Below are 72,089 nucleotides of genomic sequence, written 5' to 3'. Positions count from 1 at the left end.
AGACACTACATGCGAAAAACTTCACGTTTCGGCGCAATATCACATAATCACGTATTTCGCTGTTTGGACCACTGTGCATTAGGGTGATTCAAAAAAAAGTAGTTTTAAATGCATACCAAAAATAGAACGATTTTACAAAAGTTGTAGAACATTCTAAAATAAGTAATTTTGTCGAATATAGTACCTATCTTTCTCTTATGATTATGATAAAAAGCACTTTATAAAATAACTGTAACATTTGAGGATACAACCAGATACACACAACTGGTACTTGCTTTCACAGGTTTATTGTTGTATTTTTAAACGTGAGTTAGTTGATCTGCCACCAATTACCACTTTGAGAAATATTTGCGCTCAAAGAAGTACTATTTTTCACCGAAAAAACTCAATATCTCGGAAAATTTAGAAAATAACGTATAATGATGTTTCACTAAAACGTAGATTGCAGTAAGCCAAATAACCTTCGAGATCACTATGAACACGTAAAAATTGACCAGAATTTGGTTTAGATATACGGCTTTTGCAGTCTACGAAATGATTTTAATACGATATTTGTTGTATATCCGACGTTTCGGCCGTTGGATTCGGCCTTTTTCAAAGAAAATATATGTATCGTTTTACGTTAAGCGCACTAGCTCTGCGGTCTGTTATTAAGAGATTTACAATAGACCGCAGAGCTAGTGCGCTTAACGTAAAACGATACCTATATTTCCTTTGAAAAAGGCCGAAACCAACGGCCGAAACGTCGGATATACAACAAATATCATTTTAAAATCATTTCGTAGACTGCAAAAGCCGTATATCTAAACCAAATACTATTCACAGTCGAAACCAGTAACATTGACCAGAATAAATTAGGAACAAAAAACTGTTTTTAAGGGTTAGTCCACAAAAAACGCTTTATAACTATTTTCTATGAAGAGCTACAGCAATGATGTCTTTGACAAAGTTGTTTCTATTGACGATTATTATAACTTTGCTGAACACATCAAACATGTAGCTTGAATATATAGAAAATAGATTTCGTATTTCACTTTTAAGGTGATTAATCACAAAGTATTCCTGTCAAATAAAGGGTTTCTTATACCAAGAAATATTGCCAAAAACACCATATGCGGAAAATCTCGCATTTGGATCACTGTGCAGCCTGGTCCATAAAGGGTTAAAACGTCTGAAATATTCATTTGGTTGTTCATACGACCTCAAAGGAATCATAAATAACTTAAAGGGAACAAACAAAAAATTATTTTTGGGGCTGATATAATTGAAACAAAAAGCTGATTTAATCGGAACCATACTGTAATGAATTTTTGCAATTCATCCAATAATTCGTGCACGTATTTTTCGTACCAGACATTTCCTCACTTTCCAAAAAAAGAGTTTTCGTCTTGACCGCGTACAGTCAGATACAAGTAAAAATAGATCCCAAAATAAAATAAATTTATCCAACACATAGTGCAACGGAACCTTAGTACAACTCTCAGCATTTGTGGCTTGAGTGTCATGTTCCTCACACTCATGTGGAAAATTTGGTCCTAACAACTACAAGTAAAAATACAACTAAATGTATAAGAATGTAAATCAAATAAATTTAGCTAAAAATTCAAATACGATCAACTGGCATATGATTAGAGAATTGGCTTGATCAAAATTCCAATATAGTAAAAGAATCGGACGTAATTTTTGTATTTAAATTTACAGTCTATGAACATTATAATACACTAGCTGTGTGCCCGATCTTACTTAGGCCCTTTTGTCTTCTAGATACTTGCATGTCTGTTTTCGTTTAGGAAATACCCGTAATAAAACAAAGCTTTTTCCTCGTACCTTTCCTTCGGGTTAACTCTCAATCCCACGACCAACTCCTCCCTGTTTGTCGCACAGTCATTTATACATCCGTTTTTACTCCAAACTCTTAATAATGAAAGAGAAACAAAGCCTTCTTTCGATATTTTGACATCCCAACATTTTGACATCGTATAAAAACAGAAGGTCAAGTTTCGATAACGGAATGTAGCACCTTGGCTTTGAATTGCTAGGCTTTGCTTTTACCTGAATGGCCTGCTGTTTCCCAACCCCAAGATTTGGGTGGAGCAGAATCTACCGGAGGAATGGATGGAACGAGTGATTTGTTCCATTTACAGAAAGGGTGATGGCTCGATTTGTGCAGCTAGTGCGGCATAACGCCGGTAAACGCCGCCTACAAGATACTCTCCCAAATCCTGTTACGCCGGGTTTTGTAGTCATGTGGTTCGCGTAACTATAGACCAAATTTTTAGCCTCCGATAGACCTTGCAGAAATGTCGAGAATACAACGTGCCCTCGCATCACCTTTTTATTGATTTCAAAGCAGCATACGATACAGTCGATCGAGACCAGCTATGGCATATAATGTACGAACACGGTTTTCCGGATAAACCGAAGCAAATTATCAGAGCTGTATTGGATCGAATAATATATTTCGTGCGCATCTCGGGTCCCTTTAAGAAGCAACGAGGGCCGAGACAAGGTGACGGCTTATCCTGCATGCAGTTCAACATCTTTCTTGAGGCTGGTGAATGACCCTTTGGGTTAAAACCACTCAAAAAAAAAATCTTTCTTGAGGCAGTGATTCGACGAACGGGCATCGAAACGAGAGGCACGATTCTCAACAATGGTCCTAGGCTTTGCAGGTGACTTTGATATCATAGCCGGGGGTCCCTGTAACCGCAAGCAAGGTTACCGAGTCTGCCTTGACAAGCGAGTGGTCGTGGGTTCGAATCTTAGTAGAATCAGGCCATTCGATATTAAGTGACTTTAGCATGGGTTTATTCCCAGGCCCCTCCTCATCCTTCCTTCTGCATTCTGCATTTACTAACAATCAAAGCCTCTTGCCAGGGCAAATTGAAAGAGTGGTACTTGCTTGAGATGCGTATGAAGCCTCTTGTTCAAGGGCAAATTATAGCTTGTTCCGCTTCCTGGTTCTAGGAACGAGATTGGTGATGCATAAGGAACACATACAAACACACACATACACACTCTCACTCTGTGCTGAACTCTGCTTTACCGACCATGAAGCCTTTAGCCCGGGCTGATTATAACAATGATACTTGCTCGAGGTGCGAATGAAGCCTCTTGTCCAAGGACAAATTATAACTAGTCTCCGCACTACCTGGCTCTAGAGCTAGATTGGTTGAAAAGTAGTAAGAAAGCGTATAGGGAAAAAGGGGTGAAAACACACCGACACTTTAAGCGCGGATAATAAGCAGTTGGCTCACTCTATAGCGATACTGCAATAATAACGAAGTGCGGAACAACACCTGAATAAGATCACAATAGATCAAAATGCTGGTCGTAGTGATAATATCCACACACAAAAAAATAGCCAGGAGCTTTTCGACGACAGATGCAATCTACACCAGACTGAAAGCGTAGTCTAGGAGGATTGGACTAAAGCTAAATGCGTCGAAGATCAAATACATGAAAAGAACAGGCTCAAAGGAAACAAACGCGTGCCTCTCACGGACGGCAACCGTTGACGGCGACGAACTAGAAGTGATAGATGAGCTCATATATTTGGGTTCACTGGGAACCGTGGGAAACAACACCAGTAGGGAGATCCGGTGGCGCATTCAGGCGGGAAATTGGGCATACTTTGCCTTTCGCAAAACGCTTCGATCAAGAAGCATACGTCGCCATACGAAGTAGTTCTTCATGGACTCATGGAGTCATGGAGTATATACGCGCCCTTGACGTATTCGAGCGGAAGGAACTGCGGACGATATTTGACGGAGTACAAACTGAAAGCGGTACGCGGCGGAGGTATATGAATCACGGGTTACATGCACTACTTGGAACGATTCCCATCGTATATCTTGCGAAAGTCGATGGGCTACGATCCTACGATGGGCTGGACAGGTGTAAATTTGCCGGACAACAATGCAACGAAAACAATTCTTTTCAACAACACCACCGGCACCAGGAACAAGAGTCTCAACGTGCATCATGCACGACCAGGTTGAAAGTGATTTGCAACTTCTGAGACGACTGGGGAACTGGCGACGAGTGGTCCAAGATCGAGTTTAATGGAGACGAGTTTAATGGAGACGACTGCTTGAAACACTATGGGCTACCTCGGCTCTATGCTGCTGACGACGACGACCTGAATGAAACCCCCCTTTTAGTGTGTGGTAAAAATTAATGAAATTTTGACAGAAACTAGCTAACAGAATAATGTTGACGTTGACAAAGTTTCATGACAATCTGTCATTTTTGAGATGGCAGCTGACCTGGTGTAGCGCGGAAAGATGTTGAGTGTGTTCAGACGTCGGCCGAAACTTTCGATTTGCGGTGCAGCTTCTCCAAGCTCGTAAGAAGGATGCCGTGAACCACCCTATTGAACGCTGCTTTCAGGTCCATGTACACTGCATCTACAATTTGCATCCCTTTATTCATGTTGCACAGGCAGAATGAGACGAAATCCACGAGATTCATGAAGATTGAACGTTTTAGGAAAAAAAAACTGATCTGAGGAAATGACAGCTAGCGAACGAAGTGTTTACGATTGTCTCGAGCACTTAAAAACTGGAGCATTACAATGTAATCCCTCGATAGTTTTGACGGTTGCGCTTATCACCCTTCTTGTGTATAGGGAACAATACTTTCACTGCTGGATTGTATTAAGTAATAGCGAAAGAAGTCCGCACAGTCTGGTAATTGGAGTTCTCCTGCGGGTCAGACACAGAGCTGCAAAACGGGAACTGCGTTGTCGAAGGAATTGTTATAGGAGTTATTGCACTTGCCTCAAATATCGGTAGAGACGCGTTGAACTGCCTAGAGTGGTATGCTACGTCAAGCGGGTCGGAATTGATGGAGAAATCGACGTGTGGATCGACGCTTGAGTCACTGGAAACATAGGGTGTGTCAGCGGTAATGAGGAAATATTCATACTGATACTTGCAAGGGTTTGCGGTTTGCAGGCTTCTTTCCGAGCAACTGCATACAGGGCCGGGACGACAGATGTTCTCTGGCAGGAAAAGCTCGGCTGCGGCAGGGGGGAAAAGAAGTCTCCATGATGCTTGAAACGTTGCATTCCAGTATCCGAATGGCCGACAGTGATGCTTGGAGAGTCAGAAACAATTACATGACCAAAGATCCTGGAGCTTCAACTGGATCCGAAGTCGTCGCAGGAGTTAGGGTGATCCTTGGAGTGATAGACAATGAGAAAGAGTTTGATGGTGCCCAATAGATTTTTGAGATGGCACCTCAAACTCTCTAAAGAGAAGATCTTATGGCCAGGTATTCAGTACAGACTCGTAATGTGCAATCCATCCGCTTTTAAATGAAGTTACTGTTCGTAAAAGACCCCTTCGGGATGATTATTGTTCTGCATAGCGCCAGTTTTGTACATACATATTTGCAAACTATAACGGGACTTCAGATGGCTACGTAATCCGTAGAAAGTCAGATTTGCGGCTTGAATTCGTTGTTTTAACGGGTGGCAACTAAAATTTTGGATTTTTTTCGCGGCCCCTATACTCAACACCAAACCAGCTCAGAGATAAATGAGAGTATGTATGTGTTAGTTTTCTCTCTCCTCTTTTTGTCAATATTTTTGATTTTGTTTATGCTTACCAAGTTTCGCTTAAAATGACGTCGAAACAAGAAGCATCGGGAGCGCGTTGTACACTTCTACGAACTGCCACAGAAATCTCGTCAAAAACGTATACGGTACAACATTTAAAAAGCAAATATGTTGTGGCTTCGACTGTTTACAATATCCTAAATTTCGATTAGTATTGTATTAAATTGTTTATTTTCAGTAACATTAAAAAAAAATTTAAAAAAGCAGAATTTAGCTAATGGAAGCTAAATACTGTTTTAATTTTTTTTTATGGATTTAACTTGGCTACGGTGAATTAATTGAAATAGATACACCCTGAGCAGACAGGATCTCTCTGGATCCCTTTGCAACAGGTATCGAGCATGCGCATCGGTTAGTAACTCACCAATAACCATCAAACGATGCAGAACTGCCTTTGTTACACGCACCTGTTTGACGGTTGACTCCAACCGCCAAATTACCACATCAAAGACTTCCACACTGTCTGCCCCAGAATCGATGCACAGACTCACGTAACGACACATAAACAAACAACTCAATTTTTGTTGACTGGTCAACAAGTCTTACCGCTTGACTGGTTGGTATTAATTGCTTGCCAAAGTCACTCACCCGTAAGAGTTCCGAAAACACTCGTTTCGCAATAATGGTACGGGTTGTTACTCGTCACGATAGCGGCCGCCGCCGCCCGCCGCCGTTCGACGATCCGTACCGGCTCGCGTACAGGACCCCGGTTAAACCGGTTGGTCAGTTGAGTCAGTTCTTCCACCACCGGCACTGGATGGAGACGCGTGGTAGTTAATGACAGTATTTCGTCGCGGTAATGTGTTTTGAGTGTAAACTGATTGCTTGCATCGCGTGCACTGCAGCCAGTCATCTCAAGCGAATTTTAATGATGCGGGAAACATAAACTCTGTGTGTGCCGTACCCGTAAGTACAACGGTCTATTATTTTCGCTGTATTGTATTGTATTGTATGTATGGCAGTTTCGTTCATAAATAAAATCCGTTGTATGAATGTCGTTTCGCAGAATGCCATGGTTAGGTAGAATTTTATGTTTGTGAAAATAAATGTTTTACTGCTGTTCCGAGATACTAACGGTTGCTTGTACAAGCAACCGGACAGCAAATTAGTGACATATTTCGACACACTGCTTTTGACTGCAAGTAAGTTCTACATTAATGTTCACCAAATATTACATCGGAAAAGAAATTACTAACACATGTGGGTTATTGCATACCAACGGAATTTGCAATTATCGAGAAATGCGTGGTTTTTACTGCTTAGAAAATGTCAATACGGTTAGAGGAAGCATGTGACAAAAAAAGAAATTTAAGTCAATTTTTCCCCATGTCAGAGCTCCAAAGAGTTTTAAAGAATCAAAACAAAGATACAGGAAATATAATAAATTCAAAAAATACGCACTACAAATTTTCCATCAATAAAAAACAGTAATGTTCCGATTTTGTCAGCCTCATGTTGAATTTTGGGCTGACAAAATGGTGAAACTGGCAAAATCGAGAAAAAAATTTTTCGAAATTTTTTTCAAAATTCAAGACTTAAAACCTTGCAATATCGAAGACTTTTACTAAAAATTAAATTTTAACCCTCAATTGGTCAACCGAAAGCGCAATGAGCCGGGCACAGCACACTGGTCCAGAACCATTTTGGTGCGCATTACCTTTGAGCGGGAAAACTTGGTTTTAGCTTTATCGAACCTTTGGAAGAGTTTCTTAAAATTAAAAGTTCTATCGTTCAGCGGAATTCAAATTTTAATCCCCCTAAAAGTGCAAATAAAATTTATTTTTCTTCAGTTTCAATCTAACATATTGATGTGTTCTGAAAAGTTTTACAGCATATATTACAAGAAATATTGCTGAAGACAGTAACCTTCTATCTCTTCAGCAAAGATTGAAAAATCCTATTTCTCATAAATGAAAAACCGTTAAAATCAGTTTTTCTATTTTAGCTGTTTTTGTAGTTGTTGTATGTCTTTTTCTTTTTCGACAAAGTTGTACAAATAGTAAAAATGCACAACATTGCTGAATATACTATACCTCTATCTTTGCTTGTCTAGGAACTATAAAGGAGCTATTATTCAAAAACTCTCCCCAGAGATTCAGAATAGTTTCGAGCAGACCGAAAAGTGTTATAAATAATGTTTAAAAGCACAAAAGTTAAACAAAATTTATAGGCCGACAACATCGGGATAAAAAACTAATAAAATCGGGGGTAGACAAAATCGTGAGCTGACAAAATCGGAACATTTAGAAGTGGAGCAAAGTTTGAAATCATTACTGCTCTTATTTTACGACTTCGAATACAGAAAACAGAAGAATCGAAGAACTAAAGAATTAAGAACTGAAAAACTGAAGTACAGAAGAACAGGAGAACAGAAGAGCGGAAGAACAGAAAAAAGGACAGGTGAACAGAAGAGCGGAAGAACAAATAAAAAAGTACTGGTGAACAAAAAAACGGAAGAACAGATAAAAACGAACAGGTGAACAGAAGAACAGATAAAAAAGAACAAGTGACTAGAAGAACAGATAGAACAGAAAGAACAGAAAGAACAGAAAGAACAGAAAGGACAGAAAGACCAGAAAAAACAGAAAGAACAGAAAGAACAAAAAGAACGAAAAGAACAGAAAGAACAGAAAGAACAGAAAGAACGGAAAGAACAGAAAGAACGGAAAGAACAGAACAGTAGAAAATAAAAAACAGAAAATAAAAATAGAAAATAGAAAATAGAAAATAGAAAATAGAAAATAGAAAATAGAAAATAGAAAATAGAAAATAGAAAATAGAAAATAGAAAATAGAAAAAAGAAAACAGAAAATAGAAAATAGAAAATAGAAAATAGAAAATAGAAAATAGAAAATAGAAAATAGAAAATAGAAAATAGAAAATAGAAAATAGAAAATAGAAAATAGAAAATAGAAAATAGAAAATAGAAAATAGAAAATAGAAAATAGAAAATAGAAAATAGAAAATAGAAAATAGAAAATAGAAAATAGAAAATAGAAAATAGAAAATAGAAAATAGAAAATAGAAAATAGAAAATAGAAAATAGAAAATAGAAAATAGAAAATAGAAAATAGAAAATAGAAAATAGAAAATAGAAAATAGAAAATAGAAAATAGAAAATAGAAAATAGAAAATAGAAAATAGAAAATAGAAAATAGAAAATAGAAAATAGAAAATAGAAAATAGAAAATAGAAAATAGAAAATAGAAAATAGAAAATAGAAAATGACAAAAAAGGAAAAGAAAACACACACAAAACAACAGAAAACCCTAAAATATGAGCAAAAGACGCGTAAATTCAGAAATTTCCGTCGAAAAATAAAAAAAATTAAATTCACGTAAATAACAAAATTCACATAAAAATCACGTGAAGTACTAATCTTGCGAAAACTGACTTTATAAATTCCTAAAACTTTATTGAAAAAAAACCACACAAATTTAGAAATTTGCTTAAAAACCACGTAAATTCCGTAGTCCACGGAAAAGATCAAACTGATTTCCTTAATTCAAGTAAAAAAACACATAAATCCAGCAATTCGCAAAAATTTGACGAAAAAGAGCCGCGTAAATTTCGAATTAGCATAAGTCGAACCATTTAAATCCTGAATTATGGGTAAAAATATCTTATGAAAGAGAGTCTGTAACTTTATTGATTAGCAAATCAACCAGATCTTTTTACAGATTTTTAAATATTTAATATTTTGATTCTTATATTTGGTCTTTTGTTCCATCCATAAAAAAGCGCCTATAAAAATGGGAAAGAGGATGTCCCATGGGTACCCCTTTGTTTTGTTTAAAGAATATTGTTCCATTTTAGAATGCATAAGTACACTTCGTGACACAAGCTATTCAGCAGCACACGAGCAATAAGTAAACTTGTTGTAGAGTACGTAGGAAAAAGGAATGTATCGAAATATTTTTTCCTTTGTTATACTATAAAAAAGATTTTTATTACAATTAAGAAGGATGAAACTTTTCCTTCTTTGCGCCATTCTTTATTACTCTGATAGATGCGTATACAACCCGGACTCGATTATCCGGGTGCTCAATTTTATTTTCAGCCCGGATAATCGAATCACCCGGATAATCGAATCATCATTTTTGGTACAAAATTTTTTTGGTATGTCAAGTTTTTTGACTTTTAGGTATCAGAAATGTTTTCTTCTTCTTCTGTTGGGTACTCTCACCACTGCGTCCATTATTTTGAACTATTGTGGTATGCCCCATTGTCTCTTTTGCTGTACGCTTCAGGCTTACCTATCACTTATTGAAGAAGTGGTAGGCTGGAAGCTGGAGCGAGACAGGTCAGAAATGTTTTATTTATTATTGATCTATCTTCCCAAAAGTCAGAAAAATCCTTTCTTACGATTTTTTCCACTGATGATTTTTTTTTTTGGTGCAATATTATTTTTTGTATGTTATGTTTTTCAATATCTAGTATAAATAAAAGTATTATAAATGTTTTTTTATTATTGATCAATCTCCCCTAAAGTCATAAAATTCCTTTTTTGCAATTTTTTTTACTGATGATTACGATGATGATGATGATGATAATGATGATGGTGATGATGATTTTTAAGTAAAAATATTGATTTCATTTATTTATTGGATTTAGTTTTGTTTTTTTCGCCGATAAAAGGGATATGAGAAAGGAATTTTTTGTAGCTTTAGGGAGGGTAATCAATGCTTGTCTAGTTGGAATCATCATGTAGCATGAAAATTATAACATTTGGGTTTAAAATAAATAAGTGAAAAAAAATTTTTTTTTTCACCCGGATAATCGAGTCTAAAAACCTGGATAATCGAATCCCCGGTTAATCGAATCCCCGGATAATCAAGTCCGGCCTGTAACCTTAACCTGCGGCATCAAAAACGTGTTTGCGTCTAAAGTTTGTTTTTGAGCGTTTCAGTGGAATACAAATTATAAAAAATAATGTTAATGTTGGTATAATAGTGGAATTAATTAGTGAAACTTGTTTCGACTATTCTTACATTCAATCGTCAGCGTCGGTTTCGATCTGACTAATAGAGCGTGAACTATATGTTTCTCCATGACAGCCTTTCAACACTATCCATACATCCTTTGCGTATGCTGTACAATAACTTTTTTTCAATTACTGTATGACGTATGATTCAATATGATCAGCATTGTATAATGAGACATCATTTTAAAATCAGCTAAATGTGCATTGACATGTTGATAACCCTTTAAAACAATATCCGTGCGCCAGGCGTATTCTAATTGACACATTGAATAAGCACTCCAGTGTCAATCAGAATCAAGTTTTGTTTTTACTTAAAGCATTTTCTCTATCAGCACAGCACAATCAGTCGAGCAGTGGAAAAGCAAATCATGCTATCGAGCGCCGGCGGTTACTTGGCGGAAGCGATGATTTGCAATAATCCTATCAAGCTGGCTTCCCTTAACTGCAGAGCCAATGTAAAATAATTGCATCCCGGGTATCAATCACAATCTCCCAACAGTCAGTCGGTCCGTCCGTTCGGTCAAACATTGAGTTATCGTCTTTGTCGTTCGTTTTGCGTCTGTTGGATTACCACGAACAGACGGAACAATTTGTACTTATCAGCGGATGGATAGCAAATCAATGATCCTGTGTACACACATTTAACCGAGAGATTGAAATTGAAGGACAGAAAAGCCAGATGACAGAGACATCTCTCTCCCTTCTTTGCCATTCTGGGCGAGCAATGACTATGGACGTTTATATTGGTGCGAATATCTGTCGATGACAATTTCACACTGTTCCACTTTCGATTCAGTTATACATCTGCAAACGACAATTAAAGTACAGAAACTTTTGAGTTAAGATTCTAACAAACTATATGAAAAATCTGATTTGCTAATTGATTTTCACAGAAAAGCTATTTTAATTTTTAAAATCTATTATTAAACATTCAGTGGAAACACTTACTCTTCTCAATTAGTATAGTAAATCGTTCATTAGGTTAAAATATCCCAAATTCACTTAATAATTAAGAGCTTAAATTGGCAAAACATCAATAATTACATTAGCAAATTTATTTCCTTGACCTCGTTTTTCACAGCTTGCATCTGCAACATATTTATCTACTAATACTGATTGCGGAAAGGCTATTGCATAAGCCTCTTTCTATCTTGAAACTACTGAAATAAACCGTACTTTGCAAACGGCTTCGATTGAGGCCAAAGTACCGCCGCGCCGCAGCAACAGTTCAGCCCGACAAAGGAAGTGCATATCTGGCTCGTCTCCCAACTAACGTCCTTCCGGCACAGAAACGACGCAGAGACAAGTAAAGTTTTCCACAAAGGATACATTGTCTAAACTTATGGAACGAAGTATGGAAATGTGCATTGCCGTCATCACCACCGCATTATTCCCGACGCTAATCAAACAAAAGCAGTGTGCGACCACGAGCCGGGGCAGAAACTAACTATCCCGAGATAACTGATCCGTGGAGTCGAAGAGAAAATTTCTCGCTGCATCTCGCTTTGTCGGAACTTTGCGTGGTTGCGCTGCTATATGGCTAGTTATAATCGACACAACTTCCATTAGGATGAAAGCTTCCGTAGCTTCATTGCTTCAATTGATTTAATTGGACATCCGCTGGTGAAATGATATACTTCTACGAAAAGGAAATAATAGATTTCAAATTATCGGGTTTTGTCCGGCAATTATTTATCAAACGAGCTTAGGCATTGGATTACTGCAAATATATTTTATAATATCTATCCAACCGATGCAGTTTCATAATATGTGGCCGTTATGAATTATTGCCATTCGTTATATATAAGGAAGGATGTCGCCAGAACAGCTGGGGATCTTTTATTTCTGGAGCCAATGCCATTTTCACATTCTGTAGTTAAACATTCTCTAGTTGGCCATTGCACACGTCTTCCCGGAAGAAGAAAACGTCAGCAGTTTACGTTATAAACTGTTAGCAGGCGAATTTAATTTATGGAATATAAACAGTCAGCACTGCTGGCTTCGTAGACTTCGTTTGTTCGAGCATGCTCAGGCCCCCGGCGCGGAGCGTTGACAGCCATATGCTGCGAAATTCACGTCACCGTTATTTTCAGTAAATAGTATCGTCACAAATCGCCACCTTCGTAAACTGTTAACCGTTTTCTGCTTGTTTGCTGTGTGTGAATTGAAGCCTCTACTGTGTGTAGGGTAATGTTTACCTTAAACTACCATAAAGTTTCTAATTATTGTTATCAATATGAGCTCAATGAACCAAAATACCTACGTACGTTTATTTATTCCTTCATATTCCTCATCCACAGTTGAATCATTCATCGTCCACAATATGTATGTTTCTACGTTTTAATTAGGACTATAGAATAAATATATGTTCTTTTGCATCTAATATAAAGTCACACTAAATGTAACGTCAGCTGGTATAAGAAACCATCAAAAAGAAATTATTACTCTTAGACCAGTTCTTGCTGCTAGCTGTGTAACTAGGGCTGTCGGTATTGGGTGTTTTGGTGAAAACCGGTATTTCGGTATTGGCGTAGAAAATACCGGTAGTACCGGTATAATACCGGTATTGGTAGATTATTCGGAATTAATAGAAATGTCGATGTTTTTCAGTAAATGTCTCGATTTTCAAACTTTTGTTTCAGTATTATTCCTTAGCAAAGTAGAATTTAGGCAGATATAATACGCTTAGTGATTTTTTTTCCCTTGCTAGATTTTATTGCCAGCGCTTTTAACGATTGAAGAAACTTCTGCTTTCATCGAAGTCTGACAAACGGCTCTTAGCGCATCAGGAATTTTTTTTCATTTCTTCAGATTTACAGTAGGGAAACCAGCTTTTAACTATTTTTAAATGTTCCGGTATTGTAATTTCCAGCATATTAAATGCCCCGGTCTCCTATTGTTTCTTCATGAATTTTCTTGCATCCCCAGAGCAGAACCATTGCATTGCGTCATCCTCTTCATCATCGTTCACAGATATCTTTACTTCTCCATTATCAATTCCACTGTTCGCAGAGCTAGGAAATTTTATCACCTTGTTTGATCAAAGTATCACTCGAAATACTTGAAAAATATTCCAAACTGTTTCCTGGCAGATCCTTTAATGGCAAGAATGCCCAGAAAGCGTATTCTGACTAGGGCTCGGCATCCTCGAAACAAATAAATGAAGCTAACTTTTTCTTACCTTCGCTTTATACATGAAGCGATTTGTTTCATTTGATGAACAGAACGTCAGCTGAAGCTAGTGACTATTTCAAATGACGACGATTGACAGTCAGAAACGATTTGTCGATGTTGAGTAGGTTAATTATAATATACGCTAAATTGTAGGAAATGTCACTTAAATACAATTCAATTGCATTCAAAGTTGCTGGCCTTCTACTGAATATTTGATAGACATTTGATTTGACAAATGAAACTTTAGAATCGGTCGACATGATGAAGTGAAAACCGTTTTATTGAGGCTGATTGAAGCCAGTTTTAAAACGAAGTGGCGTTGCTTCAGTTGAAACTAAAGCTTCATTACTTCATTGTTGAGTAGTGATTTACTTATAAGTAACGTTGCTGGGCCCTGATCTTGTTTCCTAAATTTGTTATGAGAGAACTGCGAATACTTTGGTGGCTTTTAAATATCAAGTTGTTCAAAAATAAATTGAAACGCGACGTCTAGATTTTACAATGAAACTTTTTTACGGCAAAGATGCTCTACTGTGCCTTAAACGGGTTCAAGAGCTATAATTATTTGACCCACAATTCCACCTTCTTCATTATTTTTCTATGAGTTTTATAATCTTCCATTAAACTTAGTTCTTCTTCGAATAAGGAGTTTGCAAAAACTAAGATATTAGAAAATACCGGAAATACCGGTTTTTTTGCTTTGGCAAAACCGGTATTTCGGTATTCAAAAATTGGCCGGTATTACCGGTTTCGGTACTACCGGTACTACCGGTTAGACAGCCCTATGTGTAACAAATCAAAAGTAGGAGAGATGAGAGACTATTAAATAAATAATAAAATTGCCAATCCATCTATGAAGAATGCACTAGTGTAATGACATTTAATCCATTTTCTTATTTTATCATTCGTTGCCGTTATAAATGATTGCACCGTCAAAATCCACATCCAATGTTACTTACAAGTTTTAACGATTCAGTTGTTCGCAGTGGCAAATCGATTGCAATTGGTAAGTCTAAAATAACGTGGCATCGGAAACCCTTAACTGCGATTATCTCAGCAAATCAAATAATCAAACATATAGATGGTCTTCTGACAATATCACTGGCATGTCCTGAGAAAAACAGAAATTTGCCACACACTGAAGAAGGCAGCAAGTCGTGAGCCGTATGAGTTAATTCTTGAAATAAAACTTGAAATAATCTTCTTATCTTATCTCACACTAACGCAACCAATATTTGAAGGCATCCTGGAAAATGACGATTGCTTGAGCCGATCATCTTTCTTGTCAACAGCCAGGTCAACTGCGCAGCATGTACCGCAGAGAGAATTCCAAAGAATCAAGTGGAATTAGAAATGATACTTAATTCCATTCAACTCATTGAAATCAAGGGGAAGGAACAAAGCGTGGACCTCCCGCACCAAATGCTTCCCTTGAAGATATTGATTCATTTACAGGTTACATTATGCAGTATGCAGTCGTTGGGAGTATCTTTGCTAATAAAGGTTAAGCGATACTCCGGACCCTCGAGGATGAACTTATGGTTTTTAGACCAAAAGCCAGACTGCAATAGGCCAAGGTTTTAGCGCCTTATTTCGCTCTCTGAAAAGAGAAAATAAGCTCCCATTCGACCCGTCAACGTCTGCAGAAACATCCAAATGGAAACGTAATTGAATATTACTCTTAAATTTTTTTAATCCTATTGTTTAAGGAGTACATTATAAATACTAAATGAGTTTACTTATCTTGCGTATTCGAAATGCATATAATTATAACCAGAAAGCTGCTTTCCATACAGACAAAGCTTCTAAGCTGGCTTCCAAATGAGTCATTCACATACTTGTTGATGGGAATTCATGTAGAAAAATTATGTCTACAGATAATCAGGTTCATCCCTTGCATCATGAGCTGCAGTATTTCTCCGGAACATGACGATTTCCGCAACATTGCAAACTCGTTAGCAATCCTCCTGCAAACTCCTTCCAGATCCAAACAAGGTTCCGCGTCCGAGCCTTGCGTCCTAAAGGCAAGCCGATCACTAACTCACTCTAAACTTATCCATTTAACTGCGATCTCTTCGGAGTTGAAATTAAACTTGAAAAAAGGCATAAAACTTTGACTTTACAGGGTAGTAATAAGTGTCAGTAAAGTAAATGGTCACAAGAATAAGACGCTTGCATAAATTTTAATTTTGAGTGTATTTCGTGTAAAGTACATCCATAACATTTGTCATCAATTAGTCCAATTCAAATCTTTCTCCCTTTGCTTTAAGTACCAGTCTCAATCGTTGTTGAAAAGCGTTGCAGTTGGCACGCACGATATCCTTCCATTCCATTTCATTCCAAATCTACTTCGAACATTGCTTGAAAGTATCCACACGTAATCCACAGGTCTACCTAGCATGTAACCCCATGCATAGAAATCGAGAGAATTCAAATCAGGTGAAGTGGCCACTCTTTCTAAGAAACAAAAATCTGGAAAATTGTCCTCAAACCACGGCTTTGTAGCTTTCGCCTGGTGAGACGGTGCAGAATCTTGTTAGAAGCAGTATGGTGCATTTTTGTAGTGTTTTTGTACGATAGGAAGCAAAACATTATCACTGTAATACTTCATGTTGATTTTAACACTAAGTTCAATGAACAGCAATGGATCCTTCAAATTTTTGGAAAAACATGCTCATACCATCACCCTGGAAGCATTCTAGAACCATTGAAGAGCCAGTTTGTCCCGAGAAATATTAGAAAGATGTGCTGCGTATATCCGATCATTTTATTGGTTGTGGTGATCCTGTAGCAGGAACATATTTTCGTCCGAAAACAAAATTTCACAATCACCTTGTCGCTTGAGTAGTAAAAGAGGTAAAAGAGGAGTTCTATGATATTCTCGACAGGGCATATGGAGAGTACCCAAAACCATAAAGATAAGCATCTGGGATACAAATGCACAGGTCAAACAGGTGAAGAATTCTTTCGTCCCGCTATTGGTAGAGAAACCTTCCATCCTACCATATATGACAATAGCCTGAGGCTAATCAACTTCGCTGCAACCAGAAGAATGGTTATCTTTAGCCCCATTTTGCTCGATGGACCATTCGGAAGCACACCTGGAGACACCCTAATGGAGAGGTTTGCTCTCAGATCAACCACGTTCTGGTTGATGGTCGGCGCTTTTCTGAAGTCGCAGACGTGCGATCCTTCCGGGAACCAAAGGTCGACTCGGACCACTATCTCGTAGTAAGCAAGATCCGCGCCCGGTTGTCCAACGTATTCAAATCGAAACCAACGAGAAAGATACGACTGAATATTCCGCGGTTATCAGCGGAAAGAGTTGCTGCAGAGTACTCTAGGAAGACTGATGAGCGGAACGGTGAACAACTTGGAGAGAACTTGAATGAACAGTGGAGGTACATCCATAACATGATCAGTACTACAGCGCGAGAAGTGTAAGGTACTACTGCTGCAGCCACTTCCAGTGAGAGAAGAATCGAGCCAGAAGTCACATATTGGCTGCAAAGGTGACACGCTAGAACAGAGAGAGATATCGAGATCCTAGAACTGCCGACCAGAAGAGACCAAATGCTCAACATGCGACAAATTCTCGATGAATTCCAAGAATTCAACTTGCAGACTTGATGTTTATAGACATCAAGGCGGCGTATGATTCACTTGAATGGAATGAGCTGTGGCAGATTATGCTTGAACATGGGTTTCCAACAAAACTGATTAAACTGATACGAGCTACCCTTGATGGTTCAAAATCAAGGGTCAGCCATCTGACGCATTTGTGACGCTAGATGATTTATAGCAAGATGACGGACTATCGAATTTGCGAATTTGCTTCAACATTGCATTGGAAGGTGCTATTCGAAGGGCAGCCGTGATGATGATGAAGCGGTAGCTTCATCACAAAATCTCATATGCTCCTAGGGCTCGCGGACGACATCGATATCATCGGTGTTAACCGTAGAGCTGTGGAAGAAGCGTAGAGCAGAAGGAGGAAGCTGCGAGGATAGGGCTTATTATAAATTCTACCAAAACAAAGTATATGGTTGCTGGTAGAGAGCGTGGTAGCCTTACGGGTGCTGGAACTGCAGTGGTGATAGATGGAGATACTTTTGAAGTGGTCGACGAACTTGTTTACCTTGGTACGTTAGTGATATCGATGTGAGCCGTGAAGTAAAAAGGCGAATAGCGTCTGCCAACAGGGCCTTCAATGGATTACGTAGTTAGCTGAGGTCTCGTAGCCTGCAACTCCGTTCGAAACTTGTGCTCTATAAGACGTTAATTCTTCCAGCGGTACTCTACGGCCACGAAGCGTGGACGTTGAAAGAGAGCGTCCGACGAGCGCTTGGGGTTTTTGAGCGTAAGATCCTTCGATCAATTTATGGCGGCATATTAGATGAAGGAGTGTGGCGTAGACGCATGAATCATGAAATATACCACGTGTACAGAGATGCGGATATGATGAAGGGTCTAAAACACGGCAGGCTACAATGGACTTTCCATGTAAGTAAGGATGCCGGATGAGAGACTAGAGGAAACAATATTTAGCAGAGAACCCATCAAAGACCGACGACTTCGAGGCAGACTTCGTACCTCGTCGTGGAGACGACTTGTGAATTCGGCATGGATTCGTTAAGTGGATTGTTGCCGAAAAAGTAAAGTAAAGTATGAAGCAAAGCAAAGAACATGAAATTGAACTTGAAATTGGATAGATAGATGAATAGATAGATAAAAATCGTTCACCTTTAGCTCTATTATGGTATCAACACCATTTGGACTCCCACATCCCCTGCCAGTAACCATGTTGGGGAATTGTGTATAACGTGCCCCCCCTGGCCAATGTGCCCTCCCTTCGTTTTTCCCTGAACAAGCGAAATTAAAATGCCAAACCACCCAGAAACCACAGTATTTGATGGAACTAGCCTACTATGCAATCTACTATGGTAAACAGATCTAAGTTGAAGTCAATTGCCATTATTCAATTCATTTAGTATTGTAGAGTAACCGTGGTGGGAATAATTTATTACCAACGTCCAAATTCCAGGTAATTCAACTACCCGGTGCAAAATGCCACAGCTGCAGTATAATGTGCCCCACGCAGAAAAGAAAAAGTGCACCAGAGGGCCGAAACTAGGTTTATTTTAAAAAAATACGATATTTTGCAAAACAAAGGAAATAGTTTTACTTTCTACAAAATAGAGTTGGTCTGTCACTGGTAGAAATACTCAAATTACCGTATTGGGCATATTATACCGCAGGTGGGGCATTTTACCCCGCGCAGATGAGAAACACAACATTGAGGTGCTTTTATTAAATAATCCCTAGCATGTTTATTCCACAATACTAAATGAAATAACCAATTGCAATTGGTTGTCACCTTAAATACCAACATATACTCGTAGTTGTCACGTTAATTCGGGGAAGCATAACAGAGATATATCCATTTATTCTTAGGGGGGCACATTATACACAATTCCCCTACTTCGTTTTGGCGGCATTGACGGTAAGTCCCAATCTCGCTGCTTCTAATTTGAAAGGCCTCTTCTATTGCTTCGCGGTTGATTTCGATAATATTGATGTCATCCGCAAAACCAAGAAGCATGTGTGATCTAGTGAGGATAATCACGTTGCATTTCTTTTCACACTTGCTCTTAATATAGAACTTTAATCTTGAACAGCACACTGGTGAGTGCATTTCCTTGCATTAGTCCGTCCAAGGTGAGGATAGCGACTGACGTGTCACTCACTATTCCAGTGACGTACGAATCAAACTGACTAGTTTTGCTGGAAAACCATGTTCTAATATTACCTGACACAGCTCATTTCTTTTAACTGAATCGTACGCCGCCTTAAAGTCAACAAACAGTTAATCAATCTGCAAATTGTCCTCGTGGAACTTATCTAGAATCTGTACTGCTCGTTTGTAAGAAACATTGTTGTATATGCTGTAAAAATATGGGCATCTAAATGACAAAATACTTCGCTCCCGCCATCACTTGTTAATCATAACTGTTAGACATAGAACAGTGTTTGATCAAAACCATACGTTGAAAAAATTTTTGATTTTCATGTTAGTAGACAAAGCTTCAAGGGTAGCATAAGGCAACTAACGCAGATACATTTCAGTCTGTTCGGTATCGACTGAAGACACAGTGCGTGCAATGACACATAGACAAGCCTTAGGCTTAAACGTCTTTAAGAACTAACTCTGTTTTATTCGCAGACTTCGCAGCCGGCTGTTAGATTAAAGAAGTATTATCCTTCTGACTCTAGTAGCACCACTCAACCGAAATTCGAACATACGACGACTGGCTTATTAGACCTGGAAGTTAACTGGATGGCCCACAGTGACACATATACAAATATTTAAATTTATACTCTACTTTTGAAGAAGATGACTTTTTTTTTCTTTCTTTATTTTCCGTCGGCGTCTCTCCGTCCCAGTAATCGACGCCTGTGGTTACTAAAGAAGACATATGAAATTATTATGCAGGTGAAAACCGTGCAATAAGTTATAGTAGGTATTATTGTTATTAATTCATTCTTCAAGCATCATTTGATGATCCGGCAGGGTAACATACAGCTACATAAAAGTTCAGTATACTAATTTCTTTATAATATGATAAAAATTATTCATCTGTGCACTCACCTACTGCAATCTCCAATTCGCCGCAACGAATAGTGACAAATTTCAGCAAACGCCAGGTGTTGTCTCAAATTTAGACATTCGGCAAGGCGTGACATCATTAGTATGACACATTAATTTAATCCCACCGGTCTGCCTCTCCGGTTCAGCCCAAACGATGATCTTCCTCTGGTCATCTGGATTTCAACGCCCGAGAAGATCAACATAATCTGCGACGGCCGACGGGCGATGGTACGGTGGGCGTTTTGCGTTTAATGTTTCCTTTCACTCACTAGTTTGGACTTGGCTTTCCACGCGAGTATACTGTTCAGATTCCGAGAATGAATAATGGAAAGGCGAAGCGAAAGAAACCTTTACACTTTACGGTGAGCGAATGAAGATGTTCGGCTTGACAGATAGGCAATTAGACAGTCTTCGTATTCATCATCGTCAACATTAATGAACGTTTTGCCAGAAATTAAAGCGTACGCCAGTGTGAATGGTTCTCATGATAGGACTACTTAAGTATACCACTACTCGTAAGTACTACTACTTACGAATCCAGGCTGATTAGATATAATATAAACATGATGCACGATGAGTGCCAATAACATAATGACGGCTTTGATGTAATATTAATCATTAATTTATCATATTTGAAAGCTATTGTTTAGCCAAATTTTTTTTCTTGAATAAGTGTTGCCTGCACTTTCATTGCCAACCAAAAAAAAAATCATTATTCAAAAAGTGTGAGATGCTTAATGCTTTCTAGAAGTGGAATTGGATCTGATGCAGATATTCGTGCAGCTGCATGAGGACCTCATCAATCATTTTGTTGACTTGAAATGCTAGGTCGTTTTTTTACGATAAGCATCTCCCAAATTTTTCAACTGCTGCGACGGAAAGTAGTAAAAAAGAAGTCAACGGTTTTTCTAAACAGAAGGTGAGAAAAATCAGCATGATATACAGAACGGATTATTGTCTCAAAACATACAAACTTACTTCGGCTTTGCGCTTTAAGTAGTAAGCTATCATAATGTTTGTTTTACCTGAACATTTTCTCATCAAAAGCAGCATAAACATAATCGTGCGATATGCATTCCTTTGCCTAAAGAAACAAACAGGCGAGCAAAGATAACTGAACGAGCGTGGAAAAAAGCAACTCTTTCACAAATTATGGTTTGTAGTCCTAACTGCCGTATGCAAGCAAAACAACATTTTCGCGATGTAAATACTCAAACACAGCACACCGCTGCACAGTGGAAAATATTGGGACAAAACACCCAAAATGGAGTTAAAGTTTTTCATGAAGTATTATTTTTCTATGAAAGTAGACAGACTAAATAACTTAATTGCAAAATTTCAAAGTGCTGGGAATGATACAGCTTTTTGGAGAAATTTTTGAATCTGAGGTTTGTGTGACAACTTCTCATATTTTTCATTCAACGCAAATTTCGAAAAACGGTTTTTAATCGTATCCTGTTAGGTATTTGCATACAAAAAACGTGATTTGGCATTGAAATGGTTATAGATTAGCACCTTATTTTGCAGATTGACGAAAATCAAGTACACTCTAAAATATATTTGCTTCAAATCTCCAAATAGTAACACACATGTGACTTCGCATTTTCAAAGTTTAGCATCTTTTTTTGGGAACGGAAGGTAACCGTCATTTTTTCATATTCTATGTAGAATTTAGTCTACTTTCCAAAAATCATATCCGCATTTTGCGCAGATTTGCGCAAAGACTAAAAATATTGAATTTTATAGTACCATGTGTTTTTAGGCAATTCCACTTTGTAATTACTTCAAGCAATACTGTTACAGATATTTTTAAAGTAAATCTTTGAGCATTTAGCAGGTACAGGTTAGTACCAGGTCGACAGAGCAGAAGTGACACTTTGATATTCAAATTTTAGTGAATAAACATGGTTATTGGCTGGAGAAAGCGCTATTTTTTAAATTCAAAATTTACTTTTGAATGTGGCGCAACCTTATGATTTGCTGAGTGTTACAAGGTCATTACTACTTCTCCTAATTATCCCAATACAAAAAAACACAAAATAAAAATAATAGTTCAAGTAGTTATGAAACTTTTCTTAGAGAATTATTTTAGAGACACCCTAATTATTGATTTTTTTAATATTTGAAAACTTTAAGTTTTAGTGGTCAATTTGGTTCACAGTTATATACAAAATATGTAAGTTCCATGCTACTTTGCCAATTTTATTAGTTTTGTCTCAGTTTTGTTCTGACTGGCGCCACTGTGCGCTGCCGCCGCCGGGCTTATAAATAGAGATCAAACATGTGGTTTCCACAACACTGCAGCACCACCCACCGACCACCGGCCACAATGCCAGCGAACCGGCTCGAATGAGTGAACGGGGTTTTCCACGCGCATTTTCTCTGTCAAACGTATTTATCAGCAGACGTGGGCGAAATGCTCAGTAAAAGCTACTCCCCTATTTTTTCTCACTCATCCGTCACCGCAGTGACTCTGGATCTGGGTGCGCGGGTGTATCGACTGCACTCTGCGTAAACGGGTTTACTGTGAATTTCGTGCTAGTCTTCTATGTAGTATGTAGAAGTTAATTTGGACCAAATAATTCAGCACCACCGCCAGTCGCTACCAGGAAATCAGCAAATATATCTATCAAATGCGTGTTAAATAAAACAGATTTTTTCGCCGACTCTCGGCATGCGGGCCGGGAAGAAAAAAAAATAGAAAGCAAGACACCAAAAGCTGTCAGCAACTGGTTTATGCTCTCCGGGGGCTTATACGAGGAACTGTACTAAATTACGAGTGAAATTGCATTTCGATTCGGTCACAGTTGCCGCTTTATATTTCATTTTGACGGAACTGAGCTGAAGAGCACAAAAAATAATGAATTGAAAATAACAAAGTTAGGGGAAGGGCGGTAAAGACGGACACTGCGGGAAAGACGGACACTTGTCATATTTCATAAACAATAATTTTTTGAAACAAATCAATAATGGGAAATGTTTCTATAGATTGAATTAACACTTTTGAAATAAACTTCCGATTTTTAGCAGCGTAGCTGACAAATTTATAAGTAAAACAAAGAAAAAATGCGTATATACGCTAACCGATGTAATTTTGTGCGTGAAGAAAATAGCTGGTAAATCGTTAAAAAAACAACATATTCATGCTAAACCGACGACATTGCGTTAGTTTGATCTTTCACTGAATATCCATTGGAAACCTAGTGAATTTTTGAATATTCAGTAAAAAGTTATTGAAGTTTGAAAAAATAGTATCCAAGTCGGGAAAGACGGACACCCAACGGTAGGGAAAGACGGACACACAGATTTTGAACAAAATGGGTTCACAACAATGCCCAACAACGATTTAACATTGCAAATACTTCCATATTATATATGTAAAAGTAGCCAGAAGTCATATAACAGTTGGAATGAGCCAACTTTTAGAAACGATTAATTCGTCACCAGTTAAAATATTGAAGGGAACCATTCTATTTTCTCGCTCAAAGGGGGGATCGGGAAGGGGGTTTCCCAAACCAATTCTTTCCTAAATACATTGTGAAATATGTTAATTTTTCTTAATACTGATAATTCAACGGTGCGTGACACCTTTTTGCGAGTGTCCGTCTTTCCCATATCAAGTGTCCGTCTTTCCCGCCCATGCGCAGAAACTCTGATTTATACATGATGTTTATAATATTAAAAAATGCATAAATTTTGGAAGAAATTTTCCAGCACACGTTGTAACTTTATTAGACAGAGACTTAAAGGTTCAGTTTATACGAAAATTGGGATCAATACAGTTATATTTGAGTAGATATTGAGTCTTTACCTTAAGGTGTCCGTCTTTACCGCCCTTCCCCTACCCCTTTCTTGCACTGCTAAAATATATTACGTGATGAAAGGATAACAAATGTGGAAGGTATTTTTCCGTGATTCTCTTGTGACATTCTCTTGTGTCATTACTTTATTACATCTGTCAGTTCAGTCTTACTTCTTTATTACTTAAATACCAACGAATCTCAAATTAAAAATTAAGTAAAATTAGCAAGAGCACATATCACAAATTATGAAAATTTTTAATTAAAATGTAAAATGTTATAAGTTTTACGGACTATACAAAACAGCACCAGATTTAAATAATGTCATTTTTCAAATTTATCGCATAGGTTTGTGCTGAGTGTTCTTAGAATTTCATGAAATTTCGCACATAAACATAATTTATTAACTTATCAATGAAACTGTAAGGTAAATGTAAGTTAACGATTTCTTCGGGCATCACTTATTCAAAAAAAAATTCATTACTCTTGAATCATGCACCGTAGAACTAACATTTTCACAAAAAGATAAGCAAACCCAAGTAACAATTTGGGTTTCATTGCATTCTTATGATGACATTTAAGACCAAAATTGGTCTTGAAAACAGCAATAAGAGTACAATGAAACTCATATTGAACTTGCAATTCAGAAAATTATATTATATAGAAAAAGTCCTTCATACATTCTGTGACGTAAAATTTCAAATAAAAGTGGTGCAAAGCTTGTTTTCCCTCAAAAAAATTTTATATTTTATTTGTTAGTTAATTTATGGTTTTTCTTCCTACTCAGGCCTTTTGCTTGATATACCGCTAATCTTTATCGACTTCTGGGTACGTTCAAAATTAACCTTGTAGAACGATTATTAGAGTCAGCTGGGTCGCAGCGCTAGTGCTTAAACTGTTACGAGGATACGCCTTATTAAGCATCCGCGTTCACGTTAAGTACCATCAAGTTTAGTTTCATCTTCACCGTGCTGCATGTCAAAGTAGACATCATCAACATCCATAATAAATAGTTAATAGTTTAACATGTTTTGACAACTTAAGGAAGACATTTTACATTATACATCATATAAATTACACCCCATCTCGTCTTTGAAGTAGATGGAACTGAAAGTCAGGCACTAGAAAACGTTAAAAAATTCATTTCATCCAAACACATAACGTCCCAGCGCTTGGAAATCCACGTTAAACCAGACTATACACGGCGTACCTCGAGTCGTTATTTTCGGAAAACTTTTCCAATGAAAATAAAAAACGAAAATGAATTAACTTAACCACCTTTAATTTTTTTTAATTTATATTCTTCTTCTTCTTCTTCTTCTTCTTCAGCAGCAGCAGCATAGAGCCGGGGTGGCTCGTGGTGCTTCAAGCACTCGTCTGCATTCAACTCGGTCTTGGGCCACTCGTCGCCAATTTCCTAGTCGTCTCAGAAGTCTCAGAAGAAGAGGACTATTTTCGTCGCACTGTCGTCCGGCATCCTTACGACCTGTCCGGCCCACCGTAGACTGCTAACTTTCGCTAGATGTATGATGGGAGTCTCTCCAAGCAGTGCCTGCAGCTGGTGATTCATATGCCTTCGCCACTCTCCGCTTTCAGTTTGTACTTCGCCAAATATCGTCCGCAGCACTTTCCACAAGGGCAAGGGCGCGTATGTCCTCCGTGAGCAGCGTCACGGCTTCAAGTCCATAAAGAACTACCGGTCTAATAAGAGTTTTGTACATTGTTAGCTTTGCTTCCCAGTTGGCTTCGAGGTATGACGCGGCCTAATAAGCCAGTCGTCTTATGTTCGAATCTCGGCTGGGAGAGGCTGTTCGAGTCAATAGGATCGTAGCAACTGGTCCTGCAATTGTCCTGTACTCTAACAGCTGGCTGCGAAGTCTGTCGTATAAAAACAGAAGGTCAAGTTTCGATAACGGAATGTAGCACCTAGGCTTTGCTTTGCTTTACATTGTTAGCTTCGTGCGGTGGCGTACGCTTCCTGATCGTAGCGTTTTACGAGGGCAAAGTAGGCCCGATTTCCCGCTTGGATGCGCCCCTGGATCTCCTTACTAGTGTTGTTGTCACGAACACGAACACGATACACGAACTCCTCTACCACTTCTAGTTTGTCGCCGTCAACGGTTACCGTCCGTGGGAGACGCGCGTTTGTTTCCTTTGAGCCTCTTCCTTTCATGTATTTGGTCTTCGACGCATTTATTTTTAACCCAATTCTCCTGGACTCCGCTTTCAGTCAGGTAAATGATGACACGGGCAAGATGGGCAAGGCACAAATCTTCCACATGATTGTGAGGAACGTGCTGCTCGAGCCAAAGATGCTGATACCTGATACCTGATCAGTCTGGCGTAGATTGCCTCCGCCGTCGCAAAGTTCCTGGCTATGATATCGAAGTCATCTACAAAGCCCGAGAAGTTGGCTACCCTTGGTAAAAATCGTGCCTCTCGTTTCGATGCTCGTTCATCTGATCACCCCCTCAAGAGCGATGTTGAACAGCATGCAGGGTAAACCGTTATCTTGTCTCAACCCTCGCCGCGTCTCGAAGGGACTCGAGAGTGTCCCAGAGATGCGTACGAAATACATCACTCGATCCTATGTAGCTCTGATCAGTCGCGTCAGTTTGTCCGGAAAACCGTATTCGTGCATTATCTGCCATAGCTTGTCTCGATCGACTATATCGTATGCTGCTTTGAAATCAATAAAGATGTGATGCGTGGGCACGTTGTACTCCCGACATTTCTGCAAGATCTGTCGGATAGTCAAAATTTGGTCCGTAGTTGCGCAAGCCCCCATGAAACCCGCCTGTCAATTCTCTACGAAACCTTGTGCTATCGGTAACAGCCGGCGTAACAGGATCTGGGAGAGTACCTTGTAGGCGGCGTTTACCAGCGTAATACCACGATAGTTGCAGCAGTCTAGCCGATCACCCTTTTTGTTGATGGGAAAAACCACTCCTTCCATCCATTCCTCCGGCCGCTTTTCCTCCTCCCAAATCCTCGAAATAATCGCGTGTAGAGCCTTTGCTAGCGTTTCTCCGCCATGTTTATAAGGCTCTGCGGTAGGCGGTCCTTCCCAGCGGCTTTATTGGTCTTCAGCAGCCCGATTTCTCGTTTGACTTCTTGGAGATCAGGTGCTAGGACATTACTATCTTCCATGGGCGCTCCTAGGTTAATTTCCGTTCCGCCTCCTTCTGCGATTTCGCCATTGAGGTGTTCATCGAAGAACTGCTTCCACCTGTCGACCACCTCGCGCTCGTTTGTAATTAGATTCCCTCCCTCGTCCCTACACATGTCAGGTTTCGGTGTGTAGCCCTTCTGAGTTTGGTTCACCTTCTCATAAAACTTGCTCGTGTCATTAGCTCGGAATAGTTGCTCTAATTCTTCACGATCTCTGTCCTCCTTTTGACGCTTTTTTCTCCTCAGGATCGTGGTCAACTGGTTCCTAGCTCGTCGGTATTTGTCCAGGTTCTCTCTAGTGGCAATACTTAGATAATTTTTCCAAGCATTTTTTTCTCCTCCACCGCTTGTTGGCATTCCCCATCAAACCAATCATTTTGTGTACTCCGAGGCTCAATACCTAGTGCGGTAGCGGCCTCTCCGATGGTCGAGCGTATTCTACCCCAACCGTCTTCGAGGTTTGAAGCACCTAACTCCTCGGAAGAAGGCAGTGCCTCACTCAGTACTCGCGCGTAGTTCTCGGCAGCTTGTGGGTTATCTAGCTACCTGATGTTCAGCTGAGGAGGGCGGCTTTGACGTGTCCGGTATACGGTAGACAGCTTTGAGCGCACATCTACTGCTACTAGGTAATGGTCAGAATCAATATCCGCACCCCGACGGGAACGTACGTTCGTGATGTTAGAGAAAATCGCCCCTCTATGAGAACGTGGTCAATTTGGTTCATTGTACGTTGGTCAGGTGATCTCCAGGTGGCTTTGTGGATATCCTTGCGCGCGAAAAAACATCTAGTAGGTATTCTGTCATCGTCTTTTTGTCTTTTTTCAGCGATTTTTTGTCATTTTTATTGCTTTTGATGGCGTTTTTGGTTTGATGCCATCGTCATTAGTGATTTTTTCGGCACTGTTTTGCTAACTTTTAATTGTCATCCCAAAACCTTCAGCTAAAGGCTACATCTATTTATAGTCTTTTCGTCGTTTGTATTGCTGTTTTTGGGCATTTTTGTCGGTGTTTTTACCGTTTTTTGGCGTCTTTTAGGCGTATTTTTGCCGTCTTTCGTCTTTTCGCCTACTTGTCTTCACTTATCTTTTCGCTGGTATTTCACTGCCCATTTGTCGCTTATTTGCTGTCGTTTTTTTGTTTTTCATCGTCTTTCCGTCACCTTATCGCTGTCTGTTCGTCATATTACCGTTGCGCTTTCGGAACCGTCTTTTTGTCATCTCTTTGCTGCCTTTTCTACATATTCGTCACCTCATTGTCATTTCTCTGTTGTGTATTTATTGTTTTTTGATGGTCCTTCTGCCATCTTTCCATCGTATTTTTGTTTTTTTCTACATTTTGCTACCTTTTCTTCATTTTTTATTGTCATCTTTTCATCATCTTTCGTCATGTTTGTTGCCAAGACAACAAAAATGTTGTCTTTTCGTTATTCTTTCGTCGTTTTTTCGACAGCGTTTATTCGCCATCTTTTCGTAGTCTTTTTAGAATGATTTATCGCCTGATTGACACTTTTTTAATTTCTCTTTCCCATTCCCGCTTTTCACTGCATGTAGCGCACTCGTGCTTTTTGTCACTAAATGAAACTTTCAATCTTTTCCGTAAAATTTATGAAAATCCGTAGATTTGAGCAGTTGATCCGTAGGTCCGCAGAAAATTCCTAAATCCGTAGAACTACGGATAAATCTGTAGATCTGGCATCACTGACACTACCGAGTCTCGCGATAGGGCTGCCATCTTATAGTGCCGAGACTCACTATACCTCCTTCCCGGTTAGTATACGACCTTAGTTTCCACCGGGGTTGGTTATCCGATCTCTGCTAAGGTTGCTCGTATTCCGGCTGGTACCACGAGGAGATCAGGATCGGAGTTGCTGGATAAGAGGCTAACGACCACTATGGGGTCTATATTCCGCATTATCCAGCCGTTTACCAGCTGTCGCCCATAGTTAACAGATTACTGGAAAGTTATCAGGCCGACTTCATGAAATCCCGTCAACATCGGACCAAATCTTCACCCTGCTGCAGATTCTTCAGAAGTGTCGCGAATGCTGAGTCCCCACACATCACCTGTTTATTGATTTCAAAACCACATACGATAAATTGAACCGGTAAGAGCTGTGGAAAATTCTAGATGAAAACGGCTTTCTGGGTAAGCTTACCAGACTTCTCACGATGGATGGGATCCAGTGCTGTATGAGAATCTCGAGTGGCTTGTCGGATACATTCGAATCTCGCAGGGGACTTCGAACCAAGCTTTCCAGCAAGCAAACAAGTGCAAAATACAACTGCGACTTACATCTAGTTGTAAAAAAATTGATGGTTTCCTGTCTTAAAGCTGTCGAGTCGTGATAGAAACCAATCGACTTTTTTTTTTGATAAAAACATTCAGAGAAACACCGTGCCCATAAATCGTTCGCCAACGTACAACTAGGCGTGACACATGTTCTTAAAACAACACCAAAACATCCACCACCGACTGGATCGACTTACGCGACGCACGGAATTCGGTTAACCAGCAAACGTTTCCGTGTTTGACTTACTAACGAGTGGCCTATGCATGCAGCTCCATAAAAAAGCGACCATCGTGTCATTTTTTATTCGAGCACAAGCGAGTTTATCACTTCATTCTAATATTATTTTAAAACGAATAATGTAGTATACTGTTTTCATCTGTCGTTTTCAACCACCTTTTCATTTGTGTTTTTAGAGCACACCAGTGATGTGCACACGTAGACAGTGTCTTTAACGTTGAACTCAAACTGTTTATGTTTTCGATTTTGTGACAAATGGTTTTTGCTTCAAAACGTAACACAGCGATTATTCAGATAGAATAATGATTGTTGCAATTTAGGTTGCACTGCGACGGTAGAAATATGTTTTAATTTCTGATGTGCAATGTGCTTCCCGCTACAGTATTTCTTCATACACTAATGGGAGGTATGGCATGTTAAATAAACAATGTTAATTAAAATGTAAAAGGACAAAATTACTACCACAAACCGACAAGCTGCGATAATTGATTTATTTTTGTTTATTCAAACAGTTTATTGAAATTGAATAAACAATTGGTATTAATTTATATGTTGTTAGGAGGAAATCTAACAAAAAGTGTTTAGTAATATCGTTAGATTTATAAATAAGTGAGAACATTTATTCTAAATTTCTCAAAAAAAAAGAACAATGTACACGAATTCGATTTGCTTCCTTCCCAACGTTTGGGTGCACGACGACGACGATCGATGTAGTCCCGACGCTGCTGCCTGGCTTGCACCGCGCGCGCGATCATCTCGTTCCGGGGTCTCTCTCTATTTTCAGTCGCAGATCTAGGCCACAAGCGGCGATAGGGAAGACAATCACAAATGGGGTGCGCGAAAAATTTTCTCTGCGCCTCGGACAGATATCTCGGGTGTTGATGTATACGCATACATAGATGTGTAAGTGGGTATATTTTGCTCACCGACAATCGCCGACTTTGTTGGTGTGGTTGCGCGAATTTTCCGATAAGCCGCAGCAGCAGCTTCAGCCGTAGTCTGTCCGCTAGTCGTCAGCAGTCACTTCCTTTTTGTTCCGACCGCGAGCTGATTGAACGGACAGTAAAAAGAAAGAGTGCTAGAAAGAGAGATTTTTTGTGCGTGTGTTCAAGTTCGTCGGGTTTTGTGCCGGTGGTTACAAATCAAGTCAGTGCGTTTCGTGCGTGCGTGCGTGATAGATGGTACGCCGGTCAACGAAGGCAACGTAGCAAAACAATCGAGATAAAACACGGGTGCCTATTTTTAGAAGGTCCGAAAATATTGCTTCCTAATTGGTGCGTAAGCTAAGTCTGGCTGAATCATAAGCCGGTGTTTGTTGATAAGTAGATTCGATTTTCTGAAGCGATTGTGGCGATACAGCAGACAAATTGTATCGAATTGTGAAGAAGGAACCCGTTCGCCTCAAAAACGAAATGAAATGTCACCGATCAGTGCATCATCCTGAAAATTTATTTTTACAACAATACCGAGCTCGCAAACAGGCTCGTAAATAACACTGTTGAATCGCCGTGTAGTCATCGGCGGTTCCTTACGGTTCGAGACGTCGACGGGTGTGCAATTAAAATAAATTCCTATTGTTTAAAATTTTGAACTCCGTGAGGTCAAGCTTGTTTAATCGATGTTGGAAAGAAAAACTGTGGATCTGAGCAGCAAATGAAACTGATCGAAATCCCAAAATCCGCGGGATCAGCTGGTGAATGTGTTGTTTACAGTGCTTTTATTATCTGGCGTAGATCGTTCGGTGCTAAAGAAAAAATGTGAAACAGAGTGAATGAACGTATCTTTGGTTCCAACTCTAGTGCAGTTACGATGGTCCCTAGTTGAAGTGAGCGAGTTTCGATAGTTTTGTGACAATTCTGCCAGAGCTAATTTTTCGTAAATTTATTTGGAAATGCATTTGAAAGTTTATGAAAACATAAACTAAGAAGTCAGTAACAAATTTCGTTTGAAATTTCATATCCGGAGTTCCTTTGAGTGAAATAATATAAATAGCATACAGCAGTCCAGTATACTACTAATATGTGACACATTTAACGGGATTAAATCTATTATTTTATAGTCTTGCAGTGTGGGATTTGACTTTCGGATTCAAAAATGTTTTCTTGTCTGCTAAATAGTCCGCGGATTATACATTTTCGCGAATCTGTGGAAACAATTATTCAAACTAATCTGCATAATAAAAATTAAGAAATAGACATAGCAGCAAGCCTTATATCAGTTCTGATTCTTCTTAACGTTGCACTTGAATGCCCAAAATCAACATCTATATAAGTTTATTTATAATATTTTCAATGAATATAGACAAGAAATTCCGCTGTTAATAATTTTTTTCTTAAAGTTGAGATTCGCACAAAATCTCTGGGATTCCTCAATTGGAATCGCGTGGTGGAATTCTGCATAAGATTCATACAGAATGCCTTGTTTACAGAACCAGGACTATTGTTTGAGAATCCAACAGGTGCATCCCCAGGATTCCTATAAATCAGTAAAGGAATCCCTTCTACTATGAAATAGGAATCCTCGGGATTCTGAAAGCAGGAATCTTATGTGGGAAGACTTCAGCTGTACATGTGTTACAAGTACAAAATAAATAAAATTGCACACAAAAGTAACAAACAATCCAACCAAAGGCTTTTTGTCCCGGCTTGCAATCTCGCAGAGGTCTGGCAAGAAATCAGACTTCTGAAAACTAATACAGCCGTCGGTAAGAACCAACTCCTAGTAGACCAAATCTACAAAGATGGTAAGTAACCACTAGAAACGGCACTTGATTGGACAATTTCCAGGATTTGGAAAGAAAAAACCTATCAGGGTAGTGAATGAAAGGTGTGGTTTATCTTTTCAACAAAGAGGATGGTCGACTGTATTTATCGCGACATAACGCTAATCAACACCGTTTACAAAGTGCTACCCCAAATCTTGTTGCATCGTTTATCCCTAATAGCAAGAGATTTTGTAAGGATCAAATTGTCATATTTTCGTGGATTTCAGGGTAGCTTACGATCCTGTTGAGTGCAGACAGCTATGGTAGATAATACACATGAACGATTTTCCGGACAAATTGACGTGGCTGATCAAAGTTGTCCTGGATCGTGTGATCAGAGCAGTAGCGTGATGTTGTGGCGTCCTCATGGCGAAAACCCGATTTAGCACTCCTTCGTTTCTTAAATCAGTGTAGCTTCCAAGTTTATTATTTTTGATAAGATCTTAAGCCACCAACAAGATTCTGAACCTGCACTAAATTCTGGACATTTTTGATCAATTTCGGGCCAGATTTTGGATCAGATTTTGGCCCAGATATTGAACCATATTCTGGACCAAAAACAGATGTTGGATCTAAACCAAATTCTGGAGCTGGAGTACATTTTGGTCCACATTTTTTATCAAATTTCGAACCAGATTTTAGATCAAATGTGGGACCAGATTCTAGAGCTGGACCAGGTTATACATCATATTTTTGATCAGATCTTTTCGACCAGATTTCTGGAGCCAGATTTTGGGCCACTATTCTTTGATTAGTTTTTAAACCTCCAACCAAATTTTGTATCAGATTTTGAACCAAATTCCGGACCTGGACCGCATACCTCGCGGACTAGACTTTTTATTAACATTTGTTTCACATTTTGGAACAGAATTGAACTAGATTCTGGACCAAATTTTGAACCACATTTTTCATCAGATTTTTGACCAGATTCTGAATCAGATTTTGGCCTTGGCTTTGATTGCGGACCAGATATTTTATCAAATTTTGTTCCAGATATTGTACCAAATTTTGGAACAGATTTGAACTAGATTTTGGACTGAATTTTTGATTAGTTTTGGGTCATATTTTGGACCAGATATATAAACCAAATGTTGAATATCCATCAAATTCTGGACTATATTTTGGACCACATTTAGACCAAATTTAAACCACGTTCTGGATATTTAGAACCACATTTTTTATGAGATTTTGAATCAGATATTGGATCAGATTTTGGACCTAGACCATTCTGAATATTTTTTATTAGATTTTAGACCTGGATCGAGAGTCGTTGGGTGACATTGTGCCGACTGGCGAAGATCCGGTTTGGCGCCTCCTCGTTTCTTAAATCAGAGTTCCTTCGAAGTGATTCGTATAACTCTCTATATACAATACTTCGCTACACATGAGAATGCTTTACTGAGGTTCTAGCACGCACGGTGCTGCACGCTACGACGCTGCACGCTACGGCTGCTACGTGTGATGTGCTATGTGCGTGTTTCAGGAGCACTCTCGAATCCTTTCGAATTGCGCAGAGGGTTGTGGAATGGGGTTAGACTGTTCTGTATATTATCTAACATCGCTATTGAAAGTATGATTATTCCAATATCGAAACGAGAGCAGTGAAGAGTAAAGAGTAAAGAGTAAAGAGTAAAGAGTAAAGAGTAAAGAGTAAAGAGTAAAGAGTAAAGAGTAAAGAGTAAAGAGTAAAGAGTAAATGAATTTAATATTTTTTGTGCAAATCAGTTCATGATTAAACTTAGATAAACCCATTTTTAAAAAAACGCTTTTTCTCGACTTGCGTACTTGATCTTTGCTTCGAATTTCATGTTCGTTTTTTCGCCTATCCTCTTTGATTTTCCGTCGTTTGGCTTTTTCGTCTTTTGTATTTCTTATCTTGTGGGTGCGCTACACTAGGCGTACGGACGATAGGCACACAGATTATATGCATACGGGCGTTAGGTATAATATACGTTAATCTTAATAGACGTTAGATATTATGGTTGATAAGCATGATGGACGATAGGCTTAATGGACGATAGACATAATGGATGATAAGCGTAACAGACGTTAGGCATAATTTATGAAACTTCGTTTTCCTATGAATACACACTTGAACCAATCATCGCTCCGCACTATGGGGCAGAACCCGAAAAAGCTCGGACAAAACCTCAAAATTTTTATTTGAGATATTCTATCAAACCTAATATTCTACGTATAGTAGACAAATAATCTCTAAGAAATATACATAAATTGTTTTAATAAGTAGTTTTTCAATAGGCATTAAAGAAGGTGAAACACAGTGTAAAAAAATTTTGGAAAATGAAAAAATAAATATCATTTAATCTTTTAGTATCTGGCTACCATGCTGCTTAATATTCTATACTTTTAAAGGACAATTCACATTAAAGGGATTATAAACTAATAGTTTAGGTGATATTAAGACAGATTTTTTACTAGTAGGCTTTGTTCTGACGAAGTGTTTTAAAACAAAATATTTGTTATTTTTGTCAATTTTCAATAGTGTGTAGAAAAAGATTTCCACAGATTTCCGCTCTTACACTACCATAAAATCAACATTCAGGGTGTTAACTAGTAATAAGCAAAAAATTAGCTGCTACTAGTTGCGATGTTCGGAGATATTCAAGTTTTCCGAATACATGTTTTCCGGCATTTTAGGCTACAAATTAGTAAATGCGCGCGCCAGTGCGAAGTTCATTCCTGCTGTACGTTAAATAGTCATGCTTGTGTATGTAAGACATAGCATTATTATCGTTATGAGATACATCGGAGTCGATAAGGGGAATTCAGGACATTGTAAAGGCGACCACTTAACAGCTTTTTCCCAATTAGCTCTGTTTCAAGTCAAGTTGGCAGTAGAATATGTTCGGTTGGACTTTCAGCTCGATTCAACTAGCCTCCATTTTGTTTATTTAGAGTCGAACATGTTGATACGTGTTTGCAGGATAAACAGATTGCTATACTCTGTCAGTTACTCGTTATTTTCTGTGCCTTCTGCCAGGATTTGGCTGAGGCTGATGACAGCCTTTCTCGCCACTCATATCCTTTTGCTGCGTATGGCCAAACTAATGAATTAAAAAATTACATGAATGCACTAAAGCAGATAGTAGGGTAAGTTAACCTATATAGTAAACCCTCTAACTGTAATGGACACTCGGATAAAATTTCGGTATTTATTAGCCTATACTTCTTATTTCTGAGGATATATAACATGAAACAGAACGTACTAAACATAAGACACATTTGAGTTGATAAAATTTTAGCTGCATTTCATTATTAATGCTTTAAAATTGACGTTTTCAACAAGTGGGTCTATTATAAACAATGCAAAAAATGTCGCCATTACCGGACTCTCTCCATGCAGGGGTCCATAAAAGGAAAATGGACATTCCAATCTGTTTTAAAAAATCTGTAAAATATAGATTTGCATCAGAAATTGATATATTTGGGCTTATTCGAAAGTTACTAATATTGTAAGTGCCATTGGTTGGGTGTTTAGCGTAACGAGTTCAAAATAATGTATAGAAAGGTCCACAAATGGCTGATTTACCCTATACCAGAATAATAATACTAAATTACTCTTGATATACAGATTGTGATAATTTGTATAGGAGGTCGTCAGACTACCAATTTCGACTACATACTTAAAAAAATGTGTTTGAGTATTTAAAATATTTATAACTTGATTCCCGTAAGTCCTACAATTTTGGTATGCTCAGTAACTTTACGTAACTTTACAGGACAAACAACTTTTCTGAAGACACAATATTTCTAAAGTCATTATTTAAAAAGTTAGATCTCAACGCCATCTATAGGAATAAAGATACAACTACTTAAAATTTACAGAAAGATGCGAAATCTTATAACAAACAATGTTGCTGAAGACAATAAAGCTTTACGAAGCATATGAAAGAAGTTATGAGGTTTTGTCCGAGCGCCGGATCAATCTGCCCCACTGTGCTCCGTCACAATACAATGAGAACATGAGCCATTTCGCATAAAATCATTCAGGATAAAAACATTGGCATTATCATACGGGACTATTTGGCATAATTCCTTACGAATTATTTTATTACATTTCATAGATGATTCAGGGCGAGGTGGCAGTGAGTGTTGCCGGCGACCTGCCGTCGGAAGCGTAGGCCACTGTGGGGAGCAACCCTTCCCCGTAGACATTACATCTGCCTAGGCTTATTTGTTTCCAAGTTCTACTGAATTTAAATAGTTATCCCTAGTTCTTACATCGATTCATTTTATATGCAAAAAAGGAGTGAAACCGCTTTTAGTTTTTTCAAACTGAGTCGATTGAGCGTCTTGCAAGTTAAAGGCAGATAGTTGGTACAAAACATGCCTAATGTCCATTACGCCTAACATGCATTATGACTATCTTCAATTATGCCAGTTATATCGGCTCTTATTCTTATCGTCCATAATGCCTAGCGTCCCTTATGCCTAATGTATTTATGCTTAACATCCGGATGCCTATCGTCCGGATGTCTAAAAAGGTACACCCTTTTTTGTCTTTTTGTTATCTGTAACGAGTTATGTGTAAGTCGCCTTTGACTATCATGTTTTTGTTTGCTCTTTGAAATCTTAGTCGTTTTTCGTTACTTTCAGTACTTACCTTTTTGGAGTTTTAACATAGTCTTTTGTCTCTTGTCAGCAATTTGTTGTCAGTATTTATCATCTTTTATGTCGTTCTTGATTGCACTTAATGGCGTCTTTTTGTCGTTATTTGTAGTCTTTTTTGTTATTTCTGGTCGTTGTTTTGCAGTCTTCTTATCATCTGCATTGGTATTGTCTGCGTCTTTGTAAAGTCTCCGTAGTTTTTATTGTTTCTTTTAACACTTTTGTCGCTGGTGTTTTTCGGTATTTTCTTATCAAATTTTTTGTCATCTTTACTCATTTATTCATTATTGCACAGCTTCTAGCAACCCTGAGCTACCAAGTCGCGCACTGACAGCGACCCCTCGTTAATATGAGTAAACCCTGCGCAGTCAGAGACAACCAAAAGTATCCCTAGCAATATGTAACAAAAGACATTAGGTATCAGAGTCGATGATAAACACGTGGTCGGGGCAGGAGATTAACTTAAATAATTAAATTTTTATATAAATATTTTCTAAATTTGATTAAACATTATAAACCTATGTAAATTGTGCTTAAATTACATTGTCATTAATTGGAAGACAGTCAAATAATGTAATTACAGCTTAATTCTACTTAAAATTAACTAACTTGAAAGCTAACCTAAGAATACGAACCTACACAAAACTATGAGTATTGTACTTAAAAATAATTGATAAATTTTTCTAATATGTACTGCCTTAGCTTTAGCTGATCGAGAAATTGAGTTTCCACTGCCTTAAAGACTGTGTAGTCCTTGTTCGTATGAACATTTATCGGCTATTTGCCTACTTGGCATCACTTTTTCATCATCGTTTCGTCGTATTTTCGCTGTCTGTTTATCACCTCTTCGTCGCATTTTGGTCGTCTATTCGGTTATGGTTGTCTTTTCAATGCCTCTTGGCCCTCTTTTTGTAAGCTGTCTTTCGTATTTTTGTCCAATTTCTATGATCATTTGTCATCTTGTCGTCATAGTTTCGTCGTTTTTATATTTTTTATGCTTTTGATATTTTGTCGGTGTCTTTTGTCATTTTCTCGTCTTTTTGGAGGTTATTTCGTTATCTATCGTCTTTTCTTTTTTTTGCATCGTTTTTGTCGTCGTTTCACCGTTTTTGTTTTGTTGTTCTTTTAGAACTTTTTTACTATTTTTCGTCATCTTGTTTGTTATCATGAGAACAAAAATGTTGTTGGCAATAGTTTGTCATTGTTTCTGCCTTTCTGTCGTTTACTAGTAATCTTTTCGTCGTCTTTTTTTCATCATTTTTTCGTCGTCTTTTTTGAATGTTTTGTCGTCTTTTTAACGATTTTCAAATATCTTTTTGTCATTTTCATCACGTGGTTTGTGGCGTTGTTTTAGTGTCTTTCCATCGTACTTTCATGTTATTTCCGTCGTATTTTTGTTGCCCTTCGTCGCCTTTCTGTCAACTTTTAATCGTTATTTCACCATTTTTTCATCACCTTCTCGTCATCATTTACACCGCATTTTCGCCGTCTTGTCGTCGTCTCTTTGTTGTCGTATTTCAGTCATCGCCTTTTTGTTGTGTTTTCTAAAGACTTAAATGATCCACAGTTTTTAAATGCCGTGAAAAAATTAAGGCTAATTATTGCAAATAGTATAGGAATTCCAGCTGCTGTGTTATTAAACACAGCCTTATTCACTTACAGTAGTAAAGGGTTATGAAGTTCTATCACACTACTGATATTTTATTAGGAACTGTCAAAATATACGAAAAAATAGATACGAAAATATTCCACCTTGTTCCCGTATTCCAACCAAAAAATATTAGTATTACCATTATGATTAACATTCACATTATGATTAATATGAATATGCTACGGTCAGACAGCGAAAACCTGAAAGTGAAGACTGTCATGCCATTAACGCATATAATGGCAAAAAGTTCGAACTGCCGCCAAAGTGGAAAATTAAATTTCGTATCGATAGCATGGCAGCATTAACATTAATTTTTCCTTTTTGATTCACTCTTCATTATGGTACGCCCTCTGTACTATTCTGTTAGTTTCTTTCTCTCAAACTTTCATATTGGCATTTGTGAAATCAAGTTATGCTTTTCGGGATATTATGAACATTATAAAAACATTATGAAAATCCGTAGATACGAGCATCTTCGTAGGTCCGTAAAAAATTATAAATCCATAGAAATATGGATAATTTAGCAGATCTGGTATCACTAAGTGACAACAGTCACACCGTATATTCTACTTTCATTCTACTTTGAGTGTATATTTAAATTCTTACTGAGTTTTCAAACCCGACTTGACAATAGATGAGTCAATCAGAAAGAAAAGCTAAGTCGAACTACGCTAAGGTTTATATATTTTTTTCTTTTTAGTATCAACAGCACATCAACTACCCACAAGCTAACGTTGCCTACATAGTTTTACTTCATTGAAAATGTGACCCTCGATCCTTCAATGATCAACCGAACAGTGTGTGTGTGATCGCAAATTAGAAGCTATAAAAATAAATCATTGTCGCCGGAAACTGCGCTGAAGATAAGCAGTGACATGTTGTGGGCAGTGCATTGTGCCAGACGAGGAAACGCCAAAGTTATCTAGAGAATGTAGACAAGTGTTCAGCATTGAAAAAGTGAAAGTGAGTGAGTCCATCGTAAACGGATTCAAGTGAAGAACTGTCAATCATCGAATTATCCAATAAATTAAGTGATCAGTAAGGCGCACTGCGCATCAGCATCTGACAAAATGTCGACTTCATCGGCCGGACATGAGGAGGAGCGAAAGCCGCTGATGGAGGAGTTCTACCGGCAGCGGCGGATTCTGCTCGGCTGCACCATGCTTATAGGCGTCGCTGTGATAGTATGGATCATTGCCATCTCAACCGATCATTGGTTCATCGTAACAGGTGGTCAAGGTTAGTTTCTAGTGTACAACCGCCGTCGTCGTCTATCCGACGGTTATTAGCGTTACTGCATATTTCGGTGCCACACGGAACGTGACGAACATTTTACAAGCTCGCCACACTGTCAATCCAGACAACGAGAGGGGGAGGGAATAAAATAAATTAGGGGATATGTTGATTTCAATTTTGCCACGCGCTGTGTTTGTGTTTCACAGTGAATCGGTTGGTCACATGGTTGGTTTAATTATAAACAAACCGCACATGAGTGATGATTCGCTCGATTAAAAATATGGGATTTTTAGTACTGTGTAGTACATTTTGGGGCATCAAACAGTTGTTCACAAATGGGAATGTGGGAATGATAGTGGTGATAGCAATGTGCTATCCAAGGTTCGTTAGTATTGTCGTTCAACCGAAAAGTATATATTATGCATAATGCCAAATTCATAAATTAAAACATCAATTTCGTTTTTGTTTTATAATTCAATTACAGGTTTCCTGTGTAAAGTAATAAATGGGAACACACGACTGATATATTGATATATCTGCTAATAAATAATTATTTGATTTACAAATATTTCCAAATAAATATTTAAACGGCAATACCTAAACAGTCATGAAAACTGACTAACAGTCTTGTGTAACCAATTTGTGGGAGGACGACAGTTTTTATTAACTCTTAGTCTTGAATAGTTCTGAATTAGGTTTCCAATATTTTGCAGCTAAATCTAATAATAATTGTATGATTTCAGATGTTTCGCAGGATTCCATTTGAAACATTTTCCTTCCATTCATAAAATTGTAGCAACATTCCCATAAAAACCGTATCAACTTAAACACATTAGTGTTGTGTCGAGACCTTCCGCGATAATCAATAAGGACTAACCATAATCATTTAACGATGACCGTCGTAGGATCATTAAGAAATTATTTTCAAAATAAGTAGAAAGGTCTATAAAATCAGAATCTGAAGTAAAAAGATAGTGGTTTATCAAAAAATGAAATCATTTGTGTCCCCTTCACTGACTGAAATGTAACAAAACGTGCCATTTTTTCACAGTTTTACTTTGTTAACATGTAACATCTGAACTTTGATCTGAAATACGTCAATTAATTTTTTTCAATCTTTCTTTCTCTAGAATCGAGCGAATACGGCGTTGCTTTTAACAAAAACTTGGGTTAACATAAACAGTGAATCAACCGTTTATTGGCATTTCTAGCATTTTTTACTGCACGTTGCTGTATATTGGGCTTTTGACTGCATGACTGTTGTAAATTGGCTAATTGTAGTTACTAGGCAATACAGTTCTAGCATAATACTTCTTTATCGACTATCTTCACCGATTACCGACATGCTACAAAAACGCATTGCCAGCACAATAAGAAGGTTTAGCAGTAAAGTAGCCGTATATTTTGCCTAAATCGTTTTAAAGTAGCAACGCTTATTGACTTTCCGAAACTTGAATTGAATTGACAAATTTGGAAAAATTTTAATTGTTTCCACTTTTATAAAAAATGTGTGTTCTGTGATGCGTTCAAGAGTTATGAAGTTATGAAAATCAAAAATTTTCATTGGAGTTTTATGGGTTGGTGAAACTTAAATTTTCATAAAAGTTGATAACAATTTTCATAACAGTTGTCTTCGTTTATGTGTACTCTACCAGTCACCAAATACTTTGTTCTGGTAGAATTTATGATAAGTCCTATCCTCGCAGCTTCCTCTTCAAGATGCGTGTATGCCTCTTTCACAGCTCTACGGTTAACACCGATGATATCGATGATGTCCGCAAACCCTAGGAACATGTCCATCGAATAGCACCTGCTAATACAATGTTGAACAGCAAATGCTTTAAACCATCTAACGATACAAACGAATCCGACCCAAGTAACCAAAAGTTCCGATAAAAGGGGATTTTCTGGCTTAATCAGCCAACGAAATGATCATGAATAGAACTCTATTCAACTTCATTTTTAAGTAATTAACCGTACTTTCAAGTTCGTATTTGATGTTTAAACTTCGAAGGGAATACAAAGTAACTTCTAACAGAACTAGAAAGTTCACACAAAATTCACTTAAGGCGCTATATAGAACACTGTACAGCCCAAAAAGAAACTCCAAGAATTTTCAAAATAAAAAAGATTGGGGGAATATTTTCCCACTTCTTCCTGTTTTGCAGATTCATGACATTTCTCATTAACTAAGGTATTTAATTTCGGTTAATAATCGACTGTTTTTTTATAAATATTAATTTATTGTAACTTACCACACACCACCAACATAAATCTCGGGGATTTGAACTCGAGTACTTTTTTTCGGTTACTTAGGCGCATACCACTGCTCCGTTGCTGGAATATGCGATTTGCATCGTTTCCCATGAATCACATGAACCGACATTACAAAAGTTAGGAGGAAGCGGAGGTAGAAAATGGAAAAGTATAAAAATAGAACTACAAGGTCTGTTTTATAAACTTTTGCCAAAGTTTCTTCAGAAGTTGCTTAGCGCTCTATGCAGCGAGCTGAAGGCAACTTTGAAGTTCGGTTAATTGCAGGTAAAGCTGCTTTGCAAGCTATATCTCCATAGACATAAAGCTTGTTAACCTTCCTTAGACCCCATTATCCGAACTCTAAGTTACTTTCAAGTTGTATGTGGAACTTTCAAGCTGCGTGTTGGACTTTCAAGTCGCTACAGATATTAACGGTACTTTAATGAGAATGAAGTTCGGTTTACAAATGTAGTGTCTGGTTGTTCAGCAAGAAAGTTCTGCGGAACCAAATTTGAACCAAATATGAACTTTCAAGTTTGTTTCTTAAGTGAAATTCGAACTTTTGGTTGCTTGGGGATGTCTCACCAGCTGTTCTGACGCTTGAATTTGAGCCAACAAGGTTAGCACGTATCAACTCATTCAGTTTTGTTGGAAAACCATATTCCAGCATAATCCGCCACAGCCCATTTCATTTAACTGCATCATACGCCGCCTTGAAGTCTAGAAACAAATGGTGAGTCTGCCAGTTGAATTCCCGGAATTTATCAAGGATTTGTCGCAAGATGAAGGAAGGAAGTACTATTTCGAAACTCTCAAAACACATCAATGACACGGGTGGCATAAGAGCGTGCTATCAGAATGTGCGAGGTTTAAGATCTAAAGTAGACGGGCTGTTCCTTGCATTTAATGACTGCAGTTATGCTCTAATCATGTTAGCTGAAACCGGATTAGATAGCTACGTCAATTCCCTTCAGCTGTTTGGATCCGCTTTCAACACTTATCGATGTGATCGTAGCTAAAAGAATAATCACAAAAGCTCTTTTGGTGGTGTATTGATTGCCGTTGCTGAACAGTTCCCTAGTTCGCTGGCAAGAAGTTTTTGCTTGTAGCAGTTTACATCCGTTCTGAAAAGAAGCAAGATAATCAAGTTCATAGACGAGCATACCCTCTCGATCCGTGAGTCAGCTGAGAAAGGGGCTTCTAGCAACAGAATTTTGATTTGCGGCAAACAATTCCTTCCTGCTGCTAGTGCTTCTGTGGTAGATAGACTGGAATTCTCAAACTTGAAACATGTAAATCCAATGAGATATTGCCTTGGATGAACACTCGACCTCGTTACTGCCTTTCTGAGCAAGAGATCTCTGTGATTTGGGCAATATCTCCGCAATATCCGCACCATCCTTTACTGGATTTATTTTTGCCTATAGCGGTACATCCCGTGGACCCTCTAGCTACCCATGTTGGAATGGCACCTCTAATATCGTCGTATAAACATTTTGAAGCATTTGATGAACCTTTCTTCCCTGGACTGGGCTTCATTATTGGGCGAGATGGACGTGGATGATATGACATTGCAGTTAAACCTCCCGTAAACCCTGCCTGGAGTAACAGTGAGCTGCGCAGATTGAAACGGCATCGGAACGAAAAACAGAGCCTACTTCGTAGGCAACGAACACCGCTCCAAAAATGAAAGTGACAGTTACCGTAAGCTGGGTAATTCTTCCTACAAATCCTATGTACTACGGGTGCAATTTGGTCTGCGAAATAACTCTTAAGCTTTTGGATATTCGTCAACTCCAAGAGGAAGAGCTCTTCCATTCCTTCTAGTGTAATCCTGGGCGGAACGGAGTCCTCGACAATTACCGAACCTTGCGAATTGTTTGCCGATCATTTTTCTTCTGAGTTCCTAGTGGCTGTACTACACAATCTGATACTAAAATAGCTGCGTCGGAAGTCCCTGGTGGTGCTGTTGATCTGGACGTTTTACCATCAGATCCAGATATGGTTATTGCAGGGTCCAAGAAATTGAAGAGCTCCTACTCACCTGGTCCCGATGGTATATCAGCTAATATTTCCTGTCGCTGCGCTACTGCTCTTGCCCTGCTGAGGGGCATTTTAAACGGATTTTAAACAAATTATTTAAGCAGCGGAAGCTTTCTACGCTGTACAACTGGACTTATGCCGGATCGTTCTGTGTCGACTAACTTGATCGCATTCTGCAGATAGATCTCAAATAGAAGTCGGAACGAAAGTCGATGCTGTGTACACAGATATTAAGGCCACGCAAGCACACAAAACTGCTTTCTAAACTGGGTGTATCTGATAGACTGACTTCATGGTTTAGCTCATACAGACCGTTACTTTACGCGTCAATCTGGATTCCACAGTTTCACGTGCATTCATGTATACTTCAGGTGTCCAACAAGGCAGTAATTAGGGGCCATTGATTTGTGCCAATGTGCTTTTACGACATTGCTATTCTTCTGGGTTCCGACGTACTGCGTACTGATATATGCCGACGATCTAAGGATCTAAGTAGTCGTGAAATCTGTTGACGATTGCAAACACTGCTTGACATCTTCGCTGACTGGTGCAACAGAAACAAGCTAACAACAAGCATCGTTAAAGTTGTTTATATGATCTTTCAAAGATTGTAATTTGCCTATCTCATGTGACTATCGGATAAACGGAGCTGTTCTCGATCGCGTCGATCAGATTTAATGATCTTGGAGTTTTCTTGGATAACAAGCTCACGTTCAACCAATAGTAAACTGCTGTCACCGCTAGAACTTCGCAGCAACTTGCATTCATCACAAAAATCGCTCTTGACTTTAAAGATCCGCATTGCTTGAAGGCATTGTTCTGCGCGGTTCCAACCTGATCGAGCCATCGTGCACGTTGAGCCCCTCTATTCCTGGTGCCGGTGGGGTTCTAGAAGTGAACGGATTTCACTACACAGTCGTGCGATATCCTTGCGACGTGGCCGGCCCACCGTAGTCTCCCAACTTTCGCCTGGTGTACAATGGGAATCTCTCCAAGCAGTGCCTGTAGCTCGTGATTCATACGAGACGTATGAAGACGCTACTCTCCGCTTTCCGTTTGCACTCCGCCAAAAATAGTCCACAACACCTTTCGTTCAAAAACGGCACGTGCACGTAAGTCTTCCGTAAGCAAAGTTACTGTTTCAAGTCCGTAGAGGACTACCGGTCTTATTAGCGTTTTGTACATCGTCAGCTTTGTGCGGCGGCGTATGCTCCTAGATCAAAACGTCTTGCGGAGGGAACAGTAGGCTCGATTTCCAGCTTGAATGCGTCGTTGGATTTCCTTAGGAGAAGGGCGGTAAAGACGGACTCTGCGGGAAAGACGGACACTTGTCATATTTCATAAACAATAATTTTTTGAAGCAAATCAATGATGGGAAATGTTTCTAAAGACTGAATTAACACTTTTGAACCAAACTGCCGATTTGCAGCAGCGCAGCTGTCAAATTTATAAGCAAAACAAAGAAAAAATGCGTATGTACGCTAACCGATGTAATATTGTGTGTGAAGAAAATAGCTGGTAAATCGTTAAAAAACAACATATTCATGCTAAACTGACGACATTGCGTTAGTTTGATCCTTCACTGAATGTTCATTGGAAACCTGGTGAATTTTTGAATATTCAGAACAAAGTTATTGACGTTTGAAAAAATGGTATCCAAGTCGGGAAAGACGGACACCCAACGGTAGGGAAAAACGGACACACAGATTTTGAACGCATTTTGCCCAACCACGATTTAACATTGCAAATACTTACATATTATATATGTAAAAGTAACCAGAAGTCATATAACAGTTGGAATAGGCCAACTTTTAGAAACGATTAATTCGTCACCAATTAAAGTATTGAAGGGAACCATTTTATTTTCTCGTTCAAAGGGGGTGATCGGGAAGGGGGTTTTCCCAAACCTATTCTTTCCTAAATACATGATGAAATATGTTAATCTTTCTTAATACACGGTTTCTAGTAATGATGTCGAGGGCGTCTGCAAAGGCTAGGAGTTGGTTACTCTTGCTGAAGATCGTTCCTCTCATTTCGATGCCCGCTCGCCGGATCACACCTTCAATAGCGTATTAGAGTAGCTTTGATCAGCCGCGTCAGTTTGTCCGGAAAACCGTACTCATGCAATCTGCCATAGCTGTTCGCGTTCAACGGTTTCGTATGCTGCTCTGAAATCCTCGAAAATATGATACGTGGACACGTTGTACTCTCGAAATTTCTGAAGAATTTGTCGGAGAGTAAAAATTTGATCCGAAATAGCGCGGGCCCCCGCCTGATACTGCCCTACGAAATCTCTTGCTATTGGGGATAGACGACGCAACAAAATCTGGGAGAGCACCTTGTAGGCGGCGTTGACCAGCGTAATGCCGCGGTAGTTACAGCAGTCTAGCTGGTCGCCCTTTTTGTAGATGGGACAGACTACGCCTTCCATCCACTCCTCCGATAGTTTCTCTTCTTCCCAAATCCTAGAGGTATCCACGCTAATTGGAAAATATTCCATGAAGACAAGGGGCCTCGGGATATTTTTCATGGTATAGCGGATTCACGTGATTCATCTCCATCTTACTATACGAAACCCCTGTCTGGGGTGTGGGCGCAGATGGCCCTCTGTTTTTGCGCACTCTAGGGCGCTTTATTCTTGGACCTTTTGCGGTGGTGTTTAGAGACACAGTTTCCGTCAACGTTGTCGTTTGTTCTGCAAGAGAGATTGCGGTTATTGGTCAACAGAGCGAAGGGCCAGTTTGCTGGCCTCTTCCTGTGTATATCTCTTGCTAAGATACAGCTTGTGCCGCCTTTTCTGTTTACTGGAAAACCTCATTCGCGCAACATGAGACGTTGGTGTCCCGTCGTCGTCTGGCCATGACGAAAAAGCCTTGGGTTTATACCGCCTTAAGACATTACCCTTCTTTATCGACAGACTTCGCAGCCGGCTGTTAGAGTACAGGACAGTTACGAGGCTAGTGCAACAATACTACTGACTCTATCTAGCCGAGATTCGAACATATGGCGACTGGATTGTTAGGCCAGTATCATACCTCGAAACTAACTGGGCGATTTCCTTTCGCCAATAGGCGGATTAACTCGGGCTTTTGTAGCATCCGAAGAGCATTTCAACCATAAAAAATCACCAGCGTCGCAATCAATTGCATTATGGTGATCAATGGTTATCCGTTTCTTTGAGAATAAGGACAAGCCTCTCCTGTGAATCTTGTTTCCTTTCCCGGACTGACCGACCGTAATTCAGCGCTAGTTGAAGCAAAGAATTTTCATTGCGTTTTCTGCAAAACTTGGCAAGCTAGCAGTGGAAACCTGGAAACTTTTCTAATATAGAGGAGACATATGGTGATGATTGTTTGTCAGAATGTCAAGTCTACCGGCGGCACAAGGTCATTCCAGAACGCCATCATACTTTTCGCCTCTGAAAATTATTTATGTTTCATAGCCTTGTTGGTTGTTGGTAAGTGAGTTTAAAGTTAGTGCCACTAAACAACCAGCCAAACGATGGTCTGAGTTCAAAAGTGCTCTCACACACGTCACATTTTATTAGTGATGCTCGTTGATGGCCGCTCAGCATCTAACCGAATATCCTGTACCCAAACCCTATATTCTTCGTCCACAAATTTTGGAAAAAGCATTCCAAAATTATACTAAACATGTGGCTCGAGCTAAACAAAGACAAACGGTAGTCAAATATCCTAAATCATCAACACTAGATGCTTTTCTGTAAAACCAAAATTCACATATCTCTATTTTTGTTTCCAAAAAAGCAATGTAAAAAAAATTTCTTCATTTTTCATTAAATTAATGTAATAAATTGGCCTTTTTTAGTATAGTGAAATTTTTAAAATGATTAAAAATATATCAGCCAAAGTTTTTATTCCACTTTCTAGGGCTTAATTACATTCCTGGGCTATGACAACAATTATGCAACGTTCGTATTTCCGCATCATTATTTCGAATAACTTTGACGCAATCCCTAATGGCTTTATGGCATTGACAGTCAAAGACCACAAGACAGTGCAACTAGAACATAACCAACAAATTTTCCCATGTCGGAAAACAGAATCTCATAATGCTACTGGTGGCAAAAGTCACGAGCGACGATGTGATTTGGCAAACGTTACATTATTGTTTCGGACGCGACGCAGCAAAAAAAAAAAACGGTTTGAATCACTGAAATGCATTATGCATTTTGTTCGTAGGAAGATTAAGCCAAACTGTCTGCCCATGCAAAAGAAGAAAAGTGGAACCGAAAGTTTTTTACTGGTGTAATTTATTTTTGATTTACTGCTCATTACATTGTTTATTATTGGACCGGCTCGTTCAGACAAGAACATTTGAAACGGCATAAAACGGCGGGTGCAGCGCAGCGAAATAATTTGACTCTTCGCCAGCCGGTTTCGATACAAGAAGGCTGCAGTTCTGATTTGATTCACATGACTGTTGAATTTTTGTCTCAAATTTAAGGGAATTTGGTTTGAAATTGGTCTCATGTGACATGTGACATAAAATTAAGTTTGCTATGAATGACCATTAACCAAATAATAGCGTTCTCATGTCTATTTTTTTCCTATCATAAACGGTCATTGCAGGAATCTTCATACCAGACACCAGACGCTACTTCAAATCGTCACATTCAGGGCTGTGGAAGATATGTCGGTACGGTGTGACACCCACCGTGCTAGCCATCTCGAATGCGACCCGCAATTTCACCACGCTATCGTACATCAACGAGAACCGGATCGCCAACATGAAAAAGACAATAGCCAAGGAGGACTACATTCAGAGCTTCCTCGCGGAAGACCTGCGGGTAGATAATCTGACCGATATCGATGACAACTTCCGGCGGCACCTATTCGCCAGCTGGATTACTGATAACACGGACTACTTCAGCGAGCTGAAAAACGTGTACCACGAGCTTACGGCTCGGCACAGCCAGCAGGAGAGCGTTTCAGTGCAAAAGCTGAAAAACCCGCCACTTATGATGCTGGATCCAACGGATATCAGCTCGCTGAAGCAAACGGTTGGCGTTTCCGGTGCGCTGACAACGGTGACAATCAACTCGACCGAGATTAACATCCTGGTGCCGCAGACATTACGGGAAGCCCTGTTCGACGAGTGGGAGCACAAGGCGGGCGTGGTGTACCTGCTGTGGAGCTTTTCGAAAGCAATGGCCATTCAACCGTTCATCACTAGCGCCGACGGTACCAAATATATCATTCGGCCGCCGCTGCCACCGAAGAAGGGCCGCATTGGCAATGGATATGAGTACGTTCCGTTCAGTAAGTACTAGCCGGCAGCAGGTACGTTGCGTCTCCATTGGGTTGCAAACTGATGGAGACGCAGGCATGATTTATTGGTTTGAGTTAGATGCTTCCTTATGAATTTCACATTCCACAAACAGTTTGAATACAATGGCTGGTTTCTACTTTCAACTACTGGTATTAACTATTTCAAAAAACATTCATGGTTTATTCATGACAACATTTCTGATGACCTCATAAATTATATATGGCCGTATTTGTCATTCCAACTTGTCACAAGCCGAATGATGGCAACTATTAAAGTTTACGATTTGACAATAAAAAGCAACCTAGCAAGGTTTTAGCAGAATTCTGATCTATCACTTATTTAGAAATTTGCTGCCATCTAATACATACTCGACTTTGCTTCTTACTATTTTCAGAGAAATGCAAGCTTCACGATCTTTTCCCCACAGATGAAGACATCCGACAAGATCCGTCCATCGACGATGAAATATTAGGTAGGATATTTTAGCGCTCAACTTTGACTGCGACGTAGTTAATCAACCGAGTTTGCAGTAGTAAATGAACGCATGCCATAATTTAGCCAAACTAATAGACATAATAATTTGTTAATCCTGTCAAATTTCGCTGTAAACATTTTTCCTGACTGGTTCCACGCACGCAACCCGATTGGCACAACCCGCAAAATCAAAACATCCACATTTTCACGCGCATCCACCTCACCATGCAATCTTCAACAATCAAACGGCACACAGAGAGAGGAGATCCTTTCTACGTTTCCGAATTCAAATCCCAAGGTATGAACCACTGTCAACACTAATCAACTGTGCAGTAATTTTGTCACGTATCTCGTTGTATTGAACATTTGCTCTGTCGTTGAAGTAACCGTACCGGATTAGCTGGTGATCTTTTAGCAAGCATGAACGTTTGTCCTCGATGTGCCTGCTTCCCCTTTGGCTGCCGATATTTCAATTGCTACTTCTCGACTGCTCCTCGTTTAGAGCAACGCTATGCAGCTACTGGGGAGTGTGTCTATTTATTGCTGCGAATGCCGTAGTAAATGTAAACAGTATCTATTCTTAGTCGGTCTATTATCTTTACTGTTTGCTTTTCTATTGAACTCGCCAAATTTGTCTTAAACTCACTCACACTAACAACAGTCGCCAGTTACCTTTCGAAGAAGGTAATCTGACGTATTTAACGATTTATTAGGCTTAACCAAATTTGCAAGACCGCCCCGTGTGCTGCACAAAATAAACTAATTATTCTGGTGAATCGCTTAAAAATGCTAATAATAGGTTTATGATACTTGTTGAAGAGACTCTCTAATACAGGACACCTGCAGGAATGCGTGCTCGCAAACGCGGTTCACGCGACCCAAAATAATATTTCCAACAAGTTGCAAATTCCAAGAAAAGGCGGACAGCGCGAGTGGCGGATGCAAATTGTTTCTGCCAGCCGCGGAGACATATCGCCTCGCCGAAAACAAATAATGTATGTTTATGTAGGTATATATGAAACAATCAGTAGCGCGGTTTCATCCCGGCTGCTGTTGCTGCTGCTGGTGCTCGTAAATTCTAAACCAAATAGCGATGGTGAAAAGTTGTACACGTTCTCATAATTTACTCTATCGCACCCCGTTGTCCCCGTTGTTGCTGTAGCGAACGTTGACCGGTCAAGCCAGTCAGTCGCTTCGCAAATGTTGACTGTCGTTTCGTTTTTATTTAATAGCTCAATCAGAGATTGAAATGCATAGCGACCCCGTACGGTTGATGGTAGAACTATGAAAATTTTGTTTTTGGCTCTGTAACGTTATTTCAGTTTGAAATTGTAGTGGACGGGACATCTGCTGGTGTTTATTGCAAGAAAACTCGCTCTGTCACTCTCTCATCGCAGTATAGGTAGTCACGGGACAGTTACTGTTGTTCGTAGGATTTTTTTTTTTCCGAGATCAGGCAAGCGGCGAAGGATGAGAAATCCTAGCGTTTTGACTGAACTTCTAATAGAGCTACCAAATAACCCCCCCGCCTCGTTCTACGCCAAATCCGACAATATCGAGGATGGAACAAACTGTAACGAAGGCTAGTCAACGAGCCGATGTGACAAAGCAAGCTATCCGCTCAAAACTTGACCCTACAGCCTATTCTGTCAAGGCTGTTCGATGCAAAGAAAATGGGGACGATGATGTTCTATGCGAAACGAATGATCTTGCTCAGAAATTAGTCAGTGCTGTTGCAGTTATCCTGTCTGACAACTACGAAATTTCAATTAGGAAACCTCTGAAGCCGAGAATAAAAATTATTGGAATTGGTGACTTGACAGCTGACGAAATCGTTCTCAAACTGAAACAGCACAACAATCTTCCGCTTTCCTCGAATATCAGAATTTATTAGAACCGTCTGAAGAATGCCCGGTAAATGGGTAACTACTCGATTTAGCAATCAACCGAATCTTCCGTAGATGGTACTGGTTCTTCACTGGGACGCAACGGTTTTGGTACTATGGAAGTCACTGGTCTACCCACCACAGTCGCGCTACTGCAGCCTTCGTTCATCAGTTGTCCCGGCCCTGTGTGTGCTGTTGGAGCAGTGGTCTTCCAACCTGAGAAAAATGGCAAGTACAACAATTTAACGACCATATGAGCTTGTGACCCGTTCACCAGTTCCAGCTACCTGATGACCCATTATCAGCCTGACCTGACGACCCAGTATCAGCCTGACCTGACGACCCACAATTTGCCTGAACCTGAATTCCTGTTTTCGGGACGCAATAGTGTTGGTACCATAGAAACCCCAAGTCCCCCCGCCACAGTCGCGCTCTTCCCGTCTTCGCTCAAGAGTCGTCCTGACCCTGTGTGTGGGTGTGGAGGAGGGGTCTTCCGTCGCTTTACTCAAGGCAAGTACGATGAAGTCTCGAGCCATTCTTCTCCTGAATTGTCTCATAGTTCACTGTGGATGGCCTGAATGGCGGTAGCGACACGTTGGCCCCATCGGCAGTTGCTGACGTTGCGGTGGAAGAATACTGTTACCCTCCTTTTGCTACTGTGGACACCCTTCCACAATCCAGTTTCAAAACTATACAGTTCTTCTGAGTCAGCAGTTGTCGATGATCGTGAGATGGAACAGCTTTGGCTCAATGTGAATGGAGGTAACCGAACTATCTGTCTAGGCGTTGTTTATATTCCCCCCGTTTTCTCTACTTCGCCGAAGTGCATCGAGCGACATATAGATTCTACATTCACGATATCCGAGAAACTAGGACCATTAGACTTTCACCTACTGTTCGGTGATTACAACCAACCCGGCCTTAGTTGAAATTGCCTAGATTCTGGAAAAGTTCGAATCGGTCAGAGCAACTCAGTATTCACTGCTGCAAACAGTGCGCTCGTGGGTGGTATGGCATTACTCGACATGCAGCAGATAAATCCATTCACGAATAACCGTGACTGGGCCCTGGTCTTGGTGTTTGCTAATGTCAATGCAGTCAATCAGTGCGATGTAATTAAACCACCTGAAGCCATTATCAAAGTTGATCTGTTACATCCTCCAATACTTGTCACTCTTAGCTGTCCACCTCTCATTCGATAATCATAGTAATCATAGTTCATTTTAATTTGTTAGTTAGTAGTTTTTGACGTAGGACTACGTCTTATTTTAATAGAGTGGCACGTTGGAGAAGCAAAAATGACCGCGACACGACAAAGTGATAGATTTTGAACGCTTATAGCTCAGCCAATTCTGAATATATTTTTATGGTTTGCATACCATTCGAATCACAAAATATCAGCCTTTTGTATACTTTTTACTAGAAGATTGTATTTTGTATGTAACTTCTGGAATTTCCACGTAAAGTTGATCAATTTTTCAAATTCCCTACAGTTCAATCGTCGCCATAGTTACCATATGAAATTGGTATTAATAACATACAATCAATTTAAGTGAGAAGTGAGTGATTTTGTGCATCTGATTCTACAATGTCTCAATTGCTTCAAGCAAAATATATGCGTAAATAAATACCGCAAGCGAGTCCGTGAGCAGGCATTATTAACTGGACCAGCAAGAGGCCAGCGTTGACGGTGGCAGAGCATTGTAAATTCTACAATTTGAGAAGAAAAGGAAATCGTAGTGATTCAATGTATTCTGAAGTGGGCAATACATCGTTAGATGGTGCATCGCACGAAATAGCTGGTCCCTCCAACGTTGAAGTGTTGCGTGAGGTGACCGCTCCGGCGCACGTAGAAGCCAGCGTATCGCCTAACGTAACAGGTGAGTCCTATAGAAGCCGAAAAGATGTAAAAATGTAGGGTACGGGATCAGTCATCAAACATTTTCGGCTTGTTTATGGATTGCCGGATAGAATATTATAAAAAATAATGTAGGTTCAAAATATTAATATGTGAAATACTCGCAACCTGTGCTTTATTGTCATTGCTCAAATTTGAAAACGACTTCATTGGAAAGGTCTTGCTGGTCGAGGCCCGCTGTGTACTCTAAGTATGACGTTCTTCAGTCCGATTTGACACCTATTGAAAAGTGATCTGCAAATATTAAGCTAAGTAGTAGCATTTCGTGCAAACGTATACAATTTCCTGTAGTAGGTGCGAATGATTTTACTGTATACAAGAGTCAAGGCGGCACATTTTCTGAAATCGCGTACGAGTATGGCAAGGGACAGGAACAGCAGTTGGTGTACGTGGGAATGTCAAGAGTTACATCGATTGAAGGATTGTACTAGACGAATAACAGAGGCATATTTATGTTTTACCATGCCAAGGGAACTGCATCACCGAGAAACCAGGAATTACGGACGGAACTTAGGCACCTGGAAAACCACAAATTGGTTACTTTAAGTACTGAACTTCTAGAATTTATATCTAACGTAAGCCATTTTGCTGTACTGCTGAGCCTGAACGTACAGAGTCTAAACGTACGCACATTCAGCAGATATTTCAACCGATGCGGTTCTCAGACAGGCATATATCCTTGCGCTCAGCGAAACATGGATGGACAGTAATGAAGTTATTTCCATATCGACATTAGTGCCAGGAACTTTTCCTTACCAACCGGTAAGGAGATGACACCATGTACCTGATTTTAACGGCTAGTAAGTTTCTGATTAGCCAAATCAATTATTTTTAAATAATTGTTACTCTGTGGTGTTAATTCACCACTATCTTAACCAGAGACAATGTGATTTCTTCCCTTGAACCCTTTAAAAAATCCAGTTGACATATTCGGACAAGCGACATCAACTCGATAATGTTGCCACTGGAAATCAGATGTAAGAAAAAGAATGTCATTTATGATTATACCATACATTACTTTAATTCACAGTGTCAAACAGAAAACTTAAATTATCAGCATTATCACGATGTCTGATTTCGACCCCACGCTGCTCTAAATAACGGTTTAGCATGTGCCAGATTGCTTATAATTTACACGATGCGAAGTTCTGCAATATGTAATGTAATGTAATGCTTTTGTAATGCTAACACTATGCTTTTTCTCTACAGCACAAAGTAGCCAATCCAATCGTTTCAGTCAATTTTAAACTTTCAAAATGGTTCTTTTCAGAACCATCATAACTGTCAATGAAGAGTATTATGATTTCCAATAGCAATCAATTTTCTCATAAGTGTTTTTAGTAAGGTGTGTCTAGATTGGCAACTAGTGGCATGCAATTGTTCCTAACAGTTGCTGATGTTTCCAAGTAACTATGGCGACGTACCACAAATGTGCAGGTGGCGACAGAAGCAACATTGAGCTAAAACTAGCAACATATCGCATTCCCAACGGAGCCAAAATTACCCATTCTAAATGCACCTTTACATTAACTTTGCGTAGTCCTACGTTGAATATGCGGTCGTGTCTTATACACAACCCCTCTGATTTTTTTTATTTCATGTAGACCTTGTTGTCAGATAATCCGAAGAATAAATAATAATAATAAACATAAGCATATGATGTCGCCCGTATACTTTTAAAATGATAACTGGAAAAAGCATTCTTGGGCCAGTACACTATTCATCATTGTACAACCTTATCGGGCATGCTAATAAATACCGACGCCGACAATGTCTCTTAGCACCGACTAACTCGAATATTCAATTATTTCAATCGAGTACATGCTACAGATATTGCATCTCGGTAAGTGAGTTACTTATTCATGTCGGCACACGATGTGCTGCCTCAAAATGTCATCGAGACATATTGGAATACCTGAGTCTTCTTTCATAAAGCCAACATATTGAAAGCGAAAGTTATCAAGCATTGTTTACATCAGTATCAGTATAAATCAGTATAAAGAACAGTGTAACATCATTAAATTACACGCGCGAGACTGTGCATCGTGAGTTTAATGCATCGACAACGAGAACTATCCGAGAACGAATTCGAAGGCCGCCTTCCCGAAACAACACACCCCTGAAAGAATCGAATGCATGGTGACAAAAGCAAAAACTGTCCTTCCCCGATCATACCATATGTGTAACTACCGGGAACTATTTATCAGATCCGTAGTGTGACATTGCGGAAGCCCAATTTGGCGCCGCCTCATTGCCTGTATTCTCTCCAGGTTTATCATTTTTTCGTATTCGTGCCTCATCCAACAGCACAGTTCGCTGCACTTAACTTATATATTGAAAAATGGCCTATTTAGGATGGCGATGAAAAAAAAACAAAAGATAATTCAAAGGGACAAATTTTTCCGAAATTCTATGTTCATTCAGCCATCTATAACAGTGTTTCGACGCCCTGCCAAATGGCTTTACAACGGTTCACCGAAATCTATGCCATGGTCGATCAAAAGATAGCCGTCGGCATGTTATTCAACTCTTTCGTGGCGTTGGCGATTAGTTATTTCTCCACTTTGACAACAAACTTGTTCAAGTAAATGCTCTAATATTATATGATGCTGTATTGAAGTATATTGATATGATATATTACAACATCTTACTTACTTACTTATTCAGCCGAGAGCCGGGGTGGCTCTTGCCGTATCAAGAATTCCTTTCCGTTGTACTCGGTCCTGGGCTACTCGTCGCCAATTCGCTGCGCGTCTCGACACACGCAAGTCGGCTTCAACCTGGTCGAGCCATATAGCACGTTGCGCCCCTCTATTCCTGGTGTCGGTGGGGTTCTTGAAGAGAACGGATTTCACTACACAGTCGTCCGGCATCCTTGCGACGTGGCCGGCCCACCGTAGTCTCCCAACTTTCGCCAGGTGTACGATGGGAATCTCTCCAAGCAGTGCCTGTAGCTCGTGATTCATACGTCTCCGCCACTCTCCGCTTTCCGTTTGTACTCCGCCAAAAATAGTCCGCAACACCTTTCGTTCAAAAACGGCAAGTCTTCCGTAAGTAAAGTTACTGTCTCAAGTCCGTTGCTGACTACCGATCTTATTAGCTTTTTGTATATCGTTAGCATTGTGCGGCGGCGTATGCTCCTAGATCGAAGCGTCTTGCGGAGGGAAAAGTAGGCTCGATTTGCAGCTTGAATACGTTGTTGGATTTCCTTACTCGTATTATTGTCGGCGGTGACCAGAGATCCCAAATATACGAACTCATCAACCACTTCCAGTTCATCGCCGTCAATAGTCACTGTCCGTGGGAGGCAAACGTTACTTTCTCAGAAGCCTCTACCTACCATATATTTGGTTTTCGACGCATTGATTTGTAACCCTATCCTCCTAGCTTCCGTTTTTAGTCTGGCGTCGATTGCCTCCGCCGTCCCAAGGTTTCTACTAATTATGTCGAGGTCGTCTACGAAGGCCAGGAGTTCCTCTTGCTGAAGATCGTTCCTCTCGTTTCGATGCCCGCTCGCCGGATCACACCTTCAATAGCGATATTGAATAACATACAGGACAGTCCATCTCCTTGCCGTAACCCTCTGCGCGATTCGAAAGGGCTTGAGAGTGTCCCCGAAACGCGCACGTAGCACATCACTCGTTCCAGAGTGGCTTTGATCAGCCGCGTCAGTTTGTCCGGAAAACCGTGCTCGTGCATTATCTGCCATAGCTGTTCGCGTTTAACGGTATTGTATGCTGCTCTGAAATCCACGAAAATATGATGCGTGGGCACGATGTACTCTCGACATTTCTGAAGGATTTGTCGGAGAGTAGAAATTTGATCCGTAGTAGCACGGGCCCCCATAAAGCCCGCCTGATACTGCGAATTCTCTTGCTATTGGGGATGGACGACGCAACAAAATCTGGAAGAGCACCTTGTAGGCGGCGTTGACCAGCGTAATGCCGCGGTAGTTACAGCAGTCTAGCCGGTCGCCCTTTTTGTAGATGGGACAGACTACGCCTTCCATCCACTTCCCCGGTAGTTTCTCTTCTTCCCAAATCCTTGAAATCAGCCAGTGGAGTGCCGTTACTAGCGGTTCTTGGCCATTTTTGAAGAGTTCTACCGGGAGTCGGTCCTTCCCGGCGGCTCTATTATTCTTCAGCAGACCGATTTCTCGTCGGATCTCTTCGAGATCGGGAGCCGGTACGCTGTTGTCGTTTGTAGGTACTCAGAGGTTAACTTCCATTGCGTCTCCTGCTGCTATATCGCCGTTGAGGTGTTCATCGAAGAACTGCTTCCACCTGTCGACCACCTCGCGCTCGTTTGTGATTAGATCCTCTCACTCGTCCCTACACATGTCAGGATTTGGTGTGTGGGCCTTGCGAGTTTGGTTCACCTTCTCGTAAAACTTGCGGGTATCATTAGCCCGGAATAGTTGTTCAAGCTCGTCACGATCTCTGTCCTCTTTCTGGCGCTTTTTCCTTCTCATGATCGTGGTCAACTCATTCCTCGCTCGTCGATACTTGACCAAATTCTCTCTCGTGGATATGCTCAGATAGTTTTCCCAAGCTCTTTTTTTCCTCTCTATCGCTTCTTGGCATTCCCCGTCAAGCCAATCATTTCGTGCACTCGAGGTTTCCACACCTAGCACCGCGGTTGCGGCCTGGTTGACTGCCGAGCGTATCCTACTCTATCCGTTTTCGAGGTTCGAAGCATCTAGGTCCACAGAAGAAGGCAGAGCTCCATCCAGTACGCGCGCGTGGTTTTCGGCAGTTCGCAGGTTGTCTAGTTGACGAATGTTTAGCCGAGGAGGGCGACTTTGTCGTGAGGTATAAACCGTCGATAGTTTTGAGCGCACATTTACTGCTACTAGATAGTGGTCCGAGTCAATTTCCGCACTCCGTAGGGAGCGTACGTTAGTGATGTTCGAGAAAACCCGGCTCTCGATGAGAATATGGTCGATTTGGTTCGAGGTTCGTTGGTCAGGTGATCTCCAGGTGGCCTTGTGGATATCTTTGTGAGGAAAGAAGGTGCTTTTGATCACCAAGCCTCGGGAAGCCGCAACGTTGATGCATCGCTGGCCGTTATCGTTCGTGACGGTGTGCAGGCTATGGGCCCGATCACCGGTCTATACATTGCTTCCCTGCCGATGTGGGCGTTGTCGTACGTTGCCTCCAACTGCGCATAGAACCCTTCCTTCTCGTCGTCGGGTCTACCTTCGTGTGGGCAATGCACGTTTATGATGGTGTAGTTGAAGAAACGGCCTTTTATCCTCAACACGCATATCCTCTCGTTGATCGCTTTCCAATCCATTACGCGATCCTGCATTTTGCCCAACACTACGAAGTCCGTTCCCAGCTCGTTGGTAGCTCCACCACTCTAGAAAAATCGGGCTCTGCCGCCACGGATCCTCCACACCTTCTCGCCCTTGCGACAGATCTCCTGCAGTGCCACGATGCCAAACTTTCGGGGTTCTAGCTGATCGAGCAGCACCCTGTCGCCACCAACGAAATTTAGCGATCTGCAGTTCCAGGTACCAAGTCTCCATTCCATGTCCTTATTTCGTCACCTTGGTCCATGCTGAATATTCCGAGAAGATATTTCTTGACTCTTGTTGTAAGTTTTTTTTTGTTTAGATAGGTAGCCGTACTAGGGCTTACGCTTCCGAGTCTCGTGATGGGGCTGCCATCTTGCAGTGTCGAGACACTGATAATTTTTTATACGTGAACCGTATATGAAGCAAAGCGCATATTAAATTCATTAATATACAGGGTGTTCAATAAGTTCAAATACAACTTTTCATCGTTGTATAAGTGTGCATTCTGTGTATTGGTATTGGTGTCAGCTTTAGCCTTATCGTAGTAAAGTTGTTTGCGAGAGGTGAGCGACCCGGCGACATATTTCGGCGGGTGAAATCCCACGGGGTGAAGCGGAATTTTCTCTATAACACCCTCCGTCGATACCGGGAAACGGGCTCGGCCAATGACCATGCTAAATCCAAGCGGCCGCGTTCGGCGAGGACGCCTGCAGCCATCAAGGTGGTGAGGGAGCGGGTTCGTCGACAAATGAACCGCTCGATCCGGAAGACCGCGTTTGACCTGGATGTGCCGATCGGGACTGCCCACACCATCATGGTGAAGGACGTGGGATGCAAGCCGTACAAGAAACGCAAGGTTCACGGGGTAACGGAGGTTACAACGAAGAAGAGGCTGGGCAGTGCAAAACTGATACTTTCGCGGCACACTGGTCAGGAGTTCGTGTTTTCTGATGAGAAACTCTTCATCTTGCAACAACCGCACAATGTCCAAAATGATCGGCTGTGGGCGCCGACGTTGGCCAGCATCACCCGTCCCACATAAACATCCCGCGGTTCCAGCTTCCAGAGCTCCGCGTCGGTGATGGTTTGGGGGGGCGTATCCAAGCGTGGGAAGCTTCCACTGGTGTTTATCGAGAAAAACGTGAAAATCAATGCCTATAAGACCGATGTTCTGGAGAAGGTTGAGGCCCCGGCACTTCATGACCTCTACGGGAAAGATCATTACGTCTTTCAACAGGACGGTGCACCAGCCCACACGACGAATATCTTGCAAGCGTGATGTCGGGAGAATTTGACTGATTTTCTCGATAAGGCTGGGCGTCTCAGCTCCCCGGATCTTAATCTCCTGGGCTTTTATGTACGCACATGCTGGCCAAGCAGAGCGAACATAAAGCGAGCACTATGGACCAATTTAAGAAGCTCATTTCCAAGATCTGGAACGAGATGCCCATGGACCAGGTGCGTGCCGCGTGTGATTCTTTTGAGAAATGTCTCAAGCTCGTCATAAAGCACACAGGGGGGGGGATGCTTCCTCCAAATATGTCGTAAAGGTTCTCAATAAACTGAAGCAGTGTTTATAAAAATTGACTTAGAAAAGAATATCTTGTATTTTCATTGTTTAACCACATTTTTATAGTGTATTCGAACTTATTGAACACCCTGTATAGTCAGATAGGTGTTTTAAATAAATAAGTAAATGAGCACTAAAATGAATACCTGTAGGAAGCCAAATACCCAAGAGTAATACAACAAAGGGAATGATTAGATCAGGACGGATGATGGGGATGTGCCGACTTCCACAATTTAGGTTAAGTATTCGACGCCATCAAGCGACAAAAGAATAACAAGGCAGCTGGCAAATATGGCACCGCACCGAACCTTATCAATATGGGCCCGCATAGACTGGCCCTTATACTCTGCACTAGAATGACAGTCGACTACCGAAGGAATGGAAGAAGGGTGTAATATGCCCGGTACACAAAAAAGGCGACAAGATGGAATGTAAAAACTATCGAGCGATCACTATTCTCAACGTAACTTATAAGGTGCTTTCTTAGATAGCTAGCTATCGCCACAACAAGTAGAATTGTTTTGTGTGTGGACGATCAACAGTGAACCAAATCTTTGTATTGTGGCAGATCCTTCCAAACTGTCGAGCACACCAACTATTTATCGATTTGCAAGCCGCATTTGATACAATCGACTATGAGGAACCATCACACTAGAAGAGGTTATGAAAGGTACGAGCTTTAACATACGGGGCACGAATAAATCCTATCAATTGATCTACTTCGCTAATGACGTGTGCATTGTCGGGAGGACGCTCCAGGCTGTTATTAGATATGGAATATACCAAAATGAACATTAACCAGAGAAGGTTAAAGGTTTGTGGTGAATGCATCAAAAACCAAAAACAATAGTATTCCAATTGACGAACTCAAGTACAGAAATCTGCAGATGTATTCCGGCCGGATATCGTACTTACTACAGACTCTAAAAGACCCTAAGATCCAGTAAGCTTCACCGCCATGCCAAGTTTTTTTTAATATTATTTATTTATCTGTAGTAGGGAAAAGCCGATGGGAGTAGTATTCCTTTGCGAATTATTCTCCCCAAAGGCATAAAACCTACCCTTCTTTTAGAATAATTACAGCAAACTGTATGCTTCAAGAGAGAAAATATCTCTTTGAAGGAAGCATACTATCTTATTCTAATTACATATTGAATGTATCATGCACACCGGTCGAATGTCGAATGCAGACCGGTAGAAATGGACAATGCTCGATGGGGACAAGCAAGCACTGGCCATTTCTGAACGTCCGGTGCTTTTAGCCATCTTTGGCGGAATATGTAAAAACGGTGTATGAAGGAGAAGGAAGAACCACAGGCTGGCACAACGCTACAACGAATCCAGTATCTAGTTTCCAGAATAAATATACTGTATTCGTTCATACATTAGCCGATCACTAATCGGACGTTTTAATTACGAAATAAAATAGAAAAATATTCAATTATGCAGGATATGTACCTTTTAGCCAATTGAAATAGTCTTATACACTTAATTATAGCTAAACAACTGGACCTGTGTTTTTTTTTCTCGAGCTAAATCATCATTAATATGCTAGTTATCATCAAATCGCATTACCGTTTAGCCGCTAAACAGTGCATAAATCACTGATCATAATGATCGAAGTTGAAATTTTGTTAATAACCTTACCAATAAATGTGGGTTTTATTTTACTAGTGCTATAAAAAATTTTCTCAATCTTTTAATAAATCTCATAAAATTTTATTCTGTTTCGTTACCCTGCAATAAACAGCACGTAAGTCGTATTATATGATGCTGTCTACAAACCGCTAGTGCTTGAAGCAAGGAATAATGACCAATTGCACCTATTACCATTGCAATAAACACAGGCGAGCAAAGTGCTAATCTGAATCCCACTGATGTCTTTCCATTTATTTACCATTAGTCCCTAACGTTGCCGGAAAGCATTCTCAAACGATCCTCTAGCCGTAGCAATTGTTTGTTGTTTAGAATACTAGTTCCACTTGTGCCTGTCAATCACCAAGGAAATTCATAAGCTATGGGAAAAGTGTACTCATCAATGATCGTCTAGGCAGGCGCTAATTTCTCACATATCTCATTTGCATCTAGTATTATAATTCATGCTAGTGCTCGGGTTAACCATTAATTTCTGAACCCACCAACTTGCCACGCGTATTTGGCAGTGACTGGATCAACGAAATTCTGCTTCGTGTTCCTTCCCTGGTAATCATTTATGAGACACACCGCCGCTAATATGTTCACATCTGTTTGTTTCTTCCGTCGATTTTGATGTCCCGCACGCCGAAAAAAAAACCACACCACACCGCACCGCACTTCGCCGTCGCAGATTACAGCCGCACGGAAGCATCGTTCGCTTGCATCACGCTTTTCATCATGGCGATGGGATTCGTGTTCTCCGTGTACACCTTCATGAATCCGCGCTACATGTTCAAACGGCTAGCAGGTGGCATACATTTCATTTCGGGTAAGTATGGGTTCTCGCGAACTCAACTCCCTGTTTTGGGGTGGGGCAGAAACCTGGCCGCGGTCAGGTAATTTAGGAGCTAATTAGTAAAGCTAGCTTGGCGAGGCGATGGTGGAGGCCGAGTGTTCTAAAAATAGAAATCTGTAACGAGAGTAACTACTCCGTTAAACATAGAAGGAGGAATAAAGCAGTTTGTATTTTAGCATACTAAATTCAAAATTAGCTAGGCTTTCATTGTATGATCACTACTTACGAGCAGTGAAGTTGAAAAAAATTGCTGATTTATTTTTCCGTTATTTTATTCTATTTATTTAGCGTCTACAAGTATTGTGGTAATTCAGGTTCTCATAGCATCAGTGGAGTACGAAAAGGAAAACATTTCTTACACCTTCCCGAAAGGCGCGAAGTATAGGTACGTATAACTCAGTTCAGTATTACTCAGCCAGGAATACTGTTAAACATTGTACTTAATTCTTCTCGTCATTTTAGCTGGGGTTACGGCTTCTACCTCGCTTGGGCCGTGTTCCTGTTCAATCTGTACGCCGGTCTGGCCTTCATGTGGTATTCGAAAAAGAAGAAGGGCAACAAGGCAGCCACCGAAGAACTGGGAATGGCCGATGAACCGATCAATATCGGACGGTAAATGGTTTGTCCGGCGCACGAGTGGCAACCAACGCGTCCACAATTTAGGCTGACGATCAAATCGAATTGGTGAATCGCTTGACTCTACTCATCATTAATGTGTTCCTTCTCTGACGATCTTTCGTGTTAATTTCTCCTCGAGCAGTAACGATAGAAGTTTATTAAGAGATACTACTTAAGAATGTGCAAAGACATAAAATGTAAATATGTTTTATACTATGTTAAGACGCAATAATAATGCTAGCTCCGTTTCCGAATTGTTATTATGCATTAAAGCAACTAAATACTTTGCTCGTAACAGGAAAAGTGTAAAATACGAAGCGATTATGAAACCAACAAGACATTTTTTATAATGACACACAAAATGTGAATACTCATTGCGAAAAGCTGTATGTTTATGCCATTTGTTACTTTTTCTAACTGTTATTCGAAATAAATACTATACAACAAAACTTCTTTCAATACCCGCTGATGAAACTTCCACCGAAAGAGTCTCAGATTATGAGCACTAAAAATAACTCGAAATGTATACAATAAATATTTACCAATTGCTAAAATATTCAACATCCACAAAAAGATGAATCGATAACTTCTAGTGGATAAGTGTGCATAAAGTGATAACAAAAATGGATTGCATACGAACGACTAATAGGAAACAATCATATTTCCTTTATATTTCAAAGTTTTAATTCAGTCAGACGGTTACGTTACAATATGACTTACCCTTGCTGACGCATCTAACAATAACATCTATTTACAAAGTTGTCCACAAACTTGGTAAACTGCAACACTTCCTCCGTCTTAATTGCCTCGATGAACGCATTTCAAGAATTATGTTCTGCTTCTGAAACAGATTCCGTGACTATCTCGTACTCAACGTCAGCCTCCTCGTCCAGGTGTTCGATGGCGTAGTACCCTCGATGGTCGTGATAAACCGGCTCAATAACGACTTTTGTTGTAATTGTCTTCCGGGCAGAAGGTTCACTGATTTGCTCCTCTGGTTCTAAGTCACAATCCGGGATTTCAGTCGACGGAAGCTGAATTGGAATTACCGCTTCTAGAGAAATAAATAGCAAAATGTTAGTTTCAAATAAGCGTCCTGCGCCAAATTTAACTTACCTTCGCCCTCTATGATACTACGCACTAGACCTATTTGCCTTTGAAGGGTCCTGATCGACGGCAACGGAAAGCCCCGTTTGATCAGGGCATTATATCCTCCCGGGCATGCCTTCCAGAGTTGCTCACATTCAATGATGGTTTCCGGGGACCAGTTTTTTACTTTGGTGACGGCGCCGGTCAACAGCTTCATCTGATCTTCACGGAACAATTTTGATTCAGCTTTAGATGTTAAACAGTGCTGTAGTCTGCAATATCTACTTTTCCATCGTCCGGCAATTCTGCAAACAAGTTTATTAGGTAGTTTCTTTTTTGCTTGCAATCGTTTTTTGCTTACCTTTTCTGATTATCGACTTCTCTTCGTAAGCGAGTGATTTCTGCTTGAAGCTCACCTATCTCTTTACGTCTAAGAGAAAAATCTTCACTTATTTCTATTGGGTTTTCTTCGTCGTCGGAATCTGCTTCCGGCTTCGGATCTCGTCTGGTCGGTATGTTTGGAGCTTGTCTCGTACCTTTGCCATCGGGGAAATGAAACTAACGCATAAGAAAATTACCATAATTGTTCAGACTAATTCTACTAGCTAGAAGGAACTTACACTGCACAGTCGACTGTTGGCTAATTTCATAAACGGTATTTCATCGCTGTGCCGAACACAAAATCGTATCCACTCCCTGCGGATTGCTTTATTCTTCGGAAAACGATAAAAATGCAAATCTGGATTACTTCTGCGAGAGCGATTGCAGTATAAAGCTTTGCATTTCATTTTTTCACTAAACACAGAAAACTGGGTGGAATTTAATAACCATCGAACGTTAATCAAACAAAATCGAACTCGGAATATTTATAAACATTTAAAACACCTCCAGGGCTAGACTCAGGATTGACAAATTCGACAGAAACTTATGCGCTGACGGTGGTGGTCTTTGGAACTAGCCGAACGGCGAGAAATTTGACAGTTTGCTTGAAGAATCGGAAAAAAGTTCATATTTTTAATTTTCTTAATGTAGTGAAACAATGTACAAGTAAAATTATTATTGCAAAATGTTTAGAATTCACGCATGTTTGAAAAGTTTTCGAAACGTTTGTTTTCGTCAAATCAAAAAAACAAGTTCATAGGGTGCGCACTTTGTGCGTATGTGAAAATGAATAGAGTTACCAAATATTCAGATTAAAAATGAACTCGCCCAATCTGAACGAGATGTTTTTCATATTAGCGGGGGTTGAGTGCATACGAGAAAATAATGTTTTTAATTATTTGTGCTGACGTAGATGGGCCTGTCTCCCACATCTACACTGCACTTAACTGCTCTTGTGGTGGCGTTACACCAATCGTAAGGATAACAGTTTCCGAGCGGACGACTTTAGCAGGCTGACTAAGAAACAGCAGTATGGATTTCTTTTTGGTGTCCGGGGTGTCTGGGTGCAGATTCTGGATCAAAGTAGAAGTGTCCACTGCGATATGCCCAAGTAACATTTTTGTTGTATAATAGCTTATCAAGCAGTTGTTCCACGGGAATCAGCTCTACAATAGTTTAATAAGCAATTATACAACAAAAATGTTACTTGGGATGCTACTGCTTGCTTTATTAATTCAAACTTGCCTTTTTACACATGATTATTGCTTACTTGCACAAATCGATCAAGCATCGATTTGTGTGCGCGCCTTCGAGCTCTGTTTACTAACAGCGCGTGAATCATTCCGTTTTATTTTTGTTTTGCTTAAGCCACTCGTACGCTATCGTATACGGGACTATGTGTGTTGCAGCGACAAGTGCTAAATTCGATATTTGTTTACATGCATGCCGGGCGTTTGCTGCTTCGGTTTGGTATTTAATTATTTACGCGGGGTGTGACCCAGTGCTGTGGTCGCGGGCACACCTTTTGAGTAGGGTAACCAACGTATTTTGGACCCCATCACCAGCTATACATAAATTGGACACTTACAGCAAAATCAAATGGAAGTGTCCAAATTATGTACAGCTGCTGATGGGGTCCAAAATAGGTTGGTTACCCTAATACTTTTGCTGTATCATCCAATGATCGCATGCGTTCACAGCACAGTGCGACAAAAGACAGGTTATATATCTCGGTAAATTATAAAAATCCTCGTGCTCAAGTGGTAAAAAACTTTTTTTTTGTTAAATTAACAGAAACCAGTTTATTGCAAGTAGGATACAGGATAACCAAAGAGAACATTCATATAATTTCATGTAGTGTCGGAGTAACATAGTTCGCTAAGACTGAAAGATGTTCGAATCTCTAGAACTTTGGCTTGAACCGATACAAAACAAGCATGAGTATTTTGCAAAGTAGAAAAACATTCCAATAATATGCAAAAACCGATTTAGGATCACTGCTGTGTTCGATTAGTTAAGTCGCCACACCAACTTTTACAGTATTCTTCAAATGCGGAATGCGCACAAGTGCCTCTGCTTTTTGGTCCGACCAATCCCTTTTGGTCCTTCTGTAACATCATTAGTGTGAAATTCATTTGATAATCAAATTTGGATCTAATGTAAAGTGACCAGATTTTTTTTGGGTGAATGCGGGACATATTGAATGCATTGAATGGCTTATTTGCTAAATCGATTCCGTAGTAAAGATGAGGTCATTTAGAAACTGGGCACTTCATTTTGGCGATAGCGGCGCTCCCCAGTGGCCAAGGATTTTGGCTTTTGGTAGCGTTGTATTATTTGTTAACGATTCTGCTCGGTATATTTTTTTCGCAGTATAAAGGTAATGTGGTTTGGAGATATTCATTGTGCACGAGGAGAAATGAAAATAATTGTGTGCGGTCACCTGCAGAATCCATCAGCGTCGGCTCAGGAGCTGGCGGGACTGACGGATTGTCTTAAAAGAGCTGTGCGGTGAGTACTTGAGGGGTATAAGGAAACTCGTGGCTGTCCGCAAGGTGCAGACCAGACGTTGGAATTGGGTACTTTAGCGGTATTTAAATTCTCACATATTATGATAATATATGATGTCACTGTAAAGTCGCATGAAGACTTTTACAAATTTGACGAGTGAAAGTAATAAAAAAAGCATTTTTTTCATTTAAAAAATTTTTTTAGGATAAGACGATAGCTTATAAGTAAACCATTTTTCTTCTCAGCTCGCCTTAGACAACACAGTGGATAGATAAACTATGGTCATCAGCCGATACAGGTTTCATATGGGAGCTGTCAAAAGCTCGGTCAAAATGAAAAGCTCTATCAGAAAGTTAAAAGAGAGGAAGAGAACTTCTGACATCATTTCAATCAATTGGTTTGGTTTATATCTGTCAAACAGCAAATCATTCTATTTTTGATTTTTATTTATTTTTTCATCAAATATTCACTTAATTGAAATAAAAAAGAACTGTTAGATTCAGAAAACGACGGGCTATCAAATGAGGCAAAAAAGCAACTTTTTTGTGAAAATTGGGTCCTAAAATTTGTGATAAAAAGATGATTTTTTTAGCAGGAACGATAAAGCTTCCCATTATGACTACCAGAGTATAGTTTTTTCTTTTTTAAAAAGATGCAGAGCACTAAAAAATTAAAAAACAAAATTATTGTAATTTATTCTCCCTTGACATTAGAGATCTTCCTTGACATAACGAAAATAACACGTTTCTGGCAACAATGATAACTTTTTCTTACTGGCAACTCTGGTTTGACATTAGAGCAGCTGATCGTTTTGACAGTTACAGCTTCGCAGTTGTCTCTTGTGCTTGTCTGCGTTTTGCTGGTCGTGAGGAAGTGGAACATCAAATTTGTACTAGTTATCGGATAAAAGTTTTGATTCGGGCAATGTATTCCAATCCATCGATTCACGGTGCTAGACTTTGTCCAAATCTAGTTTGCGCTAAGAATGACTAAACGATGTCAAACTGATGGCCAACAGTATAATCTCGGTACAATCGACCCCGCAAAACAGTATGAAAAAAAAACGCCAACCGAAACTGGCACCGTATTATCAATCCGATTGGTATGTTCTGCTACTCCGATGTGAATCAGCAGTAGGGCGAACGGCAGACCAAAAATTTCTGTGCGTTTCTAACCAAACGGTCGCATCTCGATGGCGGGTGTTGCATCCGAAAACTGAAGCCATCCACGCTGTGACCAAGTGCAGTCACTACGCTTATTGCTGATTTTGACAAAAGCCTTAATTAAACTGAGATGACCGGAACCGGAAAATGAGCTGTAAACTCAGAAAATGTTTTAGGTCGCGATTGCCAAGCCATTTCCTGACTTTGCAACTTTTGACTTTTTGACACACTATCACATGAGCGTGAAGGTAAACAAAAAGTTTTCCGTGACATTTCAAGACTATGGTTTCTTTTTATAATTCGTGTTGTCTAGACACCGCTTGGCACAACCATGCACAACTATAGTTTGTCTATATAAGGTTGCCCAAATGTTTATTTTTTGTTCAAAATTTCACAAAATTAAAAAAAAGGTTTTTAACGGCAATAGCCTAAAAATATAAAATTGAATATCACAATATGTGTTCCTAACCCTAACCTCATCGATTCAAGCTAAAAACGACATAGGGCTTTAGGACCCAATTAAAATACTCAATTGAATACTTGATCATCAATCGGTTGAGGGTCATTCGGAAAGTCAAGGCTGATCTCAGCATCACGGCATAGCCCTTTGGCGAAAAAACTGAATACTGACCGCTGTACTGTACGGCGAATTCAACTTGGAATGGCTACAAGCGTTAACGAGCAAATGGGGAACCCAACAGAAGCCTCAAACAACAAACAAAGGCTAGAATGCGGTCTCGTGTGTTCGCGGGATCGTGTTGGTTCGAAAGGTTTCGAAAAATATCGCCCTTGTATCGAAAATATCGTAAATTTTGATCATTAAAAATAACATACTTAAACGTTATATTTCATGTGGCAGTAGTACGCAATAATTTTATTGTGAGACAGAATTGTTATTTATGCAACTTTTTACAAATTAAATGCAATAACAAAAGCACAACTTATAAAAAATCGTTTAACTGCATATGCGTTATAAACGAATATAACGTATGGTTACGTTTTATTTCAATAATACGCATATTCGCAGTGAGTCAGGTAAAACAGTAGTCTTTTGTGACGGATAGGAATTCGGAGATACACAGGGGTAGATGCCTCATTAGGCGGATTTTGCCCTTCATTAAGTCCCATGATAGCCAATGGACAATGGACTTCAGTTCATCTCAAAAGAGCTGAGTGCACAAGGATAAGTCGTTGAGAACATTCCGTTCACCTCATTCATAGAAATGTTGTTCTGTCTGTGCCTTACTTTGCCGCTGAGGTGCTGATCGTGTGAAACCTGTCAAACTCGTCTGCGTCCAGCCAGACTGTTTTGTTCGTTTTGACAATAACAAACAATGGAAGGGCTGCCAATTTCTAACATTTCAAAATTTAAATGTCAAAAAGGTGGGCCACAGTGTGCCATGAACTGTGAAATGAATGTACCGCAATTGTAATCAATGAGGTAAGCTGTTCCCTAAATTGGGCCCGCAACAATGTTCTAAGCGACTTGCCCTTGTGAGTGCACCAATTTGTCCCCGAGTTTGTCCAGTATTGAAATACGGGGGGATAATAAAGCGAAAGCTGAAAATAAAGAGAACAGTCACCAGCGACATTGGTCAGATGCAGAATTCGAGGTACCGGCTGGCCGGGGCCGTGACTGGAGAGGGTGTGCACCAGCTGACAAGCGGTGTACGGTGTCCGCAGTAGGTTTTTTCATGCAATGTAACATAATTTCCTATTCCTTAGAAAAAAATTAATCAATGCGGGACACTTTCCGGGACGCTTAGTAATCCGGGACAGTCCCGCATAATCCGGGACATCTGGTCAGCCTAATCTACTGTAATTCTACCTACATACATTGGCAAGTCCTTGAAATGATGGTGGCTTTCCCCTACTACTAGGGTAACCAACGTATTTTGGACCCCATCAGCAGCTGTACATAATTTGGACACTTACAGCGAAATCAAATGGAAGTGTCCAAATTATGTACAGCTGCTGATGGGGTCCAAAATAGGTTGATTACCCTACTACTACTGATGCCAAATCGTTCACTCAAAAAAATCGTCACGTCGCATCCACGTGAAAAATCATGTAAACTTCTGTACAGCAACTTACATGAACTTCATATACTAGTTAATGGGAAAGTTGATAAAATTTACCGGGATCGCACGTGAACTGGTTAGTATGAGTGCAAATCGCCAATAATTCACGTGAAAATTATATGAAAAGTGTGATGGATGATAATTGCGTATGTTTTCACGTAAACTTGATGTGCCGATTTTTTTGAGTGTTGGCTTTAGTTTCCGCGTATCTCCTACTGTGAGTATTTCTAGCTCAAACCATTCAAACTTCCCTGGCATCACTGTCACTGGGTTCTGAAATGGAGTTTGCTTTACCTGCCGTTGGACCCTCATGGCGCTGCTGTCGCTTAAATGCAGTGTCGCAGTGATAGCAGACGTATAGTTTTGTTCTGTTTTGCAGCTTAATTCTTTAATTTTTTGCAATGTTTATTGCATTGAAGGAATTGCGAAGAAATTTATTGTATTCCCTCAGGATGTTAACTAGAAATTAATAAGAATGTTACTAGAAATTGCTGTTCTTACAGGTGATATCGGTTCATATAACATTTTTAACAATTTTAATATTTTTAGAAATTTTAAAAAAATGCCGAAAGAATAACATTGAAGCATTGAAGTCATTCTGACATCACTGGCTGTCAACTTGAATGAAAATGTCATTCACAGAAATTTTAATGTAAACGGCGCATTGTTGATCGGTCGCGCACGTGTGTACAAAGTTTGAGTTTGATTTCTGCAGAGTTTTACAGATTATTTCTTGTTATTTAACCGAAAATGGTAGCCAACAAGCAGAAATCTACAAAACGGAAAGCACCGGCAGCTTCGGAGCAGAA

At 39.9% G+C, this 72,089-nt stretch overlaps 3 protein-coding genes across 3 annotated transcripts in view; 2 read left to right on the top strand and 1 right to left on the bottom strand.

Moving 5' to 3' along the window:
- The first annotated feature begins 40,042 nt into the window (after positions 1 to 40,042).
- On the top strand, positions 40,043 to 64,053 carry LOC128737856 (uncharacterized). The gene is made up of 7 exons (XM_053832590.1): positions 40,043 to 40,211; positions 49,100 to 49,789; positions 50,194 to 50,271; positions 50,530 to 50,571; positions 63,273 to 63,410; positions 63,726 to 63,822; positions 63,900 to 64,053. Exons 1-7 carry the CDS (start codon positions 40,043 to 40,045, stop codon positions 64,051 to 64,053), a joined length of 1,368 nt encoding a protein of 455 aa, XP_053688565.1.
- Positions 64,054 to 64,723: 670 nt separating this feature from the next.
- LOC128737846 (uncharacterized) lies at positions 64,724 to 65,969 on the bottom strand. Its single transcript, XM_053832581.1, has 4 exons — positions 65,765 to 65,969; positions 65,506 to 65,702; positions 65,172 to 65,449; positions 64,724 to 65,109 (listed from the first exon to the last, which is right to left on the bottom strand). Exons 1-4 carry the CDS (start codon positions 65,930 to 65,932, stop codon positions 64,877 to 64,879), a joined length of 876 nt encoding a protein of 291 aa, XP_053688556.1. The 5' UTR covers positions 65,933 to 65,969; the 3' UTR covers positions 64,724 to 64,876.
- A 6,007-nt stretch (positions 65,970 to 71,976) lies between these two features.
- LOC128734637 (ribosome biogenesis protein BOP1 homolog) overlaps positions 71,977 to 72,089 on the top strand; it is a 2,993-nt gene continuing 2,880 nt past the window's right edge. Inside the window, exon 1 of the mRNA XM_053828923.1 lies at positions 71,977 to 72,089. This exon is cut by the window's right edge and continues 91 nt beyond it. Coding sequence (XP_053684898.1) covers positions 72,031 to 72,089 — 59 coding nt within the window. The 5' untranslated portion in view covers positions 71,977 to 72,030.

Source organism: Sabethes cyaneus, chromosome 2, assembly GCF_943734655.1.
Source record: "Sabethes cyaneus chromosome 2, idSabCyanKW18_F2, whole genome shotgun sequence".
Lineage (NCBI taxonomy): Eukaryota > Metazoa > Arthropoda > Insecta > Diptera > Culicidae > Sabethes > Sabethes cyaneus.
The sequence above is the reverse complement of the archived record's forward strand: the minus strand, read 5'-3'. Positions and strand labels throughout refer to the sequence as shown.

Bases quoted from the DNA above. Each gene is read 5' to 3' on its own strand.
- LOC128737856 (XM_053832590.1), top strand. From the start codon at position 40,043: ATGTCGACTTCATCGGCCGGACATGAGGAGGAGCGAAAGCCGCTGATG. The intron at 40,212-49,099 runs GTTAGTTTCTAG...CGGTCATTGCAG, and splicing joins CATCGTAACAGGTGGTCAAG to GAATCTTCATACCAGACACC. The intron at 63,823-63,899 runs GTACGTATAACT...TCGTCATTTTAG, and splicing joins CCGAAAGGCGCGAAGTATAG to CTGGGGTTACGGCTTCTACC.
- LOC128737846 (XM_053832581.1), bottom strand. From the start codon at position 65,932: ATGAAATGCAAAGCTTTATACTGCAATCGCTCTCGCAGAAGTAATCCA. The intron at 65,703-65,764 runs GTAAGTTCCTTC...CTTATGCGTTAG, and splicing joins CCAACAGTCGACTGTGCAGT to TTTCATTTCCCCGATGGCAA. The intron at 65,110-65,171 runs GTAAGTTAAATT...TTATTTCTCTAG, and splicing joins TAGTATCATAGAGGGCGAAG to AAGCGGTAATTCCAATTCAG.